This window comes from Bidens hawaiensis, unplaced genomic scaffold (assembly GCF_021521415.1).
Source record: "Bidens hawaiensis isolate Kalapana, Puna unplaced genomic scaffold, B.hawaiensis_p1.1 tig00012634_1, whole genome shotgun sequence".
Lineage (NCBI taxonomy): Eukaryota > Viridiplantae > Streptophyta > Magnoliopsida > Asterales > Asteraceae > Bidens > Bidens hawaiensis.
In genome coordinates, this window is record NW_027492040.1 from 311,243 (window position 1) to 383,331 (window position 72,089).

A 72,089-nucleotide genomic window follows, 5' to 3' on the forward strand; every position below is an offset into this window, starting at 1 on the left:
AGAACATTGGACTGGGGGACTTGAAGAGGTAAGTCCCAGCAAAGCCCAGTTGGACCCGCAAGACTCACCTAAAAGAGGGACGTCTGCGCAGAAACCAACTGGATCCGCAGGACCAACCATGCTCAGAGACGTGACGTCCTTACGCGCAGTACGCAAGCTGGTCCCGCAGGAAATGCCTCCCGATGGTGAAGGACTCCGCCTGTCCCCGCAGCCTCGGATACAAGCCATCAGGGAAGGCCACCCGCGCAGCAGGGCTACACGCACAAGGCACTTAGCTCTCAATCACTCAGTGTCACCTGAAGGAATGAGCGAAGCCGGGAACTATCCCGCACAAGGGCGGGAGGAGGAATACTCCCGCCCAAATAAGCCAGTCCGTACGATACAGGAAGATCTTCTGTACTGTACCTGACGAGGTATGGGAAAAAGATCTGACTAAAGATACGACAGCTTATTGACAACAGTATGGCGAGCAGCATGCTCCTGCACTGTATGTCACTATTAGCCGCTGCCTACTCACCAACTACTGCCATACCACGTGCGTAGCCGTCAGTTGGTGGAACAGGAATAGTATACAGCAGGCCTGGTCGCTATCAGCCGCTACCTACCCACCAACTACCAGCAGGGCACGTGCGTAGGCTACTGTTGGTGGAACAGGAACACTGTTGCAGCCGGCCATACCTCTTTGGAAACCTACCTTCGGCTATAAATACCACAAAGGGTATGACCATCTCATCTTATCATATCTCATCTTATATCATCATAATATACCTGATATCTGCTCTAGCAATCTCTTAATATACTTTTATATTTAAAGAGCAATCTAGCCTGATTCTCACGCCGGAGGGTGGTCACAAGGAGGAACCCCCCCCCCCCCTTCTCAGTGACGAGCTCACGGTGTCTGTTTTGCAGGTTATCAGAAGAACCATCTTCCAAGGGTCTAACCCCTCGTGGGAAACAGCTATCTAACCCCCAGGTTACCAGTAATCTGCCCGGGGTCCGGTTAGTGTTTCTTCACAACCTAGCACTCATTTTAATAACGACTAACGAATCATGATTGTGAATAATAATAATAATAATAATAATAATAATAATATTTTGATCAATGGGGAGCTACTAATCTACATGATAGTGGGGTGACTTCAAGCCTACGGAGGTCCCGGACGGTAGAATAAAACATTTTTGGTATTTTATGTCACATGAGATAGATAATATCATAGCATTCAAATAAAAAAGTATGCTAAAATCAGTCTTAAATTAAATGAAATAAAACCTTTTATATAATTTTATTTGCAAACTTACTTTTTATAATTTTCTTATCAAATATACATAAATACAATGGTAAATGAGCAAAGGAAAGGACTGTCCGACAAATAAAAAGTTACTTTCTATATATTCTTTGTAAACACGTTTATTAAGGTGATTAATTTAATATCCTTATGAATTATAACTAATATTACTTTTCAAAATTTTCAGTGCATGTCATAGTTTCGACGTTTTGTCGGTTTTGACCGGTTTTTTCCCACGTATACGTTTGTGATTATTTGCATCTAGTATATTATGATTTAATAATATAAACACAAAGCATAATAATATTCTTTCTCCTCCATAGGATCAGAAAACTATAAGATTGAAGATTCTAACTTCTAAGTTGTAAGTGTTATTACTTGTTACAATAACAATAATATTCTTTTTAGTGTTAACTAAAAGTTTACATACAGATTTTAAAGATGCAAAAAAAGTTAAATTTAAAGTTAGATATTTTAATTTTTATAATTTTCAATCAAACTCTTCATTTATTTTTTTTGGAACGACCAACTATGTAACGCTGGTTACTCCGTACGCGGTTCCCATTCTCTAAAGGTAGCCCGAGCCAGCCACGAGTCCATATGGCTAGCCACCTATTGAGGGTTCCCCGGATAAAACACTACCCCACGCCCGTCAAAGGGCACGACAACGAGGAACCGGTAAAATCAGGTGAGATAAGGACTCGAACCCTGACAAGCCATGTCATCCCTCATATCTCTTATATAAATTGGTGATAGTGAAATTTGAACACCTACCTCTTATTTGTAAAGTCAATGCTCTACAATTTAGTCACATCCAATCTTATCAAACTCTTCATTTCTAGATATTGAATTAAGTTTCATTTTTTTTAATTTATTTTTCGTCCCAACAATTTTATCTAATTGGTTATAACTACCAATTAACCAATTCCTTGCATTCGGCTTTCCTAACTAAAAGCTAATAAATATGAATCACTAAAGTTGATAGGAGATAACAATTCTACTCTATGTCGCGTACTAGAGCTTAAACCGTTAAAACTTCGAAGATTAGCACACACTTCGAAACGCGACACGCTTCCCGAGGTAATATGTGTGAAAGTGAGTGTGTTTTAGTGTAAGGAGAGAAGTGTCATGACCCCCCCCCCCTTTATAACCATTTTTGGCGTTCCTTGCGTAGCACGAAGGAACAATGTTCTGGTCGTTCGCGTAGTGCAAATTGACTCTATTATAGATGAGCCACCAACTGCCACGTGGCACTACATGGTCTGACACGTATCCACACGTTTCACACATGTGTGATGACTGCTCTGCATAACGCGAAGAAGTCATGTGTTGGTTCTCTACGTAGTGGCGAACCGCCCAACCTTTTGTCTTTCGCGTAGCGCGAAGGATCAAAAAAAGTAGATTTTTCACTTTTGATCCCTTTATCTTCTAAAAATACTAAGGTGGCTCGCCTACACACGTGTGCGTCGGGTGTTTTGCACCCTCCGCTAGGCCTACTGATAGTGTTTTTGCCACATAAGAATATTACTATGTGAACTCATTTTCTTATAAAGAGTTCATAAGTTTTATTATTTATTAATGTGGGAGGAAATTTCTCCTTCCTATTTATACCATTGTGGAATGATTCAACATTCTTTTTCCAATATGGGATGAATCCACAAAGTTTCCACTCTTACTTTCTTATTTCATATTTTTCCATCTTTATATTTTGGGGAAAATTTCTAATCCCTCATCTTTTCTTAATTGTCAAATTTTGACTGAAATTTTTGAGGTGTTACAATTGCCTATGATTTAAGTGGTTTAGGTGGTGTATGGGGTAAATGACATGACATTACGGGATGGGTAGAAGAGAGGGTAGTTTAGTGAAGCACCCCTTTTGCCCTAAACCTATTTGTTGCGGCTATCAGACACTTTACATTTATTAAGATAATTTATTTTAATTCTTTTTGACAGGCAAGCTTGATTGGAAAAAAAACACACTCGGTTAGAAAATTATAACTGGGGATAAAAAGCAAAGTTACAGGATAAGTGACGGATTTTTAAGCCACGCTATCCAATTCAAACGAAAATTAAAATTACGAGACGAGAGCCACATAAATGAAACCGGCACAATCGAATCAAACAGAGAATCTTTGGAATCGATTTGTGAGCCAAAAATCGCATCATTCGAAGAACTCTAGATAATCCACCATGTAGTAAAAATGATTACCTTAACATCTTATTTTTCTTTACGATCTAGTATAATCCAACCAATTAATAATATTCTTAGTGCCTTATTGACCGGGAGCTCCAAATCCAACTAACATCCTATCAAGTTCCAAATGTTAGTAGCCAAATAACACCCTCCAAACACACGATCCATAGCTTCCACCAAGATTGAACATGTCAGACTTTAAATAGAAGGAATACCTATACCTTTATAACTTAAGTCAAGCCGGAAGACGATCCAAAAGCAACCGCCAACTCAAAATATTAACCTTGCTAGGCATATATTTGTTCCATCTCATTGCAAAATCAGTTTCCGACAACTCCCGCCGATCCCGGGCAATTTAACACCTTTAACTGAATAAGAATCGTCATGTTCGAAATCCTAATCCACTTATCATCGGTATCGTTTAAGGAAAACGTTTGAAAGATAAGAATCTATCTCATTTCGTTGTACAACCTCTAACCAAATTTAAGAATAACCTGCTAGTCATTACACTATACATACATTTACAATTTTATTAAAGTGTATACTCAAGCTGAGAGATAAATCCTTTTCTTAACGATTATCTGAATCGTTAATGGCTCTATAATCCACCCGATCATCTTCTAGAGAGACAAACTTTATAGTTTTTAATATTTAATACTAATATCAATTATCAAGATGTTATTAACTTTTATTTGAATTAACAAAATGAAAGACCAGGTGGGTTAACCAATAACACAGAGAATATTTTTAATCATCAGTTTTTCTACATTGTTTATATGAATAAAGCATGTATCTTATAAACTTCCTATTATCTTCCATAACAGGCCCACAACTCACATGAAGTGAAAGGTGATTATGTCGCACGTGGTGGTGATGTACATAAGTTACACAACAAATCACATAACGTTAAAATATAAATATATTAAGAATCTTTTATTTCAAGGGTCTTGTCGAGACTGTTTGGTTCTTGTACAATTAATAAACTAAAACCAAGATGAAATATTCTTAACTATTCTCATACATACGTATTAATAGTTAACAATTAATATACGGCAATGTCCAAATAATTATAGTATTTACATGAATGGGTGCGTATAATAAATTTATACTAGATGACCTCAATTAAAGGGGACATGAACAACAAAATACGGAGGAATCAAGAATACGGACCCTGTTATCTCAGGAGACAAACTCGTCTCAACCTGTTTCATTTAAACTCTCCATACAAATAAAACAATTACTTAACCTGATATTTACACTAATTACTAATCATATTCTAACTCAAAGTCAATCAAATAAACAAAAAATAATCATCCCAACCGTTGGATAAGCCTAAAAAGTTTAAATAATAGGTTAAAACGAATTAATATAATATCTGATTTATCTTCAAATTCAAACATGTATCTTCTTTTCTTGATCTTTATACATTGAATTAGTTTCTATCTTTACTTCCCTTGGCCTGATCCAAATTATTTTAACAACTGTGCCTTGTTGATCACTAAAAATTAGTGAGAGAGAAATATATAATCGTATTATCACATTTTAAAATAACGTATACAAGTTTCTTTAGGATTTTATGGTTCTCCATCTAAAATTTTTCTTTGATTAAATTTAAAATCCATAAAAATAAGTCAACACCAAAAATGGGTTTTGTTAGTTTTGTCTGTTGGCTAAGCGACTTGACTATGAGGGAACTCGTTTGTTCCACCCATCATCCTCTTGTCTTATCTTTGGAAAATATGATCATAAATAATTGAGGGAAATAATCCAACTTAATAAATTCCTTAGAATCTAGGGGCATTGTAGTAAAAAAAACAGGAAAAAAATACAATTATTAGTTTATATTATCTTTGAGAAACAATTTCCATTTTTAAACTTTAAACCATAAAATTCACATAAAGAAAAATGAAACAATTGAAAATCATGAATACTAATTAAGATCAATTGGTTCTTTTATAGTTGGAGGTCTCACTGAAAACAATCTATTCATCCTCATGAATAGATGTAAGGTTTACCTTCATTCCACTATTCTTAGACCCTATCAATAGCTTATATTATTTGAAAAATTTTAGGGTTCAATTGTTGTTGTAATTAAGACCCAATTAATAGTTGAGAGTGATAAAAACAGTTCATCACTATGTTGTCAAAAACCAGTCGTTCTCTGTTCGCATATTGACACATTGCCATATCCGATCTAATTCAATGTCATTTCGGACGTGTATATCCCCAATTTCTAATATCATGTTGGAAAATGGTAAAAATGATAAATCTAAGAGCTACGAGTAAGTATCATATATGATCTTTCACTAACTTTAAACACAAACAATTATATGTATTGATTATCAATATAACTATTATTTATTCGATTTGTGTTCTCCTTTATGAGAGTTTCGTAACGAACTAAAGCATGTCCAAAATATAGCTTAGATGAAAGAGATATAGGTCCTTAACTTCAAGTTTGAATTAGAAAAGCTATGAAATACAGATGAGAACTAGTTTCACATAAGGGGAAGGTGGAATTTTGGAATGATATTTAAGTCGGAGCCTTTAGATATTTTCTTTAGCCATAAGAAATAAGTGGGCATCCTAGTTCCTTGTGAAGTGAGTGTATTTTGTCACTTTGGTGACTAGCTCGGTGTTTCAACTAGGCTTTCAAATCTATTAAATTATCATTGAAGACGTTTAATACAATTTTTTTTAATGGAAGAGAATATATCAACGAAATATCAACGTTTGATAGAGTTTAACTTTCATGTTTAATGCTTGAGATGTTTTCTTTCATTTTCACTATAAAACTAAGGTTCTTTCTAGTTAAAACACAACTTATATGCCCACAATTACAACAAATACACTTTTCAATTTCTAGCAATCTAAAGATGGTTTCTAATGGTCTTAGGCTCCATTAACGTGCTGATGTCTTTTTTGACGATACACACTACTTTGCATGTTGTACACTAGGAGGTAGCAGATTCATTTAAGGAACAACAATTTAATATGTTTAAAGTGACCTTTGTCGAACACCGATCTTTAGTCATCATCGATCATTCTAGTTCCCTTTATTTCTTTCAAAATTGTAACAAGTGCTGTAGTTTTGTTTCTTTCCATTCCATGTTATGATTTATTTTAGTGGTTTTTATTCTAACTTTATGAACGCTTTTATAAATCTTCTTCATGTTGCCGATTTATTTTCTTATTAGGTCACCAACATGGGACAATTGCTTCCTTTCCGCTCCATTGCCGTCCCTTCCGCCTTGTTCTTGAGTTGTTTAACCAAGGAAAGAAAAGGAAATGAGAGGGAAGGATAAGAAAGGAAAGGGAAGTGAAGGAATTTTTTTTTAATTAGGTGTGTTCTTGAGTTGGAAGGAAATTAGAGGAAAGAAAATGATAACTGTGTTAAAAACTAGTTATCCTTAGTAATCATCCCATTTTTGGGAGGATAACTTATTGGGAAAATACATTAATTTAATCATTCCTAACTCCTCCTACTCATTTCCTTTCCATCATAAAAAAAACTCAAGAACACCCATTTTTTAACTATCCTTAGTTTTCCTTTCCTTTCCCTCATTTATAAAAACTCAAGAACAGGGCGTTCCTTCCCCTTTCCGTTTTTTCAAGTGATCCCCTTTTTGTTTGTTGTAATTTCTATATATTTTTTTTACATAAACTCACATCTCTTGCAACTAATAATGCCATAAAGAAAATAAAGAAGAAGAAAGAAAAAGGAAAATCACCCTAATTGTCAATTTAACCAATTTGTAAAAATTATTTTACAAATAATTGAATGTTGCAATATATTATACCCCTAGAAATTATATTTCACTCAATGGTTTAAGTCTAAAACCATCACCAATCTAAGAGAAACAAAAGATAAGCCATTTAAAAACCTAGGTTTTTACATTAGTGGATTCTGTATGAACAATTGAACATTGGCGAAATGGTAGGTTGATTTAGAAAGCTCTGCTTTAAATTGGTTAGTCGTGTGTAATTCATAGTTGGATTATGCAAAAAGGCAGTCAGGTAACCTTTGTGTAGAATGATTTTGGGTTCCACCGGTGTTCTTGATAATATAAAACTAAATTTTGTGATAAGTGATGATGTGTATGAATTGTATACACCTTTTTGATGTATAGTTATTGTCATTTAAGCTAAATGAAATACTAGATCAATGTCATGGATAAATACCCATTTGGGAAAATATGACCTAACTAGAAGAATTGGAGTTATCTATTAGTGTTGATTACTGGAAAACGTTTTTTTAACGATAATTGAAAACGTTACTAATATGCAAAATATATTGATATGATAACATTATGATGTGAATGATCTAATGAGATTGGGTTAGGATGACAATTAAACAACATATATGTTATTAAAGTTAGCATGGATATTAAGTGATTTAATGAAATGACTCGATTAAATAATATGCAAATACATAAAAGATTTGTGTCAAATCACTTGTATGTAGAGGATGCGAAAATCTATGTCTTGACTAATACTTTCCCAATATATATGTTGACCCTTGAGGTCAAAGGACGGGATTAAGTAATTAACCTAAACAGTAAGGACCCTCAAACCAAAGGAGAGTAACTCATGCACACAAAATATAATGCTATAACACGTGTCAGTATCTTTTTGTGAATGCTATTGCTTTATTTTTTGTTTACACCAAGTACCTTTTGAGTAACTAGATCTAATATTGTTAAAAAAAATGTTTTTTCACACTACATTGTATACGTGGGAAAAGTTCACTCCTATTCAATTAACACTTATCATTAATTTATAAAATAAACTATATTCCTAGGAATACATATAAAAAATTGGATAGTTGTAGAAAACACTTGGTAGAAGACCTAAAAGTTTAGGGTACCACTAATCACAAAATATAGTGTGTACTTAATTAATATTTTTATTAAAAAAAAAAGAAAAAAAAATGTATAGTATCCTCTATGATGGAACTGAAAATTCGATAATTCTTTTGGAAATCAATGGTGTTGGTGAAGTGAAAGATGTGAAAAATGATCGTCATCAAGTGGGGATGCATGATTCCGACAACCGATAATTTGTGAATTTGTTGATGATGGTGGTGGTCGGATAATGAGCAAATGGGAGAAGGTTATGGATGATATATGAAAGTTAATTAATTAAAGAAACCCCATTGAAACAGATTTTAGAATATGGAAGCAATGTATGGATGTGACTTGGGTGGGTTGTCGTGGGGTTGGATCTTAAAGAGGAGACGCAAGTTAAGTTAAAAAAGTTAAGAATGTACAAAAGTGCATGTTCTTGGGTGGTGCATACATACAAAATCAAAGCAAGACAACAACATTATATCAAAAAATATTCCAAAATTACCCTTTAAATAATTGAATATGGTCGTTGAAAATAGATGTGACTGATAGGATTAAAAGTGAAAAAGAAGCATGTACTAATTTATAGGTTAACCAAACTACAATAATTGAAAATTTGATCTAGATGTTCATGATTCTAGAGAAAGATGGTTAGTTGAAATTAGATTAATGAAATAAATAAATCAAATGGTAACATAGTATATAAGGTAACATAGTAAAATTCATGAAATGGTAACATAGTATATAAGTTATATTTGGCAAGAAGCTTTTAAAAGCTTCTATGTTCAAGTTTTTAATTAGAAACAAAATTCATATTCAATAAAAAACTTTGTCTGATCCATAATTGAACGTTTATAGTAGTAGCGTTTAAAATAAAGCTACAAACTTTTAGTATTTAAAATTACTTAAATAACCTTTCAAGATATATATGTAAATATTTAATATTATGTTTTTTTAGTTATACTCATGATTTTAGTTATTTTATACATCTATACTATATATAGTGTTATTTGTTAGAAAATAATTACAATTGCAAGTTTGGTTTTGTTAATTTATATAATAGTTAAATATTTAACCCTTATTCAAAACCAACGACCCTCACGACTTTTTAAGGGGTATATTTTTCAAATGGTAATATTAAAAAAATCATAAAAACAAGCATTTTATTCTCTTTAATTTGACTATGTTATTGTTATAATTTATTTAACTTTAAAAATAACATATTACGTGATTACCAATTAAAAGCTCTAGCTACTCTGTCAAACATCTAAATATATCTAAAACGTTACAGCTATCAGCTCCTAGTCACGAGCTTCCAGTCACCAGTTAGTTTTGTCAAACATATTCGTAATTTTTAAAAGATGTAATAAAAGCTTGAAAATAAGTGAAGTATTCGGTCGTATAATTGACTATGTATGGCCATCAAAACAATATTAAGAAAATATATTATGCCTTCAAATAAATTTCTTGCTCTTCATACTAAACATGATAGCAAAATTCCTATATTTATAAATCAAATTGGTACCCTATATTCTATAGACAAAAACTAATAATTCCCACTTGTCTTATTATATATTATAGAAAAATGACACAAATTGAAATCACCATAAATTAAGTGAAAGGAAAACGTCAATCCGTGACTCACAAAACATATGGATATACGGGTATACATTAATTAATTTGTAGGCAGTCTATATCATAGTTGCCAAATTAATAGTTCATGTGCCTAGCTACACAACATGATATTCATATATCCTTGTTTTTGGCCAACGCATACTCTCGTGATCTCAACTCATTTTTCATATTATTATTATTGTTATTGTGGTCCTCAAAAAACTCCCATGATTTGAGTTACACACAACTCTAGCTTTCTCACTTCCACAATCTCCATGGCAGCAGCAGAACTCTGTGATTTGCAGGTCCATATTAATGGCCAACATACATTCTTTATCCACGAGGTACACTTCCCATTACTTCTTCTTTTTATTGTTTCATTTACGAGAGGTCAGCTATATACACACCTCGTCTGACATCTAATTCCACACTGTTTTAAATGACTTTCAAAGTTTAATCTTTTTGGTCAAAACTGTTTTGTGGTCAGTCGTTTAATGATGTGAGATCAGATAAGGGTGGTGTAGCTATAGCTTGACTGGTTTCAGTTTACCAGGTCAGCTATACATACTCCGTCTGACATCTAATCCCACACTTTTTCAAACGGCCGTTTTGACCAATATTTCAAGCATGATTTTTCTTCTGGTCGAAATGGCCGTCAGATGGGAGTGGTGTAGCTATAGAATAGAATGGGGCAATGTTTCTTGAAAACTAATTATGGTTTTTTCTTTCAGAAAACAATATCAAGATACTCAGGGAAGTTAAGGAAGCTGATCAAGAAAGAAAAGAAACGAACCCAGATCAGGAAAACCGGAATCGAGATCAACGATTTCCCGGGTGGGTCAGATGGGTTTGAATTAGTTTCAAGATTCTGCTACAACAATGGTGAATTAGATATTACACTCACAAACGTCTCACTTCTTCATTGTTGTGCTATTTATCTAGCTATGAACGACACCCTCCTACCCAAAACAACCCATCTTTTCGACCGAATAGCCGACTGGTCCTTCACGGACGTCCGTGACTGTCTCAAAAGTTGCACACCATTCGTTCAATATGCAGACTCTTTTGGTCTCATTGAAAAACTTATATCTAATCTTATTATCAAAATAACCCAAAACTCGGATTCGGCCACTTTATTTCATTCGTCGTCCTCGTCCTCGTCTCCGGACAGTACGGTGAAGTCCGGGACGTTGTTAAGATTGTCATCATGTTCATCTTCCAAAGGCTTATGGTGGTATGATGATATGACAACTTTGCCCCCTTTTATTATAGAAAGGTTTGTAAAAGCCTTAGGTGGTTATGGGAATGATAACAATAGTTTAACCCTCACAAGATTCCTCTTGCATTACCTAAAAACCGCGTCTCAGTCGAAAACACACGCGTTTTCGAAGAGTGAGTATGGCGGTCTTGCGGATACCGCGGTTTATGGGGTGATATTAATGGGAAAGAGTGCATTTTCTTGTAGAGGGTTGTTTTGGGTGTTAAGGATTGTGTCAATTTTTGGGTTGAGTAGAGAATGTAGAGGTGGGTTGGAGAGGTTGATTGGTGGGATGCTTGATCAAGCAAAAGTGGATGATTTGCTAGTGAGTAATAATGGGTCAAGTGGTGTGTATGATGTGAATCTTGTTTTGAGGTTGATAAGAGAGAGTAATAAAGTTGAGGGGGTGTGTTTGGAAAGAATGAAGAAGGTTGGGGGGTTGGTTGATAAGTACTTGGGTGAGATTGCACCAGATCAAAGCTTGAAGATATCAAAGTTTTTAGGGGTTGCTGAGAGTTTGCCAGATTGTGCAAGAGATTGCTTTGATGGGGTCTACAAAGCCATTGATATATATCTTGAGGTAAATGTTAATTATAATTACTTTTAAAAACTTTAAAATGATAGAAATACGGTTTTATCGTAGTTACTAATAAGCAATGATCAAAGGGTTTCTAGCATAGTGGTAGCAAAGTCTGAATATATTTATGTTATACTATAAGTTAGCAATAAACATCATAAAAAGTTTTCATCTGATTTACTATTAAAATTTTGTGGTCTATATAATAACATTAGTTTATGGTAGCCCTACTTATATGGCCATGTTTGGAAAAAATGGGAAAATAAAGATTTTAAAACTCGAGGGAAAACCATGGACCGAATATAAGGAGCATAGAGACAAAACATAAACTACAAACAAGAGATGTGACAAGCTATATAGTTATTTCCCTTTTTATACTTAGTTCTAATGTCTTTTACCTTTTAACCGACTCTAGATGTTTGATAAATAATCCACTAGATTACATGTCATATATGCGTGGAGAGACTCGTTTAACATATGACTAGGTGGTAATCGGGTAGCGGGTATGGACTAGTGATTAGTCAGATTGAAATATTTTTATGTAATTTTTCAAATATACATCTATATATCAATTTTATGTATAAAATTTTCAATTTTGACCGATTTTAATCAAATAGCTATTAATCGGTAACTAGTCGGTGAGGTATCGACTAGTATAACATATCTGGTTGTCACAGTTATTTATAGATATGTGATTTTTAAGTTTTTGTATTCATAAAAAAATATAAGTATATATAAATGCTTGAAATTTAACAATGTGCCGTCTAGAAATATATTGACCCTAACATATTTTTCCAATATAAAATTAATAAATAATTTATGGTTCTATTTTAATCTATCATTTTATTCTGTAGGGGTGGCATTATGCCATTATTGTCATTTGGCCTTTTCTTGTTCATGCAATCTGTACAACAATGCTAAAAGACTGGGCTCAAGAGTAATTAGGGATTATATTAAGGAATTTTTACATATTTCTCCTTGCTAAATACCCTTAATTACATATATCTCTAATCTCAAAAATCAATTACATATTTCCCCTTTTTATATGTGTTAGGAAGGAGAAATAAGTAATTATTTTTTTAGTTTTGGGAAAATATGTAATTAAGAATGTTAGGAAAGGGAAATATGTAAATGCCCCTATTAATTTAGTGTAAACTTTTAATTTACTAATAAAAGATGTTTCAAGGGATATAAAGGTAATTAGCCAGCCATGAACAGTCAGTCCGTCACGGACGGCTGAAGCCCCGACACCTCGAGCTACTTGTGTAGTGGCTGAGCAAGTGTTTGGAATATACTTTCAACTAGTATTATTTTATATATGTTTTTATAAATAATCTTATATTTCACTTTCAATTATTTTATATATGGTTTATAAATAATCTTATATTTCACTCAGTTAATTTTTTTTTCATCAAAAGTTAATATATTAGTCTTGTGGTGAATATTAAATACTTATTTTCATAACAAAATGTCACATATTATAAAAAAAAAAAGTCCTTAATTACATGAATAAACCGTGTTTTTAATAGCTAAGCTATTATCTTTAAATACGGTTTTGTAAATTTAGGTGTGTAAACAAGCCAAGCTGCTCATTAGCTATTCGAGATCGGCTCGCAAAAAGATCAAATTGAGTTTAAACGAAATCGAGTCCGAGCTTCACTTATCGAGTTTTAGCTAGCTAGTGAGCCTTAACGAGCCTATTACTTATTTAAATTATATTTAGTTACATATAAAACCATGATAAAAATAACTAAATATTTATTATTAAAATTATAATATTTTATTGTAAAAAAATATATAAATTAATTAATAATAAACGAACGAGCTCAAGCTTGAAAACTACTCACGACTTGAGCTTGAGTTCTTTGTAAGTTAAACAAGTCAGACTTGAGCCTAGTTGAGCTTGGGCTCAGAATGGCTCGTTTACACCCCGTAGTTGCAATTGCCGTATGTTGTTAAAATCAAATGTATTAATAATACTTATTTTTTATAACTGTCTTGCTAAAGTTTACTACTTAAAACATTTTGCATTAAAACATAGTTATTTGAGAAAAAAATAATAATAATAACAAGAACATTTTGCATTAAAACATAGTTATTTGAGAAAAAAAAAATAATAATAATAATAATAATAATAATAACTAGAAGAAGAAATAAATGATGGGAGCGTGAATTGTGGGAAAGGAATCAAAAAGGGGATGAGTAAGTAACTGGGTGTTTGGGTGACAGTTTGTCTGTGTCAATTAGTAAATGGCCGAAGAATCCAGTGGACAGCCACATGAATACATGATCTCTCCACACACCACTTTTTAACCCGACATTGATTTCTAGTTTCTACCACGTACACCTTATTTAATTTATAAAATTGATACCAGCTTTATGAGTATATTCCTAAGGAGTTGGCTTGATTCATTCTAAAAACCGTTTTAAGCTCTATATTTAAAGCTCGAGCTTAATATGACAATCGTTTTTTATATACCGATTCAACTTGACTCTACTCATTTAATCTTTACCATATATTTAATTATTTTAATTATACACGTATCTAACTTTTATAATAATTATACTTATAAATTTAAATATATAAGAACTATGACACACATTTCCGATGATAATCCATATACTATCAATTTGACTACTGGCGGTCGCTTTTATTTTTATTGCCAATGACAATCCCCATAGCATAATCGTCATTGATTTACATTTGGTTTTGACTCAATTCCGCTTGCAACAATGACGATTATGAATGAAATGGGCAAACATACAAGAAAAAATCAGATGGAAATCAAACTTTAATCGATTGTGAATTTCTAATTATTATGCCACTAGGATCACCCTTAGCAATGAAAGAGAGAGTTAAAACTGTCAGTGGTTAAATTTGTATTATAGAATATTATCGATCAATGAGTCATAGTTTGGATTATAAAAAATAATTTTTCCTTTTTATAATGATTTCATGTATAATTTTTCATATAAATGATAAGACTCGTTTAGTTTTGCCAACCAAGTCAAGTTGTATATGTACAGCTCAGACTTGGCTCGATTCGAGCTTTTAGCGTATTATATCAGTTTCTAACATTAAGGTGTTTGAATCTGCAGTCACACCCATGTTTGTCATTGGAAGAAAGATCAAGGCTATGCAGGTGTTTAAATTACGAGAAGCTAAGCCTAGAAGCATGCAAAGACTTAGCCAAAAACCCGAGAATCCCACCAAGAATTGCGGTCCAAGCACTAGTTTCACAACATTCCAACATACCAACGGTTTATACCTACGATAATCATCAAGATTACTCTTACATAAACGACCATGATCACCAAACTCCATTGACCAAAAGCAGTAGAGAACTCATGGTCCTCTACAACAAAAATGGTGCACATGATCAAGTTCACTACGATTCACCGGATCAAAGCTCTAGAAGCAACTCAAGATATGATCAAGATAAGGATCTACTTGATGATGGTGTGGTGAAACTGAACTTGCAAAGAATGCAATGGAGGGTGGTGGAGTTGGAGAAGGTTTGTAGGGAGATGAAGGGTCAGATGTCGAGAATGGTTAAGGGCGATCGAGGCATGCTCTCGGGTTCGTCTCATGGTAGACCATTGCCAAGATTGTGTTAACCCTTTTGAAGCCGCTTTCTCATTTAAATATGGGTTTTCTTTTTTTGTATTTTTTTTGTTGGTGTTCAAGCATATAAAAATATGTTATGAGTGTGATTTTTATGTATATCGATTGCTTGAAGCCCGGGTTTGATCAAATGTTTTCCATTTGGAGTCATCGGTTTGATATCTTGTATATATGCAAGTAAACAGATAATAAATCTTTTCTTCGGGTTTTCTTAAGTGATTTGGACGTGTGTATTAACACGTGAATGATAAGGATTTTAACTTCTTCAAGCGTGGGTTTTAAGGGAACGGTTGTTACCAAAAGGCTTGTAGGCTAGTTGTATCAAGATGTGTAATAAATTAGTGTTCCTCCCTAAGTGGTTGAGGGCTAGTTTAGTGTTGAACATTGGTGTAGATTTAAATGGTGTATGAGTTAGCCGTTTTAAAGAAAAATAAAAGAATGGTTAGCACCTATGCTAGATACCATTGTTCATATAAATTTTTAAGACCGGTGGACCGTCTAGTTTCATGCATGGGGTTTTGGGAAAAAAGGAGGGGCGACAATTTCCTACAAAACTTGAATATAATCATGTTTTTGGTTATATTTACAACCACTTAACATGTTTATAACTTGATTATTACCCGTTAAGTCTAAATAGGTCAGTATACATGGTTTTAAGTTTGCCCCGACTAAAGTTGATATTTTGGCACAAACAATTAAATATATGAGTCGTGCTCAGGTTGAACATTTTAACCCGCAAGGCGCAAACCCAACAAGATTCTCGCCCAATGAACAAGTGTGTTCTGTATTATTTGAACAAACTTTTAGATATGTTGAAGAACAAGAATGATGACATGTGGTCCACCAATTAGTGTCCTATGTACCAAAGATCATATGTCCCATGTACAGACCTCCAATATTATGAGTTGTCATCTATCACTTACTTAGTAATGTAAGGACCATTCAAATTTAGGGAGTGTTTGGATAATCATATATATATATATTAATGCTTGGTTCACTCATCCGTATTTATGACTATTTGGTTAAACTCTGTGGCGGATCTAGAAAATTTAGCGGTTGGTGCAAAAAAAAAGTTCAACCTAGAACACGTCAATTCAAACTAAAACAAGTCAAACCAAAATGGGCCGGGTCAAACCGAAAGGGGTTGAGTAAAAAAATTATATTAAACAAACTACGTATAGAAATGTACACAATAAATTTCATTAAAGATAAACAAAATACATATTACAATTGACCTTTACGTGATTTCATCTTTTGAAAACGATCAATTACAGCTTCATTCGTAACACTTAAAAGTGCTTCTTTTTTAACACTACAAATTACACAAGCATTCAAAAAATCTTCACCAATCCGATTACGTAAATTTGTCTTCATGATCTTCATTGATGAAAAACATCTCTCAACCGTTAAGGTCACAATAGGCAAAACTAATGTTAGCTTTAATAATCGATAAGCAAAATGAAAGAGATATGTTTCCTTGTTTCCACCATAACTTTAGCAAGATCTGCAATACCTTTCATATTAGCAAATCTTTCATCTCTTCACACATTATCAATGTATAAACCAAGTTGAGATGCAAGAACAATTTTGTCCCCATTATCAAAATCATATGGATAAAACTCAAACAATCTCATTAACTTTGATGCATCAAACTTGGAAAATGAATCATACGGATTGAAAGCCAATATGTTTTAAAGTAAATCCGTGTTAATCTCATTAAAGCGATTACCGTATTCTTGAATTTCCATATCGACAACACCGTTAAAACAATCAAAATTATAATAATACTGATTGATGATTGTGTACCTTTGTCTTTTGGGTATATAACCAGTGTCATCGACAACATGTGAAGTCGCCATCACCCTAATCTGTTCGCCTCCCACTAATTCCAAATTTCAATTAAAGTGGTTGAGCAATTAACTAACATGGGCTTAATTATTATTATTCATAACAAAATTAAATTTGGTCTTAAAAGTTTTGACTTGAAATTCAAAAAGTTAAGTTTGAGACACTAAAAGAGTTAATAATGGGTCACTAAATTTTTTTTTGATGGGTCACTTATGTATTTTGACATAATATATTACATATTTTTAAAGGAAATTATTGACTTGAGTGGGTGCAAACGCTCCCCCTGACCGAACACTGGATCCGCCCCTGCTTATACTAGTAACAACAAAACCTGTAATCAATTTGCAATTTGTTTGATCAAAATATGTTTACCAAGTGTTTGTTAAAAATGACTAAATGAACCGATGAACGCTTTGCTTATCCTCAGCTTGCTATAGAATTTGGATCACAGAATGTGGGCATGTGAATGGAGAAATATTATTTAGGTGCATCTGGGACATGTGGGGTTTGTTTACATAGTTGTTATTTTTCTTGAACACCAACTTTTGTTCTTTTGTCACTTCTTTTTGCAAATTTCTGGTATTGAATTGACTCGTCGCTTTTTCTGCGGTACAAGTTCATGATTGTGGGAATGCATGTGCAATCATATCTTCTTCAAACTTCATTTGATTCTTTTTTCTTTGTGTACAATGATTTTGATTCCAGTTTACATGCAAGTGATATTTTATATTTTTAGGATCGGTTGAAAAATATCCACAAAGCCGTATTGATGGTAAGATAGTGATGATCGCTTATGCATTGGTCTTTTATGATTCATTGAGGATAGAAATGTCGACAAAATAATCGAAATTATAAGCATGTGTAATGAAAGAAACAGAAGTTACCAAAGAAAATGGAAGAGCGTACATATTGGGAAAAGATCCAATACAATAATACATTAACGCACAATAGGTACGCGAGTCCCCTTTTTCACGAAATCGATCAATGAAATCACATCCCAACATCTCGGAATCGTCAATACATATCCAATTAATCATTGGTTCACCGAAAAAAAAGTTTTGGATGGTTAATCGATCAGTTTTTTACTTTATTTTCTCACGAAACCGTTTTGAGCGTTTTAGGGTTTTGGTTGAGCGTTTTAGTATTTTTGTCTTTGAGCGTCTCGCGTACCTCCCGTACGTTAAGACATTATTGTACAGTATCTCAAGTTCTCAACCCCGTACATATTTATACCAAGATTTTTACTAACACTACAATAAATACAGGTAAATAACACACAGAATTATGAAAATCATGATAATCTTGTTGGTCAATTATTTTCTCCAGTAATTGTGTGTTAGGATAGGTTATGGCTTTAAAGGTGTTTTAAGGAAGTATTGGTATATAATAGCACCTATGTTTTTGTTGCTTTAAAGAATTCTGGACACTCCTTGATTAAAATTTAATTTAAGGAACATTTGCTAATCCAGACTTATATACGCAAATATTAGATCATTTAGGTTAGATGTGCCATTTTCAACCTAATACCTAAAATGGGCATTAAACAAGTATTAAAAAATGAGCCCTTATATATATATAAAATAACTAACATAGACGATAACCGTGATATCAACAAACAAAATAAAATTAAACGATAAATAAAATAAAGTTAACAAAATTTCGACTTCCATAGTAGGCCATACCCAAACTGAAATCCCCAATTACTCCTTAATTAGTCCATTAATATTTTTGTTTATGTTTATAACGGGCTACCTTGTGTAATGTACTATTAAATGTGTAATTGTGTATCGGACTATTGGGTTATATACATTAACATGTGTTGGGTTTCGTAGGCCTTTCGGTGTAGGCCCGGTTTATTATTTGAAGTCCAAAGGGCAGGCCCGGCCCGGTTTGGATTTCTTGTTTAATAAGATACTAACCCTAATCGCATCTCTATATATTTGATGTCATGTACTTGTAATCGTTGTCACTCAATAAAAGATATACCTAGTTGCCACTCGTGGACGTAGGTCAGTTTAGACCGAACCACGTTAAATCCTCGTGTTCGTTATTGCTTTCGTGTCGTGTTCAGTTTCGTGTGTGAGTTTAATCCTAACAAGTGGTATCTAGAGCTTAGGTTCGGATCACACGAGAACGCGTTTGAACCAGTCTCTACCGTCGCCGTCGCACTAGAGATCGGAGCTAGGGTTTCGCCGCGTGATCGCTAGCTACCGTTTGGGTTTTCTGCGCCGTTGTTGACGTTTAATTCTCGCCGCCACAGCAGCCGGCTGTTGCGGTCGATCGCTGTCAAATATTGGAGTGTTTGGGTTCTGTCTGTTATTTTACTGAAAGCAAATTAGCCATCGCGTCACCACCTTGTATCCAAACCGTTGCTCGTTGTCGCCTGTGAAAGATTTTTGTACGGAGTCACCGACGTTTGACAGGAAAGAACCTGACCTTGTTTCTTTTCTTGTTTTTTTTATTTGGTTCGTGGTTTAGGGCAGCAAGCCCAAGGCTAAAAAAATAAAGTATGTGTGGTAGGACTTTGTTCTAAAAAAAAGGAATCAAGTTGCAAGAAAGATTAATTTTGGCAGATTGATTATTTGAATAGCTAATTGGTAGGAAGAACAGTTAAATAAAGCTTCTAATTTTATTGTGGAACTGTCGTTAATCGGAAGAAGCGTTAAAGAAATCTAAACCAGTGCCAACCGCGTTTGTCAGGTTTTATCGTTTCAGTTAAAGTTTCAGTAGTCTGATTTACAGTTCGTTATTCCGCTGCACGTTTAAAATAGGTTGATTATTAACAGAGTTCAGTAATACAATCGTTAAGTTCAGGCTCGTGTTGCTGTGTCTGTCTCTGTTTTTTATCCAGTTTTTCGTTTAGTCATTGTTATGGCAGAAGACGGAAAGGTTTCGATACAGAAGTTTGGTTGGTGGAAGATGCAGATTGAGGCACTACTTTGTCAGAAAGACTTGGATGTAGTGTTTGAGGATGAAAAACCAGAAAAGTTGTCAGAAGCGGATTGGAATAAGTTAGACAAGAAAGCTAGGGCTTGTATTACATTATCGTTGTCGGAAGATGTGGCGTTTAACGTCATGAAAGAAACCACAGCCCGTGGTATGATGGACGCACTATCCAACATGTATGAGAAGCCTTCGGCAGCGAATAAGGTCTATCTTATCAGAGAGCTAGTGACAACTCGAATGAAAAAGGGTGGGTCAGTTACAACGCATATCAATAATCTTAATTCGAACCTCTCCCGCTTAGTGTCAGTCGGCATTAAGTTTGATGATGAAGTTCAAGGTCTTTTGTTATTATCCTCTTTGTCCGACAGTTGGTCGCAAACAATGACTGCGGTTTGTAGTTCGTCTACAAAAATTACTTTTGATGGGATTCGGGATTTGATTCTTCGAGAAGATTCAAGACGCAGAAGTTCAGGTGAATCGGCAGGTAATATATTAGTCACAGAAGGCAGAGGTAAGGGAAAACAACGAGGCAGTGGGAGCAGGAAGAGGAGTCAGTCTATGACTCGTAAAGATATTGAATGCTGGGGTTGTAAAGAGAAGGGACACTTCAGGAATCAGTGTCCGAATGGTAAGAAAGAGGTGAACGTTACAGAAGACGACACAGATGACAGAGTCGGTAGTGACGAGTTTTTAGTTCTTAGTGTTGAGAGTAACGTTGATTCTTGGGTGATGGTGCATCGTTTCATGCCACTCACTGTAGTGAAACGATGAAGAATCTTAAGATTGAGGATTTTGGAAAGGTTCAACTAGCGAACGATGATATTCTAGATGTTACGGGTATGGGAGATGTTGATTTGATAACTTCAGCAGGTACTTCTTAGACTTTGAAAGACGTGAGGTCTATTCCAAGTTTGAAGAAACGTTTGATTTCGGTTGGCCAGTTGGATGACCAGGGACACGAAGTTAAGTTCGGGAATGGGCAGTGGAAAGTAGTCAAAGGGAATCTCGCGGTTGCTCGTGGCAAGAAAATGGGTTCATTGTATATGGTCGATATGCCACCGAAAGGAGTGGATCCAGTTTTGGTGATAGACAAAGTCCGGTTCAAAGAATCTCGTGGGCAGAAGAAGGTTCGTTTTGCAAGTAACAACCCCAGAGCCAAAGTGAAGATTCAGTTAGAACGAGCTAGGAAGGTTAAATCAGTCAGAGGACATCGTGACAGTGGGAGCACAGGTCGTGTTTCAGTTACAGTTTCAGGTCGACAGTGGATGAAGAAAACTAGTATTCCAGCTGTAAAAGTCTCTCCAGTGAATTACTTGCTGAATATGGAGAGTGTTTGTTCTCAGGGTATCTCAGGATCCGGTAGTTTGTTTCAGTAGGAGCCGGTAGGGACAGAGAACAAGTCAGGGACAGTTTTAGCCGTGACTGATGTGTTGGAGCTCCGGGGAGCTTCAACAGGCCTTCAGGTTAATTGATGAGAAGGCGGTGGCAACTAGAAGTTAAATGTTTAGATTATAGAAGTACAATCAGGAGTGCAGACGAGAGTACTCAAGGCCTCCGAGTGGGAGTTTGTTGTAGGCCTTTCTGTGTAGGCCCGGTTTATTATTTGAAGTCCAAAGGGCAGGCCCGACCCGGTTTGGATTTCTTGTTTAATAAGATACTAACCTTAGTCGCATCTCTATATATATTTGATGTCATGTACTTGTAATCGTTGTCACTCAATAAAAGATATACCTAGTTGCCACCCGTGGACGTAGGTCATTTTAGACCGAACCATGTTAAATCCTCGTGTTCTTGATTGCTTTCGTGTCGTGTTCAGTTTCGTGTGTGTGTTTAATCCTAACTACATGTTATCGTTGGAAATTTGTAAAAAGATAGTGAGTTGAAAAAATAAGTATGGCTTTAATTGTTTGTTATTGTTTAACATTCTTTATATGACTTAGAACAACACCTAAAAGATTTAGGGTACACTAATCATGGAATATAGTGTGCTCTCAAGCTACATGTAACCCAAACAATAAAACAAAATACTCTCAAACATGTGAGAATTTCACGTGTGTACTGTGTACCCTTTATGTAAATATTGAAAATTTGGTTAATCTTTTTGTAATAGTGGTACAGGCGATGCGATAGATGTGAAATGTTTGGCATTAGGTAGCAATACATGATTCCGACAAGTGATAACATGAGCATTTGTTGATGATATATTGTACGATAATGAGAGAACACGACAAGGTTATGACTAACATATGAATGTTGATAAAATACAGCCGACCCCATTGATTTTAGACTATAGAAGCTATATATGCATGTTGTTGGGTGGTGCATAGAAACAAAACTAAGGCAAGACAACAACATTATGCGTCCGAAAGTATTACGAAACTACCCTTTTATATAATTGAATAGGAATATATGATCAATTGGTCATTCATAATACTTGTGATTGAAAGGACCAAAGGTGAAAAGAAGTCATATCCTACTAATTTATAGGTAACCAAACTTCAATAATAGACAAATTTGGTTTAGATTTTCATGATTTTAGGGAAGGGTAGATCATTGAAATGACCAAAAGTAAAAATTAATAAACTTACACATTCGAAACTAAGGGGGTGTTTGGTACAGAGAATGGAATTGTAGAGAAATGAAATAGAGAAATGGAATTGCAGAGAAAGGGAATTGGTCTGGAGAATGAGAATTGACTGTTCTGTTTGGTAGTATAGAGATTTCAGTAGAGAAATATAGCTGAGAATCATTTCTCTTGTTTGGTACATAGAAAATAAACAGAGAATTATATCAACTTTATCATTAGCACAAGTATTTTTTTCATAACAAATATTTATTAAAAAATAAAAAACATATAAAAAGATGCATAAATTCCAACCAAAATATGCATTGATCAAACCAATTCACATACAAAACATAGTTTTTAAGCAAAAAACATCAACCATAGTTAAAACCAACAAACACTGGTTTACTCAACGAGAATTTAAATAAAATGGAACAAAATCTCGACATTCATACAAATTAAGCAGTCTCCTTCTTTAGCTTGGCTAGCTCTTGCCTAACGACTCCCGCCTTCTGCAAGATCACAAAACAAATATGCAGTGTGACAAAGTTATCAATAGTAAAAAAAGTTAACAAAGAATGAACTAATGCTAACCTTGATTTTTGCCAACATAATGCCGGTTCGGTTGCTTTTTAGTACTCTGTTTATTATTAATTTCTCGGGCTGGTTTTTACCAAGTTTAAGACCTTAAATATGTACACTTAACTTCTGGAAATTTTGTTAAATTTTCAAAAGTTAATAGAGTCGCATGTCGGGTTGGTTTTTGAGTTAGTTTTCACTTAAACGGGTTACCAAACGCCAACAAGTTTGGCTTCGGTTTTAAGGGCTGCACGTTGTAAGTTTTAAGAGGTTCATAGTCTAATTTTTCTGTTATAAACTTATACTTTTTTTTTCAAACTTGTAAGTTTATACCCAACTCACTTTATTACCGAAAATGCCCTTTGCCTTTTTATATATGTTTAGAAATTGGTTTTAGTTGCGAAACATGTCGGGACCTGTTAAAATACGTGGTAATAATTTACAAAAAAAGTTTAATACCGATATTAGGCTGCCCGGAACCGAAATATGGCTTTGTTTCGGTTTAGGCCCGTTAGCACATTTATGGTGCATTTCTAACAAAACTCATCTTTGGTTAACAAGTGTGTTACGACCTGTATTAGTACATAAAAATAAGTTGTTTTACATTACGTAGGTTTTAAAAATATTTTAAAGTTGCACTAACGAGTACGAGTCCGGTTTTTGGCCCGTTCGGGTTCTAGTTTGGCTTTAATACGATGTTTCACTTAGAGTAGTTTTAGATCAGATTATATATAATCAAAATAGTATATTTAAGGCTGCAAAAATATGTCATAATATCATGTAGGCTGCAGGTGTCGTTTCTTATTAAAATGGGTTACCAAAGTGCCGGTTCGGATGCTTTTTAACACACGGTTTATAGGTATCTTTCAGGGCTGATTTATACCAAGTTCAGGGTTCAAAATAAACACGTTTAACTTACAGCTTTCTGTTTTAAAATCAATATTTTCTGTTTTGTAGTTTTAGTTATATACCTGTCATATTTTTATTCCAAGAATGCCCTTTGCCACATTTATTGACTAAAACTGGTTCCTCACCACAACACGGTCCTGGGCCAGTTATAATATATTGCAAATGACTTAATAAAAGTTTCATACTGATAATAGGGTTCTCGGAACCTTAATAGTGGCTTTGGTTCGTTTGGGCCCGTTAGGCCTTTTGTTCGGTTTTAAAATGTATGTTTTCACATCAAACAAGTTCGGGTCAGATTATATGTTTAAAATAATATATGTGGGCTGTTAAAATGATATCATAACGGTACTTAGACCATAGGGTTCAGTTCTTGATCAAACGAGCCACTTAACTGTCGTTTCAGGGTATTTTAAGGCGCGGTTTTTATAATACTTTTATAGCTTCGTCAAAATACTTTTATACAAACAAAAAAGGATACCTAGTTGCTGGAAAATATGTGATAAAGTTCCAGGGTTCAATGGTTGCAAGACGAGTTGTTTTTCAAACTATTTCACATGGAAAATATTAACCGATTGGCCATGAGAGTGGCCACTGTTTTGAGGGCTGTTATAATACGAACTTAGCACATTAATATTCTTGATTATATCAGCATTTAGACTGTATATTTCTTGGTTAGTTCATGATTTTGTTTAGGTTACAATGATGTAACCTGTTTTTAAGCTTTATTTCATTAGGTAGTTGTTAGGATACCGGTTTGGGCTGTTAACACACGGGTTCGGGCCTTGGATTTGTTAACATGTAATGAGCATAAAAAAACGAATTGATACCTTCAATATGCAGACTCACACAAGATTAGAGGAGTAGAGAAAGAGAGCGTACCAGAGAAGGGGTGCCTTGGATTGGATTGGGATTCCAGTAGAGGTCAGAAGAGGCTGGAGAAAGAAGATGATTCCAGTGGAGGTATGCGATCGTTGAAGAGGCTGGAGAAATGGGAGAAATGAAAAGGAGGAAAATGGAGAAATGAAACCCTAGAGAAATCAATTCTCCGCTTTTTTTAGAGAAAAGGAAATGGAGAAATGGAAATTGTTTATTTCCATTTCTCACATCTTTCTTTCGTAAACAAACAAGAGAATTGTTTCCATTTCCATTTCTCACCCTCCAATTCTCTGTACCAAACACCCCCTAAGTGATTATACAACAATACGAAACGAACTTTAGGTTAATAATAGTGAAAATCACATAATTTAATTGTATGCGGTAATTAAGAGTGATATCTACGGTAGTGGTTAATCCACCTTCCCTCTAACATGCACTCTGGAATTCACGGGTTACAAGAACTGTCTCAAGTTTCGTGCCCAAAACGGGTAATTAAACCGGATGCCTTTTCATAAAATAAAAAAGGTTTAGGATTCTATGATTCTTATATGTCTCTCTCTGTGTAATTTATATACCATAGACCTATTGTCAACAATTCCAAAGCCCATTTTAGTTATATATCATTTATATTTTTTTCCAGAATTTTGGGTGTCATGAGAAACTGAGACCCAAAGCTCTTATTTGTTTCCCAAATTAAGTTTCCCGAACCAATTGCATCTGTGTAGCCGAATTACCCGAGTTACCCAGTTGCATTTCTCGAACTTGTCCCCATCATCCTTAAGTCGCCTAGGTTCAAGCCGAACATCGTTTTTTTATGTCTTTTCTATGCTTGCTTGAAATGTTTGTAGGTGGGAGTGAGGATAATATAAATTCTACAAGCTTACAAAGGTTTGTACAATTTAAACCACCTCTTTTTAAATCGACCTACAAGCTATTAGCAAAATCTATATTGGCGAATTAATTGATTGGTTGAATTACTTATGTATTAGGTATTTACAAAACCATAACTTAATTTCAAAATCTTTGCATTTCTTAAAATACCATATTATTACTTTTTCGTACAATTTAAATATGGATGTTTGAACTTCAAACTTCACAAAGACAGCATCAACAGTTACTTGGACCTTCTCATTCTTTAGTACTTAATACATCCAAAAAAATTAATTCATATATGTCCCAGGGTCCCACTAAGAACTGTTACAAAAATATATCATATACTAAATTTAAAAATTCAACAATATATTTATAAAGACCCAATTACAAATTTTGTCCTTTAAAAAAAGCCAAATTACGGTTCGTGTCCTTTCCTTGCAGGCGGTGTCCTTTAAACTTTTTTTTTCTACACGTTATGTCCTTTACGCTAACTGGGTTAGAAAAACTCAGTTAAATGCCCTCACGTGAGACGCATGTGAGGGCATTTTTGTCTTTTTGCCTACCCTTCTTCTTCTTCTTCTTCTTCTGTATCTATTAACACACAGATCCGGTAACAATTACGGTATTCCCATGACCTCCACTCTTTATCCCCATCTCTTTCTCTCATCTCTCTCTCTCCTAGCCACCATGACCTCCACCTGCCACCGTTACTAACACCACCACCATCAGGGCAGCCACAAAACCGGTGTATACTAACATGGTTTGGGCATCACGAGGTTGCTTGTTTGCGACGACAGTAGAGGGTACAAGCCTTCTCGTTTCCGGCGACCAAAAGAAGCTCCCTTTGTAGCGATTGGTGGTGATTGAAGCATTAGACGATGATTAGAAGTCCAATCGGACTAGTGACCAAATGAATAAAGGGACGGTAAGTGTACCAAGACCTCGATTAGTGTTCCGCCGGAAACCCTTATTTTAGATCTTAACGGCGATGTGGTTGTTGTCCGTCGGAAACCCTAATTTCATACCTAATAAGCTATTTAGAACACTAATTTTAGATATTAAGTGCGATGGTGTTATTATGGTTGTTTGGTGGTATGGTGTGCAAGTGGCTGCTTCGATTATGTTGAATTGTTGTTGTAGGTTAATTAGGTTTTGTGGTTTTGTGGCTGCCCTGATGTTGGATCTGGAAGAGATGGGGATGAGAGAAAGAGAGATGAGAGAAAGAGATGGGGATAAAGAGTGGAATCTGGGTTTGTGTCTTCTCCGGAGATGGGTTTGTGTCTTCTCCGGCGAGTTTGACCGGAATCTGGGTTTATGGGTTCTCCGGCGGTGGCTGGTGGCGGAGCTATGGTGGCGGTGGTGATCCCTTGGCGAGTTTGACCGGAATCTGGGTTTATTTAGAGGTGTTCATATCTGAAGAAGAAGAAGAAGAAGAAGGGTAGGCAAAAAGACAAAAATGCCCTCACATGCGTCTCACGTGAGGGCATTTAACTGAGTTTTTCTAACCCAGTTAGCGTAAAGGACATAACGTGTAGAAAAAAAAAGTTTAAAGGACACCGCCTGCAAGGAAACTTAGAAAAGGACACGAACCGGTTTTTGGCTTTTTTTAAAGGACAAAATTTGTAATTCTGTCATTTATAAATATGAAATTCTCAAAAAGTCCAATTTTAGAAGTCTAGTGGCTGGACGCCTGGACCCGCTAGTCAGTGACTGGTCAGGCCTGTTTTTTCACTGTGGGCTGTGGCCCAGTACCGATCGACCGGCCCAACCAGCCTGCTTCTCTTTCACATCGAATAGTACCCAGACCACTGTTTCCACTTTCCAGATTTCAAATGAATTTTTCACAATAACCCCACTAGTATCTATGATTGGCAACATACCCCCTTCCAGTTTACATACCAACATAAACCAGCAAAACTCTTAATAGGTACATCAAAATAATCAAAACCGATAAAGCTTTTGCAGCCCTGTTGTTGCATTTTCTCTTTCAGACCTCCAAGACCAAGAGGCCCATGACCCTTTGACTTTGACTCCCGTTGACTACAATCGGTTTAACCCAGTTTAGATTCTAGCCCTTAAAACCGGTTTGGATCCAATTTAGGAAACTATTTTAGTTCCGATTTAGAAAACTACCCATCATTTATTTTCATTATTATTATTTTTAGCGCTCATAAAAGTTTTTTTTGTTTTTCAAAAGACCATTTTCCTTTGAGAAAAATGCGAAGGCAATGAAAAGTAGTTAAAATAAATTCCTTTTCTTTTTCACTTTTAATTTTTTACTAGTTACTATTCTAATATTATAATCAATTATGTGTGTTTTCCACTTATAAGTTATAACCTTTCAGATACAGTATTTTATAAAGTACCGAGTATTTCTTTACAACATGCTTGCTTTTATCTACATATCAATATTCCAGTTAAACTTTTACCTAGAATTACATTTTTACTACTAATATATGGTAAATGTAGTTTGAGCTTATGTGTTATTATGAACTATAAGAGTTTTTATCTAATGACATGTACAGGTGATGGTGTGGCGTACAAGTGACGCCTGTATGGCTGTATGGATTTTCTTTGATGGTGCCGAGCGCAAGGGGCGCCTACGTGGATTTTCCTTGATGGCATGACATAAAAAAAATCATCAAAATCAACTTGCCATCCTTGTACCCATTTTAATACATCAAGCTCGAGTTAACTAACAAGAAAGTAACAATCAAGCATCACCATCACAAGCAAACAGAAAATTATACTTTATTGAGGTCTTGGTTCAAAAAATTGCAGATTTTCTTTACAACTCAACACATAATAATCTACACCTGTTGAGACAAAAGAACAAGCAAGCCTTGAGGACCAACTAATATTTCATTAAGGAAACTAATCAACCCGAACCAAACCACCGGGGTTACATCAACCCCACCAAGGGGCGGAATCACCTTCCGTGTAACTGTCAAAATCGGCTCTGTGGGGGCGTACGCTAATACATAAGGAAACTTCCCAACTGGAAGCTTTGGATACCATGACATCACGATTCTTATAATGAAGAGGAATGAGAATGCTGATAAAAACGGGCCCAAAATGGCTATCGCCAACTTAGCTGAGCCCGGGTCCAGATCCATCAAAACCAAGCTTTGCATATTCTCTGGTATGACATCTGATATGTGTCTTCTGCTAAGGATCAATGAGTCCCGGTTACAAACAAAAATCAGTCAAAACGATGATAAGAGTTAAAGTTGGCAAGATGGGCGTGCTGGATAATGGGTCAAAAGCCCAAAACCGGTTTGGATTGAAACATGTCAATTTTATTACCGGTTGAAACGTCAGGTGAGGATAGGTTGTTCACAAACACTTTTAGTGTCCTTTTTTTAAAACAGTTGATGTGTTAAGTATGATCCCAAAAACAATACTTTACGTTAGTGATCTAAATCTTCAAATACGAACAATTAAGGAGGTTTAACGCATCATAAATAGACTTTTTTTCAAACCCTTTTAGCTAAAAGTCAAATTTACCCATGAGATAAAATACAACCCAAATCAACCCGTATGCAAATAAATGGGTCAAAAATGCCACTATTTTTGTAAGCACTCCATCCGTGCCTTAAAATATGAATTCTAGCCTTACAAGAATGTTCCTATTTGTAGTCATTGAAGGGCAATTTAGACATTTTAGCATGTCAGTCTAACTTCTAAGTTCCGATTTCAGAAGATGAAGGGAGTGGTAAATATAAGAAAAAAGTGGGTAGAGAAAAGGTTACATACATAAGTTCTGCGGAATTGGTTGAATCTGATAAAGGGATATCAATGCTGGGGACTGCAACTTCTAAAGAACAAAACGCTTGATATCTTCGGGCCTGCTGGACATGGGACTCGCTTCGTTGGGCACAGGAATCTTTTCTGTGAAAAGAGAGGAATCACAACTGTTGTTTTTAAGTGTAAATATTCCATTACATCAGTAAATTGCACGTCTAAGTAGCATAAACAAAGTAAACCTAATAAGAATGGAAGTACAAAACTTTCTACATCGTCCATGCTACGTTTCACTAAGGAACTACAATACAACTTCAAAGGTGATATACGTTTAAATTTCTGACTAGAGCGTGACGATTTCATTCAACTCTTTAGGAAATACCATAAACTAAAAAAATATCAATAAATTTGTAACAAAACTACATGTAAAACCGACCGAACTTAAAACGAGAAAAACTTCACAGAAACTTTTGAAAAGGTAACAGATGCCATGGTAGTGATCTTCAACTTCAACTACGACACACGTATTACGTACAAAAGCGTTTAATCTCGTCTCACCGTTTGGGCTTGTTTTTAATAGCTTAAGCTTAACAAAAAAAAAAAAAAAACACTCCAAAATCATGACTTCTGCTTATCACCATTTTTTTCCTTAAATAAACTAATAAGCTGTTGCAATAAACAAACCACTAATTTTGTTGGGCGTAATTGACACGAACAAAACCGATATATTTGTGTGGTAACTCAGTAACACTCTTTTCTAATATAAGGGCGAAAACCACAAAAAATAAAAATACTACTAAACTTGCAGTTAAACCCTTCAACTTTCTTTTAACTCGTCTTAATCTTGAAACCGACTCGTAATCTTTACCCGCTAGTCAATTTTACGAATAAAATAGACAAAGGGTAAGGTGCAGTTGAGATAATAAGTTGCTTACAGGGAAGAACAGATTAGATCCGATTGGAGATGAATTCAGGTGCAATGCTACTGCAAAATTAATAATAACAAGCGCATACGTTAATCGGAACACGAGAGAGAATTTTTGCTTAACCAATGCAACCTCTAACTAATTATTATTAATAATATTATACCTTTGGTCTGAAGTGAAAAGGAAGAAACCGCCATTGTTTCGTTGAAGAAAGTTGAAGTACGGTCTACGTCCAGTTGGGTACATTTACACCGGGTCTTCTTATTTTACTTTTGTTCTCTAGTTTTTCAGGTCAGTTTACTTGAGCATTTGAGCATAAAACAACAAATATTCACAAACTGCCACATCAGCGTCATATCAGATTTCATATATTTTTTAAAAACTTTCACTTTTTTCCACAACAACAAACCTTTAGAAGCTGCTAAATCATCACCTACTCTTACAATAAGTTTTGTATTTATTCAAATAACTTTTATAACAAAATTAATTTTTATAATTGTTTATACATTTAAATATAATTAGAATATATTTTTTAAAAACATAGAGAAATCAAAAATATAAAATAAAAAACACATGGACTAAAATTATAACTTCAACTAGTGGGCTATCTTATAAATCCAGCCCAAACCTCAAACATATAAACCCTAACATCTCATATTGTTGCAGCCATTCTCTATTCTTCTTCAACCCACAGAATATATCGAAGAACTTTGTTGCAGCACCACGTCACCAAAAACACACTTACAAAAATTATGGCATCTACTCGTTTTCCGATAGCCGGAGTATGCCAATGAAGACGAAGATTTGTTACAAGTGGTTATTATGTTTCTATTGTTTATCTTTTATTTTTTCTAATTTAAAATAGCGTCGGAGGGGACCCACCTTCGTCCCGGACTAGTTCGGCACTGCAAACTTTGAAGCCAGACTTTACTCCTACAACGCAGTTTAGTCTGTGGAGTTAGAGTCCGTCAGTGCCAAGTCAGATCGGACCTCGGGTTTTGAAGCCCGTTGCTGATGCTCTTAGAGTCTTAATTTTAGAAAACAAAACTCGACATGTGGTATATTCTAACCCCTCTTTAACTCTACATAAGCATCAGTCACTCATTTTTCTCTCTATCACTTCATCTCAGTCAAAAGAAATGGTTTAATCGATTTAACTTCATCTCACTCATATTAATTGTTAATTTAATATATTGTTATCTGTCTTTTAACCAATGAAAAGCATAATTCATGGCATGTTTTTTTTAACAAATTTAACACAAGTGAGGAGCGGTTAATTTCATCTTTAAAGTGTCATGACATCTTAACTTATGTTAGACATTATACTTCATGGCCTAACCTCTCTCAGGTTTTTCGGATTCGGATTTTATTAGGTTTCGAGTATTTGACGTAAAAACATTCAAAACTAAAACTAAAGCAACATAATTCTCATCATTTGTAACGTAAATAAGCAAATAATAAACCAACATAGTTCAAAAATGCAAACCATATAATTAAAGCAAAATTATCATCTTAACCTATAGAATCAGCCAACTTGAAATTAATTCCTATAAGTATTAGAATAAATAGGCAATTATAACTTAGAAGCAGAGTAGCAAGAATTTAGAGAGAAGAGAAAAAAAAATGCAAGCCCTTGTTATTATTAAACCTTTAGTCTTCACTAGGGATAAGATTTTCTTTTCTAAACCCTCGTACCCATACTCAGGGCTTTGGTATTCGATACTTATGGGTATGGGTGCGGGTGGTAGTAGTTTGGAATATGTAGAGATTTTATTGGGATGTCCAACTCAACCCATGTGTATCATCTTTAAGCGGTTTCAAGGCTTCATGCGATACCCGTTGTGTGCTGGTTCAAGGCTTTGAGTGATTACGGTTTGGGTATTATAGTTTATTGAATGTCAGTGTCGCACCGGCACCTAGACTGATTATGTTTATTTGTTATTCGTACGGTTACCAATACCAAGTTCGGTGGAGAATTAAATGAAAAAAAATAGTGGTACCAAAAGGGGCACCGTACCAAAAGTACCTGCATTCGTACCATAAAATTCAGTACCCGGTTTTACTGATTTTTGGTACGGTACAGGTACAATATTTTTCTCATACCTAGTTAGGGGTGTTTTTATTGTACTTTTAGGTTTCTATTTTTTCGGGGTCGAGAATTTATATTTAGAACAAAATCTCAACCCTAAATTCTCACAGGTTTTATTGGATTTCGCGTATTTGAGCTAAAACCCTCAAATAAATAAAATGATAAAATTAAAGCAACATTATCGTCATCACTTGTAATGTAAATAAGCAAATAATAAACCAACATAATCCAAAAAATGCAACCCATAGAATTAAGGCAACATTATCATCTTCACCTATAGAATCGATTATACGAACTAATCAAAATAACATAAAAAGTAATTAAAAAAATCCATAACCAGATACATAAAATTTAAAAATTTATGATTCATTTATCAAATTTATAGAAATAGTATTTTTTTTTCTTCATAAACCTATTTAATCCTTCATATAACTTGTACAATCTAACTCAGTGGTTGTTATTTAAAAAATATATAGTTTTTAGTACATAATAATAGAGAGAAGTTTATATAAAACCAAGTTTAAATAGAGACCGTACAATATACATTAATTTAACATAAATAGAGGCCATATAATATACATTTATACATAACTAGTATTTTCACCCGCCGCGTTGCGGCGTGGTGATGTGTCACACTTATGGATTCGTGTTTAACGACCACAACCAAATAGTAAAAAGGCGGCGATGTGTCTAACTCTTGGGTTTGTGTATAATCGAAGGTAAATACAATAATTTTGAGTTTTACATACTTGCAGATCATGATCGCAGACATTAAGCTGATATACCCAAGCGGAAGTGTAGCTGCCCACCTAATTAACAACTTCCATACCTTTCAGGTTGCCAAGTTTGCCAAGTATGAACCGTCAACCTGCAAACAGACCCTTTTAATACCCAAATTTTATAAGAGTAAAAAAAAAATTAACTTTAACAAACTCCAAACTATAATCATGATAAATTAAATACAAAATACCTACAATGTGTCAAGAGATGTAAACCTCGTTCCCGCGATTTGAAGCTACAACAAAGAAAGGCATGCGACATTTTGAAGATAGTATTAAACAAAAAATAAAAATAAGGTACATATTTGGCAGCATCAATGGTTTTGCAGACAAAAGTTGAAGCAAACACATATTCTATTGCACTCTACAAGTAAAAAAAACATAACACATTTTCTGTGTCTATATAAATAAAGAAACAATTATATTAATCAACCCAAAAGTACAAAAAAAAAGTAAAATTAAGAAAAAGAAACATTAGAAATCAAACCTGGAGTTGCAGATCATAATCAACGTGAAAGGGCAACTTCAACGTTGCCTATAATTCCCTACCTGAAAACGTTAAAAAAATGATGTATAAATAAGTAAGTTTCCTAGAAGCAAAATAGATAAGGAGGATCTGGCTGTTTAAATAAATAGTACATATCTGATTTTAGTGTTAATTGAGGATGATAATAAAAAGGGATTGGAGAGAATAATTACCTGAGATCCATCCGAAAGTTGGCCCCAATAAACACGGCGGAATCCACCTGCACCATGCTTGTTATCATAGTTAAATTAAAATTGTTTGCAGCATAATGTAATTCTTTCAATGAGAAGATCCTCCATGTTGACTATTTCTTCTTGTTCTTTTCCCTGTAAAGTTTGAAAAAAAAAAGAACCACCAAAAACAAAAAATGACAATCTAAAGCACAAATATCATGAAATAAGTACTACAACCCCAACAATGCCAAAAACCTAAAAGCAATTAGAGTATAAGCTTACCAAAACATAAAATATATTTGACTAAAAAGATACCGGGAATACCGTCAATAAGTTCCTAGGGCGCAAATGAACAAACCCAATATTACCTGAATTTCTCGGTAGAAGAACACAAAGATCATCATATTCGCATCATCACAAACTGATTCTTATCTGTATAAAAACATAAGAAAGACATGAGAAGAAAACGTATAGGTATGCATCATGTTTCAAAATATTTGAAGAAAACCCGAAACAAAAGCATCAATTACAAATAAATAGACATACACTTATGCCTATATGCACCACAACACTCTGTTTTTCTCCCTGCAAAACATCACCTTCATACTTCCACCACCGCTACTACGTCAAAACTCTGACCCAAACAAAAAAAGCGTCATTTTTGGCCCATTACCCGATTGACCCGCCAGGCTCAGATTTGTCCTGTTGACCCCATGGCTGCAACAGAAGGATTTGTTTTCGTGTAAGTGTAGGTAGTGCTAGTGTTTATTTTGTTGACTTAGCTTCAAATAATGATGATATTTCACGCTGCTTTCACCTTAGCCCCTTAATAGAACCAAAAGAGAAGTGCCTGAATATACAAAACATGCATAAGAACAAATGTCACTCTTACATTATTAGCATTCAAATGTCTGACTTGTGATTGTTATGAAAAACAGACACAACCTTTGGAGCAGCATCAACAACCAGAATGGTGGCCTTTGGTTTCTTCATTTTAATATATTGAGAAGCTGTATGGTAATCACATACAACTTAAGGTAGAGTAAAAACATTTTGCATGATAATATGAGCATAAACGAATAATTAAACGGAAGAGAAGTCACGGTGGTCCAAATTTGGGGGCATTTTCAATTTGGAAGCCATAAACAGAGGCATGATTTGGTTGCGCTTAAATAGCCCTTAAATTACAAATTAGCCCATTCATATTAAACGTCTTGTTCGTGCGTGTAGGTTCGTGAACTTAAAGAAAGTTAATGAACGTGTATCAAATTAAAGCCATAACGTGGATAGCAAACCTAAAACCCTATTCCTAAGACAAAAATCAAACGACACAAAAATGAAATTATAAATCTATCTCTTCATGTTTCTGTCTACGTTTGTCTCTTCCGTCATACCCGCCATAACCAACCGGGCCCAATGGAATCACACACACTCGCCGGAAACAGAGACCACCGTCACCTATGTACCACACCGCCGTCCACCGTCGCCTAGGGTTCCTAAATGGAACCCGACAACAGTCGCTAGTCACCATGGATGGCAAATCCGCCGGCAGAATAAACCGAACGAGATCTATATAATAATAATAAAGACATAACGACGTCTGTTTTTTTTGTATATAATAATAATAAATACAAAACAAACAGACATCGTTATGTATTTATTATTATTATTATATAAATCGCGTTCTGTTTATTTTGTTCGTTTTCAATTTTAAAATTGTTGTTTCGTTGTAACTCTAAAACCGATCAAAAAATGGTTACGCCCGACTAACAAAAAAGACAAAACAAACAAAATGAAGAAATAAAAATAAAAACAAAAAGAAAAGACAACAAAAGACAAAAAACAATAAAATAATAAAAAAAGACAACAAAATGACAAAAAAATCACATTTTTTCGAAACACCCCACCAACCCCTGGCGGATTGTCCAATCCGTGGTGGATTGGGTGAGTGTTTTTAATATGGGGTGGTGTCCCTAATAGGACCCATTGAAAAACCATAACATGAAACATTATTACAAGCAAAATACACAAAACGACATGTATATATCCAAACCACTCACTTATATCCAACATAGCCATCTAACATAATTATTGCAAAGAATCCAAGCACCCCCCCGCCCCTTCTTACAATTACACTTTAAACGAACCAAACACTCAACGAACAGTTAGTGAACGTTAACGAACAGTTAGTGAACGTTCATGCGAAAAGTTCGTTTACGTTTGTTTGCTTAACAAATGAACATACACAAACAAAAAATTTGTTCGTTTAGTTAAATGAACGAACATGAACAAAGGTTGTATGTGTTCATTTGTGTTCACTAACGTTCAATTATGTGTTCATTTATATTCCTCTACGTTCATTTGTTTATATTCATTAGTTAACGATTTATTTTATACTTTTATAATATTTGATTTGTAATAATCAACCAAAAATTTATAATTTATTGATTATGTTCGATTTTGTAAGGCCCCGTTACCGGTGCCTCACATTTGGACGTTGGATTTACTTATAAACACAATTTTAAACATCAGAGTTAATTAAAACATTCGCGGAATATTAAAACTTTTATAACATTACAATAATAAGTCATAACATGTCTTAAAACATTCATCTTGTCTTTCAAATAAAAACATAACATAACAAGTCTTCAGATGCAAGACTCTTATTCTTCTGCCATGTGCCCCGCTTAAGCCGGCTGCCTCATTCTACTCACCTGAGTGCATACTAAAAGTCAGCTACGCTGAGTGAGTTCTAGTTAATCAGGTAACATACAATACGTCCATACACATTCATATATATGCACCCGAAGGTACATATACATACATAGTTCTTTACCTTTCTTCGTACGCTCATACTATCATACATTCTTTCTTTCCTTTTATACATACATAGATACATATACCTCGTCCTGAAACATTCGCAGATATTATTAGGGTCTATTTCCTACATTCGCGGATATTATTACCCCTACATTCGCGGATATTATTAGGGTCCGTCCCCTGCATTCGCGGATATTATTAGGGTCCGTTCCCTTTCCAACCGTACCTTCCTCTACATTTGTAATTATAACTTCCATAGTATATCATATATACATATATATATATATATATATATATATATATATATCATATCTTTAAACTATCCCTTGACGATACATGCAATATCCGAAGATTGTTCATGCATCATCAAGCATTCATTCACACATTAATCATATAAGACATACACTTACCACTTAAGGTAAGTGTATTAACTAATCACATCGAGTATGCACACAGCCCCGAAGGAAGTGGGGCAAGAAACTCACCTGAATGCAGTTACGTCACCGTTTATAGTTATTCCTTTCTTGAGCTGTGCACGACTAAATGTATAACAATTACACATATCAATTAACTATCTATATCGCGTTTCTAGTTTAATTATAACCCACAACGAATAGGGGTCCGGGGGGCAGCGCCCCTAGCAGCGGGGTTTTAGGGGGCGGCAGCCCCTAGCGGGGTCCAAGGGGCAGAGCCCCTGGCTGGGGTTAAGCTGCCAGGTCAGCTTGGAAAAATTTTATTTTCATTAACTGTCTTAACACATTTTCCATTAGGATTTTAATTTATTATCTAATTCGCTAACTCATTTGCTATAACGAAATAAGCCTAATTCGTTATCTAATTCATTATATAACCTTCCTTAGTTCGTTATCCAAATTCGTCCCTTATTACCGTCTAATTCGTAATTCCAATTCGTTATCTGAACATGACTTGATTCGTTATCTCAGCATAGCGAATGAGCCTATAACGAATCACTAGATTCGTTATCTTATTTAACGAATGAGCCTATAACGAATCACCAGATTCGTTATCTTATTTAACGAATGGGTAGTGTGACATTCGTCAATTCCGGGTCTCGTTTGTATTCATTTTTGTATTCGTTTGTCATGTAAACCGACCCATTTTGTAAACCAAAGCTTATGATATAATCAAAATGATTGATTGTATGTTACAATATTGTTTTACACTTGTTGGGTCTTGAAAACATCCTTTTTGATCCTTAAAACTTCTTAAAAATGACTTAAACCAAACTTTGGGGACTATTATTGTCATTTACCAAAAACTTGTTTGACCATTTCAACCATCACATGCATCTTTACCCTATTTGTATGAACCATACTCTTACCATTATAAAAGCAAGGCTCCATACACCATTTTGGTTGTTCATCTTATCCAAAAACTCTCTCTTTTCTCTATAGATTCAAGGTTGTTTATTTATGTATTCTTGAAGGTTTTGACTTCTCAAGTCAAACTAACTATAGTCTTTCATTCTAACTTGTTCATCTAACATTACTAACTCTTGAATATGGTGTTACAACATATATATAATACACACTCCTTGTTTCCTTTATTTGTTACTTCACCGACTCCGGTTGGTTAAGTTTCAAATGTCATAAGGCAAGACTTCATGGAGGACTTCGTGTTCTTGATATATATATACACACACATAACTTATTATACATATTATTTATGCTTAACTTCTGCTCATTTTAGTTTGTTAGTCACATTTACAAGTCTTGGGTATGTGGAATCCATCTATGAACTCAATGTGAGATGGAAACCGAACCAAACCGAACTTTTGTTAAAAAGACTTGTTGTTGACCTTTTTAGTTGTAGAACTTAAATATTTCTCATTTATAAATTATTATACAAGATCTATGATATTTGGGCATGTGGAGACCATCAAGGAACATATTGTGAGATGGAAACCGAACCAATCCGATTTTACTCGCTTAAGACACACAAGTGTGTTTTTAGCTATCAAGACTTGTATACTTCTCTAAAAATAGTTTACAAAATGATTTTAATTACTTTCTTAAGTACTTGGAATTGTTGGATCCAACTTGATCTCATAACATAGTTTGGACCGACAAAACCGAACACTCGCTTAACGTACGTTGTTAGTTCTAAAACAGTAGATCTACATACTTGGTTAAGTCTTATAAAGTTTTATTGAGTTATCTCATAACATTCATTATTTTGGAAAGTTGACTTTGGGTTTGACCAATTATCAAGACCCGAACCGACAACCCGAACACTTGTTAAAAACCCGTTTTAGTATCTTTGTCCCAATGGAACTTGCATTTTAGCATTTTTCCCACCTTATTACTTAACATTGGTTAAGTAAATATTAAGGTTAGATACTTTAACCCGGTTTTGAGCAAACTCACATTTTTAAAGGGTTATTATTATAAATTCTTAAATAGTTACATTTTAAACCTCGAACTTTAAATTGTTTACTTATTGTAACAATTATTTTATTTAAAGATCTTCAAGGCAACCTTTCCAAATCCAAGACTTCTTTTATTTTAGACTTCATACGTTAACTCGTCGTTCCGGCAAATCTCCAAATAATCAAACTTTCAAGTTTATTACTTGAACGTGAGTAACTTCATACCCCGTTTTCTACCTTTTATTTTGGGGGTGACATTTCATATTATCTAAACTAAATGTTTTATACTTGTGTCTTAAACCACAAAGGTTGTTGTATACTTTACTTTAATAATTGCTCGATTTGGTGTTTTATGCTTATTGGCCTATGTGTTTATCGCTTTTGGATGGTGGAACTATAAATCCTAGACCATTTGGCAACCCCTCATGGCAAGGTACCGTTAACGTAATGCAATTAACGATAACTATAAAATCCTAAACTATTTGGCAACCCCTTATAGTTGGGTGTCGCTAACTTGTTAGCGATAACTATTTATCCAAGTTTATAGCTATTATTTACGGTTTTGTATACTAGTTTTGTGGCTTTTCATACTATATATCTATTTTTCAAACTTATGAATTACTCACCAACCTTGTGTTGACAAACTTTATGTTATGAAATGTTACAGGTTTGCATCAAGGTTGATTATGGAGTTCGGTGAAGAAAACGTCACAAATACCGTTAGGATATTAGCAAAAATGAATAATATTTAATTTGCTATATTTTGTGATATTTTGTTATATTTGACTTATGAATATTTGGTTATGTGATATTTTCGATGTTGTGAAATGAAATGAGTTTGTTAAATATTGTCGTTTTAAATAGTGTCATGCGCTTATGGGCAATCGTTGCACCCCGGCATGTTCTGCCGCCTTTGGTCGGGGTGTGACAGGTAGTTAACGAATTAAGGGTTGATTCGTTATCAAGTCACACGAATGAGTCCCATTCGTTATGACCGCGTCACGAATCACTCAACCCTAACGAATCATCAACAGTTCTTATCCAGACTTTGACTCAAGGGTCAAAGTCAAAATCGTCAAGAACAATAACAGTCAACAGACCTCAGATATGCGATTAAACCCTCGATTCTTAACGAAATAACATGATTTTGGTATCATTGAACTCGCAATCGCATCGCCTACAAACCCTAGGTATCCAATCAGCCATACATTCGTGTTTAAAGGGTGCGATTTGTGCATCTTTGTTACGGTTCTATAGGTTAACAATTAACCTAGCAAACGTTAACGAATTTCAGTAGGATTTGCTTTGTTGGATTCGTTTTTATCATATGCATATAGATCTAAGATTTCTTAGATGAATCCGAACCTAAATAAACGATTTCAGATTATAAACGTACCTTAAACGAGTTGAACTACGAACACGAGCTGGTCCTTGATGCAGGTTCGGTTCGTCACAACGTTCTAGCACCAAAAATCTTGGGTTTTCAACTTCGTATCTAGGCTCGGGTTAAAGGATAATGTTTGTGTGTGTTTTCCAAGGTGTAGGCTATGGTGTAGAGATGGATAAAATGGAAAGGATTAGGGTTAAAGGGGTATTTATACTCCCTTAGGTCCATGGACTTAAGGCTCATTCCATCTCTTATTCCATCTTCTAAAATCCAAGCCCGCCTTCTATTAGTTAATTGTCTAAACCAATAAATGACATACTATCAAATAACGAAATTTCATTTATTATTATAATCGAAAGTAGGATGTTATAGATTTGTTTCGTTAGAGATATGTTTTATTAAATTTTGCTTTACAAAGTAACAAATCTAACTTGTGTGTTGTTTTATGATTATTATTATCTCAATTGATTGAGCAAGCTAGCAAGAGATCAGTAGGCGTTCCACCATTCCACCTATTTTTTACATATCGGGCAAATCGTTGTCGCGACCGGAATACCCATCTTGGCCAAAGAAATAAGCACTGGAATTCTTTACGTCTCTACTCTCCAAGCATGTATACCAACTTTTTTGGAGACAAAGTTCCATTCTATCACATAATTCCCCTCCAAACCTAAGTTAGCTTTAAGGCCACCCTTTAGGCTTTTAACCGAAAAATCGCAACCCTCCCCCGCACCCCAAACCTCCTGATCCTTACCCTCCACCAACCTAACCTGTTGACATAACAATAGCATGTTTCTCAATTCCCCAACCTCCTCCGACCAGTATGGCTGCCGGTTCCAGCCTAATGCTCACACATTTCGACGTCATACATCATTAGCCATCCGAAAACATTGAACCCCTTTCATATCTCGATTTCAAACAAAAGAGGAAATCTTATAATAAAACCCCACATCACACCCACCAACAATCTGATCAAAAGAGTGTGTTAGTCTCGTCCTTCATCTAGTTTATAATCACCTTTCTTAGATTAATAACAGGTGCTTCGATTTCGCGATCAATTTTCACGATATTCTTCCATGGCCCAGGGATCGACACATTGGTTGGAATGAATGATCATGATCTCTCCTAGAGATGGATAGCCCAAACAATATTCTTTCAAATTTCTTTTTTTTTGTTTTTAAACTTCCTTCATTTCACAAGCATAATTATATTCGTTTGCTTTAATGACCCAAAGCCGAGGCCCCCTTTTTTCATTGGTGCAACAACCTTTTGTCATGCTACCCAAATTTATTTTAGTCTCGTCTTCTAACCTGAAAAAAAAAATCCTGTTTGGATTCTTCCCATCTTTTCGACTGCCTCCTCCACCGCTTGATATATAAAGAGAAATAATAAGTAGGAAACGAATTTAACACCGCCTTTATTACCATCACCCTCCCTCTAATGGATACTTTTTTCGCTTTCCATAATGACAATCGTTTCCGAAATAGCTCCACCATCGAATCCCACGAGCCCACCAAATTCATATTACCAATCACTTATTATTTAAAAATATATGTTCATTGCATAAACGTTTCTAGAAAGTCTTGGTAGTTAAAAAGAATCCAAACACCCGGTTTGTGCGGCGCACCCACGAATACTTGTTTGTACTTTGTAACTGTAAACATAAACAAACATAAACCCTTGAAGTTACAAAACATCATTCAAAACTACAACTACATATTTCTGTTCTTCTGTTGTTTCTGAATTAGATTAGAGGATATTGTTTCAATTGTCAACGAGATTTGGTCAAAGTCGTTGACTTTTCAACTACTATTTGGTTGTTTGGTTTATTTTGTTGATGCGATTGAATCCATGGATTCAGACCCATCTTCCTCTGTCTCTGTCTCACCAACAAAACAGGTAATCAATCTTCTTCACCAACATACTCTTGGATTATTATTATTATTATTATTATTATTATTATTATTATTATTATTATTATTATTATTATTATTATTATTATTATGTAGATCTATTTGCCCCACTTAGAAGTCTTGTAAACTTGCCAATTCATAGTACAACAAAACATATATATATACACACACACACACACACACACACAGATTACAGTTAGGATTTAACGGGTTGATTCTAAAAAGGGTCAATTTGGTTTGGGTCACGAAAGGGCTCGTGTCAGAAGGGTTTTGGGTCGGAATGGGTTTCAGGTCAAACGGGTTGGAATAAATTTATTTTTTTAAATTACCGTACATTTCAGTTTTGCTTTTGATTTCCGGCACCGGTTACGTGCGTTTAGGCTCTCGCGGTGTAAGCGACGTGTGTTTGAATTTAGGGTATGTGTTACAATATACATTAGTCAATACACGTACCCAACGCCGCATAACATGCATAACCCGGTCCTAGTATGCGCTTGACACGTTACTGGCTCCACACAAGTAACCAACGCCTGTTACACGTATTTAATGTGGGTTACATGAATTCGGGCGTAACCGACGGTTTCTGTTACACGTGTATTGACTAATGTATATTGTACTTTACATATATTGGTCAATTCAAAATCCAACATTGTAGAAGGAAACAAGATTCAAAGCTTATAGTATTAGGTTAAAGTGGATATAGGAGTGAGCATGGGTTGGTTCAGTTTGGTTATGGGCTAAAACCGAACCCGTTGTTGATATTCGGTTAACTGTTGACTTTGGACATAGGTAGATTCGAACTAATCTCAATTAATAAATCCATTTATATCTTTAGTAAAAAAAATATTAGCAATTTTTTGTATTTATAAAAGTGAATAAGTGACAACCGATATGTTGCTTATGGAAAAATATAACGGTTTTCTGGCATATAAAATATTATGTATTAAAAAATAAAGGTTGGTTTTGATGCCAGTTCTGTTAATTTGGTTATTTACACACTTGTAACCATAACCAAACCATTATTTTTTCAATTGATCCGGTTTGTGGTCTTGGTTATTTCAGTGTTAGTTTGGTTATTCGGTTTTTCTGCTCACCTCTGGATACATATACACGCGGTGACCATAACTTTTCAACCGGAGGGTCACAATAGAAGTCTTTAAAATAAAACAAAACATATATAAAAACATTGGTAAATATTCACTACTTACAACTTACAAGTTCAATTTTTCACTTAGGAGGGTGATTATGTGACATCCATAACCGAAGAACACGAGACAACCTGTTGGGGATGTGGACTGCTGCTTATTATTTCACCTTATGCACCCGTTTTCAAGTGTGGTTGGTGTGGGGCCATTACTAACCACAATGCTCGTAAATATGATAACAAGTACTTTTGGTTAAGACGTCTGCGAGACCGATTTTTTGTCATTATTCTCCTGCTATTTATGCTTTTCATTATAGGTAACTTTTATAATTATACTGGTATATAGTTTCTCTAATTACTTAACTTTTTTATGCATCATGTATCAGATTGGCTTCCTTTTTTGCAGGTAGTGGTGTTTGGGCTATATATCCGGTCGTATTTTCTAAGGGTTATTTTTATGGTACATTTCATATGACTATCACGGTTATTTTGTCAGTAGCCACGCTTTCAACTTATGTTCTTGCTGCATTTCGGTCACCTGGTGCACCACCGCGTATATCTTGGGGCAGCTACCCGACCATGGGTCGAGGTGGGCTCATGGACTACACCTTTTGTAACGTGTGCTCAAATCCAAAGTCACCCAACACTCATCATTGTCGGTCTTGTGGAATGTGTGTGTTGGACATGGATCATCATTGCCCATTTGTAAGTTATTTTATTAACTTCAAAACTGAAAGCAGCTCTTTTATATCTAATTTTTTATTTTTAATATTACGATTCTTATAATAATGTAGATCGGTAATTGTGTGGGTGCTGGAAATCATAGAAGCTTCATTCTGTTCCTCATGTCAGCAGTCACGAGTACTTTCTATGTTTCGATCATGTCTTCATACATATTATATCAAATCTGGCCACCGTTACGACACATTCCTTCGGTTAAGTTGACTTGGTCAACCATCTTTAAGTACCTCACAGAAAGTGCACTCCCTTTCCTCATATCAGTAGAGTCGCTACCGTTGAGAGGTTTTGTACTCATTTACCTATTTTTTGCAAGTGCTTCTGTAGCAATCGGGTTGGCGGTGCTGCTATGGCAGCAAATTTGCTTTATATATGAAGGGAAGACATATTTAAGTCATTTGAATTCAAATGGAAATGATGATGTTGAGGAAAAAGATTGCCAAAATATTGTTAGGTTTTTCGGTTGTTCTAACCCTGCAACAAGATATTTGCTTAGTTTCTGGAATTTTAAGAAGAGCCACAAGAAGTGAAATGCAGAGTGTGTAGCATTTTTGTTTTGTATTGGACTAAAGGTGATTATAATTTACATGTATACTAGAGATTAGTTAGTGTATGATTTTGTACAATTTAGTGCTTTATATTTTATATACATAATTTATTATTTTTAAGGTGTGGGTTATTTTAAGTTCTTGTTTTCTCGACTCGTTACGGTATATATTTTGCGCAAACTAAATGTTTTGGTGTATTATTTGAAGTGGAAAGCGTGTGTGAAGCCGTTTTGGTACGAACTTTAATGGAAATCAACGTCATAAATATGAGCCATGGAATCTTGTTGGTATATCTATGGCTCATATTCATACAAAGTAGGACTTTCTTTCATACATGCGACGCAAACTAAATGTTATTGGTCATACTCAGACATTAGTTTAGCGTAACTTTTTAAATAGGCTTGATACAAGCTGAACTTAACGAGCCAACTTGCGCAAACAAGGATTGTTTTTAAATATATTTGTAATTAGTTTTACTAAAGTTGATTTGCAAAGTGAGGAGTAATCTGATATTCAATTGGGTATTTGTATGTTCTTATTATGGCAAATGATAATGGTCAGTTGGAATTGAGTTAACAGAATAGAAGTTGTGTATATAATTTGAATTCATATTTCAAATCGAAAATGAAATTTAAAAATCCGGTGTCTAAACTCAGTAGAATTAACGTTTGATTCGGAAACCGAATCCAACAATGAAATTTGAATTCGATTTGAATTGCATTTCGAGTAATATAAAGTGTATAGTGTATAGATTATAATGTAAGGGATTACAAAAAAAGCAATAATACCCACAGTTATAAAGTGTGTAGATTATAATGTAAGAGATTACAAAAAAAGCACATAATCTAAGAAATAAGTTAAAAGTATACTCTTTGCTCTATATATAAAACACTATTATTCAGGATTCAAAGAGAACTACAACCAGGTTGTTTACAAACATCCATTTGATCCATTTGTCTCCTAACATTCTCCGAATCAACATAATCGCCTATACCCGAAAATATATTCGACAGAAGCACATAATCACCCGAATACCGTCTCTCCATTTCAAATATTCTCTCTGTAATCCTCTTCCCCATCTCAATATTATTATAGTAACTACATGACCCAAGAAGAGTCCTCCAAATAACATCATTAACCATATCTTTTGGCACCTCTAAAGCCATCTTCTCCGCTTCTTCAAGCCTCCCCGCTCGAGCCAACATGTCGATCAAGCACCCGTAATGCTTAATGTCAGGCACAATACACGACTCGTTGATCATTTTTTTGAAAAAAACTAAACCTTCTTCAACTAATCCACCATGACTGCACGCGCTTAGAATGCTCAAAAACGTAACCCTATTAGGCTTCATGCCGACTTGCTCCATTCTTTTGAAACAATCCACAGCTTCTTTTGCCATACCATGCATTGCAAAAACAGTTATTATTGATGTCCATGACACTAAATTCTTCTTACCATTTTCCATAAACTCAAAAACTCGCAACGCATTATGCACACTCCCGCATCTTGCATACACATCAATGAGCGCATTTGTAACACGTATATCCGTCACATAAAACCCATTTTTCTCTCCATACGCGTGAATACACTGGCATAATTCCAAAGACCCGAGGTTCCAAACAGCAGGGTAAACCGCTAAAACAGTTATTTCACTTGGTTTATCGTTAGACGTTAACGCAACCATGTGTTTAAACAACGAAACCGCTTCTTTCGGCTGGTTCGCTCGCGTGTACCCGTCAATCATACCGGTCCAAGAAACGACATTTTTCACTGGCATTATGTTAAAAACAGATCTAGCTAATGTAAGTTCCCCTAGTTTAGCTAACCCAGTTAGGAAAACATTCCAAGTGACTAAATTTCTGTCAGGCATTTCATCGAACACCTGGCGGCATTGTTGTAAACAGCCGCAAACAACGTACATATTGACCAAAGCAGTTTGAACATAAACATGGGTTTGAAAGCCTGTTTTGAAAGTTATAGAATGGAGCTGTGAGCCTGAGATGGGTAGGTGTGAATTAGCACAGGATTTGAGTAAGAAGGCGTAAGTGAAGCTGTTGGGTTTGTAATAATAATAATAGGTGGGGTGGAGGTGGTGTTTGTAGAGTAAAATGGCTTGTTTTGGTGGGTAGTGACGGAGGATGGTGGTCCAGAGAGTGGTGGGTGGTGGTGTGTGGGTTGTGGTGATTAAGTGGGCGTGGATTTGTTGAAGTGATCGGTGATTCGAGTGGTTCTTTTGTACGAGTGATGATACAAGACTGTAGTGGTCCTTTTTCCTCATTGGTTTTGATGAGTTCAGGTCTCGGATCACATCATATTATAAACTTGTCTAAATAACTTAACAAATCTTATTATAATATATATGATTTTGATCAAATACAAATATAATTAACGGGCTAACGTGAGAATCAAGTAGAGTAGTTATATATACAAGTAAAGTAATTATGTAATTACAATAATTATGTAATTACATCATAGAGTAATTACATAATTACTCTACTTGATTCTCACGTTTAGCACGCTAATTTCATTTGTACGTTAACATTCCTCATTATATATATATGTGTGTGTGAGAGAGAGAGAGAGAGTGTGTGATGTGATCGTGGAGGCCACAAAACTTGTTATTTGTAGTTTTGTATACACAAACTTCACCCATTACAACAGTGGAGTACATGTTATCTTCCATCTTTTTGTCATATCATCTAAACCTTGAGTTTTAAAGTCTATTATAGATGCTCTAACATGAAAAGATGCCATAAAGTTTTGGTGAATAATGTCTATATTGGTAATTCCCTTTATAAATGTACAATGCATTTAAAGAAAAATAAAGTAACCAACTTATTACTGTTTCCATTTACGCAGCCGGTTTCAAGTGTCATTGGCAAGAACTACAACATAGTACCTTACAAATATCCATTTGATCCCTTATTCTCATAACACTTTTCCGAATCAACATAGTAGCCTACACCCGAAGAAATGTATGATAAAAGTACATAATCACTAATCGTTTTTCTACAAATATTATATTTGTGATTCTTTTCCCCGTTTCAATGACTCAATATCATTCACTATAGTAGATGGCTCAAGAAGTGTCCTCAAAATGACATCAGTAGCCATATTTTCAGTACCTCTAAAACCATTTTCTCTACCTCAAGCCTCTCTCATCTAGCCAACATGTCGATCAAGCACCCGTAATGCTTGATGTGAGTCACAATACAAGACTCTTTGACCATTTTCTTGAAAAAACTAACCCTTCAATTAATCCGTCATGACTACAAGCTCTTAGAATGCTCATAAAAAAATGTGTGAATAGATAAAACTTTTAAATAGGTCAAATGAAGACATGGGATGTATATTTGTTTTGTAGAATAATCACTTGATTACTCATATATGTTTGTTGAAATATAATGTATGTGTAGAGTTAAATATATCGTTAGCTTAAAGCACAATTTATTTCCTTCTAAATTTTCTCAATGCCTCAATCTCATGGTAAGTTGGTAATGGCAATTAGGTGCACTCGTCAAAACTATTTGTAATTAGCCCAAACTAGTTGGCTTGCATAAACTTATTAATCGAATTCGAGTTAAAGGTAGCATGCTAATTGAGTCACTCTAATCAATTGTCCGAGCCAAAAGCATACAACTTGAATTATGAGGTTGAACCCGCGTTGATATCACCCAACTTTACTTGACTTAGGTCTATCTCAGAGGGTTCAATTGAGCTTGAATATGACAAATGGGCACTTTTCGCAAACTTGACCAAACTTGAAGGGCTTTCAGGGATCTAGCCAAAAGATATAAACCACAAACTGAAACAACATAAAACCAGGAGATAAGGTGACCAGATGCACCAAAGATGGGATACTCCATACCAGGAACCTTTACATATCTTTTACCTGCTGCTACAAATCCAACACCCAAATACACTCTTTCTGCTTCCATTCATAGAAACCACATCCCACTGGTAGTTTCTACTACTTTTATGTCTATGTTTAATTCAAGTATCAAATTAAAAAAATCATTAAAACTACCAAAACATATCATGTGTTCAGATAGGGAAAAAGGTAGGAAAAAGGCTGATAAGAATATCAACTGCAGAAGGCAAATGGCAGGGAAACTGGAATGCTGACTATAATTTCTCACTTCGGGACCTACAGTTGGATGATTTAGTTGAAGATGGTGATCCTAACAATTCACGCGTCTTCGTGTCTCTAACGATACATAGGGTCGGTCTCTTTATATCGTGATTAGTGAAAACATGATTATGGGAATGTGTTATAAGATATGTATATAGTTTTTTACCAGCATGCAGGCTTTGGGCTTTCGGTTGATGGGAAAATCGACACGTCTTTCACAAGAAAGTGTAGCAACTGCTCTTTGCCTTACTGCAGACAAGTATTCTGTTTCTTGCATGTTGTTGACTTGTTGGTTATTTCTGTTTATTGATTCGATTTGTTATCAGATTACTACAAACTTCAATGTGTGGATCCTCTCAAGTAACAAAGACGGTGAATCAAATCAGCTACCTGAAATTGGAGGAGATGATCCATCAGTATTTCCCTTTCTATGCATATACAGATATCCGTTATAGATAGCTAGATACACGGTTGTAACTTGTAAGTATAAGAAGATTGAAGACACTGATATTTTGCAGGTCATCTATGTGAAACCTGGATGTGAAGCAGATCTTGACTCGTTAATACAGGACACAGTTAGGCTCACCACTTCTGTGAATGTAAGAACTGTTTGCCTCAAAAATAGTCCGTATTTGACTTTTTAGTCTCAGATGCTTCTCTTCTTTAAGAAGTATTATATAAAAAACGAAAATATAATAATAATAATAATAATAATAACACCTGGTTGAAAATACAAGAATAAAGGTGGACTTATATAGAAGCAAGAGAGGTATACTATGAAAGTAGTGTGTAAAGAAAGAGTTCAAACATGATCTTTATTAATTCTGTGTTTGCAGGAAACCTGTTCAGATGTTTGTGAGAAATCAGAATTTGGGTTAAAGAGTAAGTAATAAGCCGTTAAATTTTGCCATTGAAATTTTGAATAAGCTAAAGCTACAATCTAGGGGTGTGAATTTCTGACACGAAACGAACCTAACACGAAATTTGCAGGTTTGGGTTTAGTCTAAACCTTTCGGTCAGTTTTGGGTCAAACCCTTGGAACATGTTCAGCTATGTGTTTGGGTTGACCTAACACGTCGCAGATTGACCCACTCAACCCGTTTATTTAAAAGGAATTTATTTTATCTAAATAACTTAAAGTTTATAAATGATTCAATATTTTAGGTCAACATTTATTTAATTATCTGGTTTTATAGTTTAAAATGTAATCATTTTTTATATAATGTGTACTTTTGGTGGTATATTTGTAAATTTAAAGTATTGGTGTGCAAAAAATAATACGCAGTTAAATTTCGGTCAAATGGGTTATGTCCGTGTCAACATGTAAAAACTTGTGCCATGTACGGGTTCATTTGTCCGGCGCAATTTTCGAATTCATGTTGAGTTCAGTCTGCATACACGACCCATTTTAACACCCTTAAGCTAAATATATTTATAGAGAGCTTTCGTTTGCAGATATAAGCAAGGCAAAGGCTCCAACAGTGGATAAGAGGTGGTCCAAGTTACTTGAGCTAAAGAACTCATATAAATAAACATAGTATTAATATGGTTAGTTAATTATTATGGTTGTAGATCTTATATTCAAATAAAATAGTTTCACAGAGATAACATTCATCTAACCTTTCAGTTCTGCAAAAGATCTAGCGAAGCCCAAAACTGATTCAAGCATAGCTTCAAACCTTAAGATCATGAGAATACTGTTTGTTATTTATATCTTTTTGGGCTGCAATATTGCCATTTGTATAAATTTGCCGGGGTTAGCCCTTTTCTCTTGTTTACTGTATCTGTAAGGGATATACACAAATACTCCATACATAATAAATACTTGCATATCTGCTGGTCGTCTATCTACCCCGCACACTATTAAAACAATTAACCATAATAAACAAGAAACAATAATATTGAGCAAATTTAAAACTACCTATACGTAAAGAATCAAATATCACGAAAACAAGACAGAATTTATGATCACCACAGAAGAAAAACAAAATTATGGAAATAACTGATCTTATGTACAGCTCTTTGATGTAACAAGTTGTAAATGTAACCATGGAAAGCTTGTGTAGGTTTAACCTCATCTGAGAATTAATCAATCCAAGTGGCTCATGTCATAGGCCAATCAAGCTGCTGCACTGTTCCATTAACTAAATCCCATGATCCATCAGCAATCTCATCATATAATTGGTTCCAATCCCATGAAGAAAACCCCACAAAAAACCAGTAATCGGTCATCGACCGATTATGTGACTTCAGATTTTGTATTAAATTAATTGTGACTAATTGGTCAAGGAAGTAGATATCTGGTAGCACTTCAGGGAGCTCATCTTTGGAAGACTCTCTAGTTAAAGAAACAAGAGGCAGATCACGTGCTATGACAGGACCACCATAAGACAGTGGTGCCTGTTTCAAGGAATCCAACTCTTCGTGTGATGAGAGGGATTCCCAACTAATAAGCTTGTTGATTATCAGACCTTGAAATCCAGAAGTTTGATTTGCTTTGACTATGAGAATTTTTGATCTGGAAAATGGGTATACATCGGTAAGTTTTTGTGTTGCGACAAGTATGGAGCCAGGTATTATTTCGAGTCCAGATCCACTGGGATCGTATGGTGTACGTGGCTCGATCTTTTTGTTAGTGATTCCTGACTTTTGGGTCTGGGTTTGGGTCCAGTCTTTTAGTAAAATCTCATGGTTTTCCTCATGCGTTACATGTTCTGATGCATCCATAATTTGATTCTCATTCCAAACTCCATATTCAGCTTCAGTCCATAAAGTACCTACAGCATAGAAAATATAAGATCCTCATAAAATATGAATAACTAAAAGTCTGAAACCTATAATCAATAAAATGATCAGTTGATGAAGAATTCACATTTTCTTGGTATCAAGAATTGAGTAGCCTTATTGTTATGTGGTTTTGTTAGCTGGAAACATAAGAAATTAAGAACCAGTCTGGTAAACATTCAAAGTATATGGCTAGCTTAATAATAATTCCTGACTACTATAACTAAGTCATTAGAAGTTAAGTCTTTGAAAGGGAACACTTATGGAAATGGTTTAGTTTGATGGTTAGAATATAACTACAAAAAATAAGATTGACCAATAACTTCAAATTACCTCGCTCCTTATAAATCCAGTAAGAGTTGCCACCTTGATCGGCAATAAATTTGATAATATTAAATACAGATAATTCTCCATCATACAAGATTGCTTCCTTCTTTTTTGCTGGATACAGCAGCAGAGATGGGTAAAGATCCCTCTGCATATAGAGACCACATTAATATGCATATATTTTTTACATTGACACAATTATTGGTGCGCTTTAATTATAAACTATTGTTTTAATGATCCGAATGGAAGTACAGAGCCACACAACATCTCAAAATATGAAATGAAATCTAAATAAACCCTGAAGATACATTTAACAGATGTTGCCTATTGATCATGTGCCTTTAAAATAGAATACACAAACTCAAAGCTTGAATTGAAAACACATATAGGCATAACAAAACAAGATTAAAGAAAAACAGGTACCTTAGTCAATGATTTTAGTAGCAAACTACAGTCATTTTCAGTGCAATCCATCATATAGATCATCGGGAGCTTCGTTATGATGTCATTAATGCCATCTGCAGCACATTTAAACTTCATTAGTAACAGGATCGCATCATTCATGTCTCAAAACTATTAAATAAAAATGAGATCGACAATATACAGACAAATGGATAGATTTGCATAATACCATAATAGGCGAATAGCCTTTAACACAGTCCTTTAGTTTGCAATAGATGAGCATGTTCTGTATGCCTATATCAGCATCTTTTATATTTGAAACAACTTATTTTCTCAAGATGCTATCACATTGTAGTGGTATATTGATTTGATTGGTCAAGTACAGTAAAAAAATGATAAAAATAATAATGACTGGGTAAAACAGTTAAAAAAGAATAAGAACAAACGAGTGGAAAATAAAGAAGTAAAAAGGTAACTTTACTTCAGGACATACCATTTCCTGAAGAGGATTGCTCATCCTTAAATTGACTTTTCACCATATCACCATAACCCTTGAACGCACGGTATACTTCACGCAGGACAATTTCTGTCCTCAGACAAAATCCACACCAGCTACTAGTAAAAAGAACCAATACATCTTTCTTCCATGCACATTCAGGACTAACAGAACCAGAGTGGTTACCAACAACCAACTCCATAAAGTTAAGAGCATTAACACGCGGTATAGAATCAACCTCATGAAAATCTTGATTGACAAACGGTGGGCGTGGGGCCTCCTTAGGTTCAAGAACAAGAGACTTAGACCGTTGATATGGTTGAAGACTTCCATTAAGAAACATGTGCAAAAAAACAGATAGTGAAGAATAGCCAAAATCATCCTCTTCATGAAAGACATAATGTTGATGTGAAATAGGATCAATAATCACTAATGAAGGGATCTTCACAACACCAGTTAATGCTTCAAGTAACCGAAATTGTCCATCAACAAAGAAAAATGAACAATTAGACCCCTTTTCAACTTCCTCGTTTTCAAAAGTGGCAACTAACTGAACAGTTGTATCAGCAGAAATCTTCTCATCATCCTTTCCAGAATGTTCTAGATCATCAACATGTACCACTTGATCCTTTTCAAACTCAACATTGCTTCCACTAGGATGTTCCATAGATAGTTCGGTCTGTATATAATCAGATTGAACATTTTCTGACAATGTGATTTCAATATCATCAGAGAGTAGCTGAAAGCCGACATCTTTAGCAACTGAATTCAGTGTTTTTTGTTTCTTCTGCTGAAGAACATATGTCAAGACATCTTGCAAGGAATTACCTTGCAAATTTGAAGCAAGATTATCAAAAGTAATATGCTTACCCTCATTCATGGTTATGATAGTAATCTTATCTTTTAGTTGAGTTACCTTTTGAAATGATGTTGACATCTCCAATTTAGGATGGTGGGGAACACTCCTTGTGACATGAGCTCGACTGAAAACGTTTTGATCATCCGTTTTAGATGGAATGCGATGGTGCAGTGCAAGTTCTCTTAAAAAAGTGAGAGATTCCTTGCTTTTTCTTCTAATTTTTAAGGAATCAGATGATCTGTCAATGAAAAGTAGTACTGATGACCTATCTGATGGTAAACCAGGATCAAAATCATGCTCATCACCTTTAAGCTGCATAAAAGTCAAAATATCAGATCAAAATGACAGAAAACGATTAAAGGAGAAAGCATATAAACTTGCCTCTGTAACAGGTGATGATTTAATCTCTATAACTCTTTTGAGATCACTTACTCCTTTAAAAACCTTAGTGCAGCTAGGGCATCCAGTAGAGTATAGCATGAGCGACCATGAATCTGTATCTGCAACCCCTAGAGATGAAATTAATGATCTCTCAGACACTAAACCAAACTTAAACCTTTCCGGTGGCAGAAAGAATTCTCCAACAAAACTAGTAAAATTATATAGTGAAGACTCAAACAGCTGGAACTCCTCAAAACTGCAAGAAGATGGATCTCGATCACTTGATGACATTTTCTTAGCCTCCAAGAAATCACTCTCATTTAGAGGAATGAATTCACCAAGCCCAGGAAGCCCGTTAAACTGATCATCAACATTGCAGGTAATCTTTTCATTTTCCATCCCCTGTTTCAAGAAAGAAAATATGTCATGTTATTATCAGCACCTTTTATTTTCTTTTGGCCTCATAACTATGAGGAAGTAGAACTACCATCCACCTGATTCTTCTTCCCGTCATTTGCACTTGTTTCATCGTGTTCTCCAAATAAACCTGTTCTAAGAGGGACACCTGTATGGATTCCATTAACAATAAGCAAATTTTAGGATTCTAGTTTGCTGGTATGTATTCCATTAATATAAGCACTCATATACTGGTTATTCGTCTCTTAATTCTAGTTGCTACTTTTAGGAGACAATATCAATTAAGAGTCTTAGACTTGTGTGTGTGTTAAAGGTGGAAAAATGGGTGGTTGTATAATGGCTCAAAGCGGATAATTTTAGGTATGAGGCAGCCGGGTTGTCCCAAAAACACTTTTCGTCTAAAAATATCATTTTTAATGAATTTATTGTATGACATATGAATCAATTTTTTAAATAAAATGGTTTAGGAGGTTTTATGCATTAAAAATACACTTCAGAACTTCAGCCCATTTCTTTGAAGTTATTATTTTAGTGTGTTACAGATAGAACATAAATCGACTCAACCCATTCATAAGTAAATGGATTGCAAGTGGCACCTCTAAAGAATGTATGAGAGATGTAAACATTCAAATAACAGGGATATCAACAGAAAAGCAAATAAAATATTTGCTTTGCTCCAGAGCACAAAAAGGAGGGGGGGGGGGGGGGGGGAACTACCACGGAATAAGTCAGATAACCTCCCACCTTAACAATTTTGTTCTTAAGCTTATTTTACTCTAAAGAAAGTAAAAACGGTGAGAAAATAATACCAGAAGAGTTATTACTCATGACTGTGGCCATCAATTTGGGTGTCCATCCACAAAACTCCAAAAGAAGTAAAGCATTGTCAGTTGACTTGAGGAATGTTGTTAGATCCTCTGTGGTTGATAAAGGCTTAAGAGGAATTTCTTCAGGCAAAAGTGACATAAGATAACGAACAGATGATAATATGTTCTGAGCCCGAAGTGTTCCTTGATACTTGTATGGAAAAGAGTGGCGGTAACATAAAATATCTATTTCCATTTTTGCACCCAGAGCATCTGCCAGCATCTTATCATGATTTCTATGGATGAGCATTAACTTCAGAGTTCCAAATTCCTCTTTCTTTTTAACCTTTTGGGCTAATTCTTTCATAAGAGATCGCGCCTCACCAGACCCTGGACATTAAATGAGACCTATAAAATTTGTGATAGCATTTGGCATGGAATATTTAAATTATATCCTTTTAATATCCAAAAGTTCAAACACACAAGTCAGACGTGCACTTATACTTAGTCATGTTAAGTTAAATAAATTCCTGTGCACTAACTCAAAGATGAGGTTAACCAAATTCTCTTCCACATCTATAAGCATTCTAGGTTGCATTTAAACTTTCCAAAGCTGGGTTTAATAAGTTAAAACTTAAATGGTACAAAAGCCCTCGTTATAACACCTCAAATGTCAAAACAGAATTAACGACATTGGAATCCAACGAACCTTAACATAAGTGAAAATGTATTGTATGACAGATCATCTAAAGGTTAAAACACACAATAGAAAGTGGTTCAATATTTATTACAATATAAGCTAATGGCATTAGGAGGATAAGATTTCCATAAAATGGACATAATATTCAACAATAGAGCATTGACACAATGATAATATGTTGCTTCCAATCTAGTTAGTCTATATATGACTGAATTTACTCACACCCTGCAACAGTGCAACCTTTATACTGTCAAGTTAAACCAGCCCAAGCTCAATATATCCTAGATCCACACCATTTGCTGAACTTACCAACAATAACAATACACAAATTATATTTTAGGCATTAAGCAGCTATCCCACAATTTATACATTGTAAAGCAGGTTGTGTCACATTAACTATCATACATTATGTCCGCACATCAATTCAGGTTAATATAACAAGACGAATGAAGAAACACCAAACCAACTAGCTATAAGAATAGATTATTTGGTCAGAGTTCAGCTGGAGAAGATGATATCCGTATACGATGAGGAGCTTCAGACCTACAAAACCTATCACCGTTAGTCTCGTCACAGGCAGGGAGACCTCCCTGTGACCAACCTCCAAGTGATCTTCAACTAACACTCCACATAGCAGCATAAATCCCTTGGCAGAACAACTTCATAACTCATTGAGCCCTAATGTTTATATTTCACTTCACAATCCATGTGAATTAACATTTCTCTTCAAATCTAAAAACTTGTATAACCTAAATCTCGATTCTGTTTCGATAATCGCAATGTATGAGCCAACAAAAGACGTACTGTGGTATCTCAATTTGGACTCATTTATCAACACTATATCTCGTAAACAGCTATACGCATAATATTACAAAAGTAGAGTAAGCTTCAATCACATTAACTACTCACATAATATGTCCTCACATCAAATCATGTTAATATAACAACACTAACACTCCAAATAACACTTCACATTTGATAACTAGCTTAACTAACCTAAAGCTGAATTTCATTTCAATAGTTACTATATCTATCGATTAGTCAACAACACATACGTACTGTTAATGTTATATTGTTACATCTCCTATAAATCGATTACAGAACAATACAATAGAATACAGATTCCGTTAATTCCAATGAATATAAATAAAATAACAGTTAGGTTTAAGAGAATGAAATAGTATTACATGGCACGGTGACGATGAGAATCAAATGAGGATTGAGGCGAATTTGAGATGAGAAATTGTGCTTCGTCAGGATCTGCCATTCAGCACTTGTAGTGGTGTCGGAACGTACCAATTGGATTGATGAAAATGATGATAATAATAATAAGATAACAATAATTAGTCGTCGAAGTAGTAACTCCGGTGATGAACGGCGATTCAGAAACGATGGTGCAGGATCTGTCATTAGTGACGTAAACAAATAACTGTTGACTGGAGATGACTGACCTTCTCTTCTACTTTTATTTTTGGGATTAAAATTATACATACAGGATTTTGTCACATTTTTAAGGATAAAAATTAAAAATCATCATATTGTTGTGAATTATCGATGAATGTTATAAATTATTGATGGATGACACATTTATCAAACATCTTTAGCCACACGAATACTCCAAGTTAAATACAATAGTTGAGTTTGTCGGTAGATTTATTTTTTGAATAGTAGTTTTGATATTATAAATAGCATATATTTTTAACGAAGTTTTTCATCCCAGTAGAATAAAAATTTACATATCTTTTCACTCTCTTGTTTCTTAGATATAATAAAGTTCAATTATTACTTCAATAATCTTGTTATAATTAGAGCTAATATTATAACACGTTATCAGCACGAGCCGCTTATATCCTAATCAAGAAAGGTAATAGACACAAAGGTATCCACATAAACATCATAAACACTTCTTTAATTATGTACATTGGAAATATATATATGCATATACATATACTAAGTAACATCAGTAATGTGTATAAACATTGTTATTAAAACTTGATAACTATTCTAACTTTTATTTATATATGCACACTAATATTTCATTTAAAAGTTAGATTTATTTGCACTAACAATTCTATTCTTATTATTATGCGTAATAATTATATAATTTATAAAATAAACTTTATTTAATATCTTATTTATTATCTTACTTTAAAATAATTAATATTATACACACACACACACATACAAACGGTAATGTTACCGTTATAAAACTGTAATATAACTGTTGTAAAACGGTTATAAATTTTCACTATAAATAACCAATTATCAACTCCATTTCATTTACAACAAACATTCTTCTTCTTAAGTTTATCCATGTTAAAGCTTTTAAGATGATTCATTCAGTTTTAATGTTAACTACCATAATGCTGATAATCTTATTGTTCTTAATTTGTAATCTCCCACCTAGAGAGTTTAATCTTTTCTTTTTTCTTTATCTATTTATAACTTTATCTTTGTATTTTCTTTCAATTTTAATAAGTATGTAATCATAATATTTATCTTATTTGTGTTTAGTAATAAAATGGCAAACATCGCAAAACTTGAATTTCCGGCTCTCAATATCACCGGAGATAATTATATGTCATGGACGGCACATGTCAAACGACATCTCAAATCAATGGGTGTTTTGAATACGATAACAATGGGAAATAATTGTGAGGATCAAGACAAGGCAAAAGCCGATGTCTTCCTCCACAAACACATTGATGAGATGTTACAATTTGAGTATTCAAATTGTGAGGATCCATGTATTTTGTGGGAATATTTAAAAAGCAAATTTGATAATCAAATGGAAGTTCTACTTCCCACTGCTAGAGATGAATGGAACAATCTCAGGTTCCAAGATTTTAAAAAAGTAAATGAGTACATCTCTACTTTGTTCAGAATATGCTCAACGCTCCGATTTTGTGGGCAATCTGTTACTGAAGGAGATATGTTGGAGAAAACTTTCTCACATTTCATGCATCCAATATAACCTTGCAAACGCATTATCGATTGCAGTATTTTAGGAGATACTATGATCTAAATGCATTTCTCCTTGTAGCAGAAAAAAATAATGAATTATTTATGAAAAATCATCAATCTCGTCCCACGGGTTCATTAGCAATACCAGAAGCAAATGTTGCTCATAAAAATTATGGTAATAAATGGGAACAAGGTCGTGGACGTGGCCGTGGTCATTTTGACAAAAGGCATTTTAATGATCGTAAGCATTCATTCAAATGGAACACTAATTCTTACGGTCGTGGTCGTGGCTGTGGTCGTAACCAGAGAGCCAATAATTATCATGTCCCATAGAATACCAATTCCAACCATCACAATAAATGGAATGAAGATGGTAGGTCCGAAAACAATGGCACACCCTGTTTTAGATGTGGAAGTACAAACCACTGGGCAAAGGCTTGTCGCACAGCTCCACATCTGTGTGACTGTATCAAGCTTCTATCAAAGGAAAAGAGAAAGAAGTGAACCATATTGATAACTTTGATGATCTCAATGCTGATCTGAGCATTGCAGAGTTTGATGTGGATCTCTGAAATAAATATTGTTTGACCAAAATAATTATATGCAATAATTAAGTGTGCTTCTCATTATCTTTAGTTATGTAGTTTCCTTCATGTATTGTTTGTTTTTCAATTAAATAAAGTTCTTATTAAAATATCATAATGTCTTTGTTATGCACTTGTTATTTTTCTTAATACTTTCAAGATTTAAAATGAAAATCACTGGAGCACACGATCAAACAAATGAAAAAGATATATGTATAGCGGATAGTGGAGCCACACATACTATACTCTGATCTGAAAAATATTTTTATAAACTGAAACCAACAAAATGGATCATCAATACAATATCAGGTCCTACAAACGTGATAGAATGAGTGGGGAAAGCTAATTTAGCATTACCAAATGATACAAAGCTCAAAATATAAAATGTTTTATTTTCCCCAAAATCAACAAGAAATTTGTTGAGTTTCAAAAACATATATCATAATGGATATGATACTCAGTCAAGGACTGCTAATAATGAAAAATATTTTCATATCATAAGCAAAGATCAGATATTGGAAAAATTTCCAATGCTCCATTCTGGTTTGCATTATACATATATAAATGTGCCTCAAGCACATATGACAGTCAAAGAAAATTGTTGCGATTCTGGTATCATAAACTTATGGCATGACAGATTAGACAATTCAGGATCCACAATGATGAATAGGATCATTGAAAATACACATGGGCATCCACTGAAAGGTCAAAAGATCCACAAAATAGATAAAATGTCTCAATGTACATCATGTTCTCTTGGCAAATTAATTACAATGCCTTCGCCATTAAAAGTCGATAAAGAAACACCAATGTTTCTTGAGAGAATTCAAGGTGACATATGTGGGCCAATTCATCCACCATGTGAACCATTTAGATACTTCATGGTCTTAATAGACGCATCCAGCAGATGGTCAAATATCTCTTTATTATCGACTCGTAATGTTGCTTTTGCAAAATTTCTTGCTCAAATTATCAAATTACGTGCACATTTTCTCGATTATACCATTAAAATAGCAAGGCTTGATAATTGATGTGGGCCCAAGTATTGAAGACCGGGCTATTATGTTTCTGGATGTCCAAGATCACGCAACAAAGGGTGGCCCACGAAAACGGGCATAACTTGGCCCACGAAGCTCCGTTTCAGGCCCATTACCAGTCAAATCGAAGCTTGAGATGAGGAGCACATTGTGGCAAACAGCCTATGGCAGTTTGGCTCCTGTCTGAAGCCCAAAAAAGACTCCTAAATAAATTTATGGGCCTTTTATTGTTTTTTTTTGTCAGTTTTTATGTTTTTGTTTTTGGGTTTGTGTTTGGCCCATGGTCCATTTTAGGCCCATTTCGTATTTGAAACTCTATTTATATTATGTTGATGTAATCTGAAGAGATAGACTTGATTATTAATAAATTTGATTTTTCTCTTCATTTTCCCTAGACCTTTGGGTGGGATTTGGGGGTTACTTGAAGTTCATCACGGGAATTCGTAGAATCAACGTGATTTGATCTTCGTTATCATTTTACCGCTGCATCAGTTGGTATCAGAGCCGAATTCCTGGCTCAATATGGCTCCAAGGAGACAACAGAGACCGCTCGATGAGGTTTACGAACGAGAGTTGGAACAACGATTTATGGCGCGTGTGGAGCAACGATTGGATCAAGTAGTCGATCAACTCACTGATCGAATGGCTGACTTGATGAATCGTAGAAGACAGGTCCCTGAAAACAGGGAGGGGCGTGACTTCGATAATCCATTTTTTGGTCATGATGGTTCGTCTTCCGAAGAGGGGTATGAGAGGGGACCAAGGCAAGAACCTGGTGATGGCAACCGGCGTTGGGATGCTGGGATCCGAACTGATATCCCAGAATTTGATGGAACTAGTTTGGATCCGGAAGGGTTCATTGATTGGTTGGTTATTGTAGAAGAGGTGTTTGAGTTCCGAGAGGTCCCTGAAAATAGGCGGGTCTCTTTGATCGCTACCAGGATACGTGGGAGGGCGTCAGCATGGTGGCAACAGTTGAAGATGACACGAAATAGACTCGGGAAGTCACGGATCGTGACATGGGCCAAGATGAGAAAGTGTTTGCGGGACACTCTTTTACCTCACAACTTTCAACGGTTGATGTATTAACGTTTGCAGAATCTGAAACAGGGATCCAGGTCTGTTGATGAATATACGACCGAGTTTTATCATTTGATTTCTCGTAATGATATTCAATAACCGATGAACAACTCGTTGCTCGGTATATTGGAGGTTTAAGGGTTCAGATCATGGACTTTGTAAATCATTTTGATCCGTTAACGGTCGCCAAGGCATACCAAAGGGCCTTGGCTTTTGAAAAACAAAACCGTCAGGTGGGCGGTTCGTATTCACCAGCCCCTGCTGGAGGAAATTCGGGGTCGGTAGTGGAGGACCTCGTGTCATGCCTAGTCAACAGAGGTCGGGGGCTAACAACGCTGGGTCGACTTCTAAAGGGGCTAGTAGTAGCGGGGTGAAGTGTTTCAAATGTGGTGAGACGGGTCATCGGCAAGTTGACTGTAAACAGGCGGGTAAGAGGCATTTTCTTGTTGAATCCGAAGATGAACAGTATGAAGAATATGAAAAGGCCCCAGAGTATGATGAAGAACCCGAGTACGAGGAGGAGTTTGTGTGACAATCGTCAATTTCAGGTTAACTCCGTTAACTCAACTCCGTCAATTCAAACTTAAAGATCACTGAATCTATAACGCACACCTCATTACATTTAAACTAGGGTTTAAATGACGCTTGACACTTACTACATGTGTAGTCTTTCGGGATTTGCACCGAAACGCAAACGAGTTGACGCAAACGATTGGTGAATAAACGAAAAACGCCAAAACAATAATTATGTGATAATTATGTGTTAGGCTTATGTGTTATGTGATAACATTGTTATAAACGTTAACTCAATGTGCTAGAACTAGTTAATTAAGCTAGAAAAGTAACATTTGAAAGTGGAGGGACCTAGATGTAACATGATTGTTATTAAATAATATTAAACTAAAACCCTAGCCTCTCTTTCTCTCCCTTATAACCGACGGCCAGCCCCCCCCCCCTTTGTCTCCCTTGCGATCGGCTCACATACACACACATATCCTTTGATTTTTGATCTTGTCTTTCGCAATTGAAGCATCCTACATCCGTTTCTAGCCATCTTCTACCTTCCTCTTGCTTGTATTGGTGTTTTTGAAGGTATAATTATAAACCCTAGGTCCGATTTTCATATGTATATGGGTTCATATGTTTTATCTTGATTTGATGATGGATTGATTGTGATATGATAACTAGAATTGGTGTTATTACATGTTAATCGTTGTGTCTTTGATTTTGAGTTCAAACAAAACCCTAAGCATGTATGTAATGTGTAATTGATGTGCATGGATAATGAATATGGTGTCTAGAATGTCATATGAACGGATTGTGGTCTATAGATGGTTAATATGTTGAGTTTGGATACAAACAGTTTCTGGACAGATTGTGTTGTTGATGTTCAATTAACTGTTACGGGGTGTAAATTTGAAAATTGGTTGAGATTATTGATACTACTGTAAACTAGGTTGAGTCTAGTTTCTAAAGAATATAAATTTGCAATTTTTGGACGTGTGAAAGTTAACCTTTATGATTTTACAAAAACGTTGTGCAAAGCTGAGTTTTTAGACCTGCTGTTAGGTTGTTTTGTAAATATTATATCTCATGAACTACAAGGCCAAATGGGTTGGTTCCACTTCTGTAAGTTAACTTGTTGAGTTAAGAACCAAACCCAATTGGTCTTGCATTTGTTGGATTTTTCATTTAACGGGAATTTCAAATAACATTCTGTTGCGCATGAATTTGACTGTTATGAGTTTGCTGTAATGTTTTGATCATTATGAGAAATCTATGTGGTATAAAAATAAAATAAAATATGTTCTGGAAACCTAACACATGCATGCTTTTGTGATGATTTTTGGTAAATTAATTGAGATGCTATGATCGGTGGAATAGATTAGTTTTACAAGTAGAATTCTGTCGTTAAGAAACTAGTTGCTGAATTTTGTAAAAGTTGCATGAAACATGGTATTTGCTAATTAATTGTCATGTTTTGACCAAATTGCCCTTGCGGGGAATAATTGCTAGTTAATTGTTATGTGTTGACCAAATTAACCTCACGGGGAGTAATTGCTAGTGAGGTACATTATTAATACATGACACGTAAATAATTGCTCACACATGCAACGTATCACAAATGTACTTGTTAAAGTCACACACGATTCACAAACGAAACACGAAACATATTGTGTGCATAGGTATTATGTGCCGGGTCTAGAGACTCGATAATATTTCCGACACTTAGAAAAATCTCTTTGTTGTTTTAGAACGCTAGAGAGAGTTTTTCTGTGACACGCATCCTTTGGTGATTTATTTTGGGAATACTTCGCAAACAGTGAGTTCACTTACCCCTTTAAACTGTTTTCAAACGCTTTTCACTTGGGGAGATAACATACTCTGAAAACGCATTTAAGATTTTGTTAATATAGATTATATATCACTTGTAAAGACTAAATGGCAAACGCAATAACTAAAGTCCTTCATTCACATCGAACCGTTTAATATTGGATAATAGCGAGTCATTGTTGAGTAGTACTACTGGGTTTGACAAACCCCACCCAACGCTAAACTCGACTGGAGGTCGAGTGGGTGTAATCTTGGCTAAACACATACCATGGTCGGGATAGACCTGGTGGCAAGGCAAATGATAAACAGTCAGCTTCGGTGTCGAACACTTAGTAATACTTGTTTTATAGGCTAGCTACCTATAGATATATAATTGACATAACACTATCTGGTAACGCAAAACGCTGAAACGCAAAACGCTGAACGCAAACGCTAAACGCTTTATTTTTTATAAACTTGTGAACTCACCAACCCCGTGTTGAAACTTTTAGTATGTTATTCTCAGGTAGCCTAGGCGGGCACGCGGTATAGGATCATGCATTGCTTGAAACGCTTTTGTTATGCAAACCATTTTTTTTTAACTGTTATCATTTGGTTTAAGTCGTCCTGCGTGACGCAACATTTATTTCATGGTTTTTACGCTTCCGCACTTAATTACTCGTAAACGTTTTCGTGGTTTGAAAACTTTGTTTTATGGTTTGATTATAACTAATGAATCCGATCCTGTTAGTTCACACCCTCTGACGGTAAAACTCCGTTAGTGGATTTTGAGGGTGTGACAGTTTGTGACTGGTGATGTGGGGGTGAATTTGGTGGTTAGGCGTTCTTGCTATACACCAAAGGTTGATGGAGACGGTTGGCTTAAACATAATATCTTCCACTCCACATGTACCATTTTGGGGAATGTTTGCACGTTTGTTATCGATTCTGGAAGTTGTGACAATATAATTTCTGAAGAGGCAGTCCAAAAGTTGGCCTTGAAGACGGAGAGTCACCACAAGCCTTACAAGCTTCAGTGGCTTAAAAGGGGGGGGGAGAGGTAACGGTCTCTAAAAAGGCCCTTGTTTCTTTTTCTATCGGAACCACATATAAAGATGATGTTGTGTGTGATGTGGTTCCTATGGATGTGTGTCACTTGTTGTTGGGTAGACCTTGGGAGTATGATCGAAGTATAGAACATGACGGACGGTCAAATTCTTATAGCTTCATGTTTGGTGGGGTAAAGATAACGCTTGTTCATAGCAAGCCCAAACAGCTAGTCACAAAGCAGTCGGGTAACCTATTGACCATTAGTCAGTTTGAAGATGAGTTGGTGGAGGCAGACAATGTGTTTGTTTTAATAGGGAAGCCAGTGGCCGAGGAAGTTGAGGTTCCTAAAGCTATGATTCCTTTACTTGAGGAATTTTCCGATGTTTTCCCTGATGAGTTGCCTGATGGGCTGCCACCTTTGCGTGACATCCGACATCATATTGATTTGGAGCCTGGTTCACAATTTCCGAATATGCCACATTACAGGATGAGCCCGAGAGAGCATGAAGAGTTGCGTAGACAGGTTGAGGAGTTCATTTCTAAGGGTCATGTTCGTGAAAGTATGAGCCCTTGTGCTGTTCCTGCTTTGTTAACTCCAAAGAAGGATGGTACCTCGCGGATGTGTGTTGATAGTCGAGCCATCAACAAGATTACTGTGAGGTACAAGTTTCCTATTCCTCGACTTGATGATTTACTTGACCAGATTAGTGGTGCCACTGTTTTCACAAAGTTGGATTTGAAGAGTGGTTATTACCAGATTCGTCTTAGACCTGGAGATGAGTGGAAAACAGCCTTCAAGACTCGTGAAGGGTTGTATGAGTGGTTGGTGATGCCTTTTGGTTTATCAAACACACCTAGTACTTTTATGCGTGTGATGAATCAGTTGCTCAGGCCTTTTATTGGGAAGTTTGTGGTGGTATATTTTGATGACATTCTTATTTATAGTGCTTCTTTTAGTGAGCATGTCGTGCATGTCCAGGAGGTTTTGGCCTTGCTTCGCAGAGACAATTTCTATGCAGCAACAAAGAAATGTGTGTTCATGACCCCTAAAGTTTTGTTCTTAGGGTATGTTATTTCAGGTGATGGGATACAGGTGGATGAATCTAAAGTTGCAGCTGTTCAAAACTGGCCAACTCCTACCACCATTACTGAAGTCCGAAGTTTTCATGGACTTGCTTCTTTTTTACAGGCGGTTCATTCCACACTTCAGTTCCATTATGGCCCCAATGACAGATTGCATGAAGGGAAAGACGTTTGTATGGACAGAGGGAGCAGAGTTAGCTTTTCAGGTTATCAAGGAAAAACTCACCACCGCACCACTTCTGGTATTGCCTAACTTTTCACTAGTTTTTGAACTTCATACTGATGCCTCGAAGGTTAGGATTGGCGGGGTCCTCAGTCAAGGGGGTCGACCAATTGCTTATTTTAGTGAGAAGCTAACAGGGGCAAAGTTGAGATATAGTACTTATGACCTGGAGTTTTATGCAGTGGTCCAAGCTGTAAAGCATTGACGTCACTATTTGTTTCATAAATAGTTTGTTTTATTCACTGATAATGATTCTCTAAGGCATATTCGCACGCAAGACAAGATATCTCATAAGCACGGGCGTTGGTTAGCTTTTCTTGAAAAGTTTACTTTTGTGGTCAAACACAAAACTGGTGTTTCAAACCGTGTTGCTGATGCCTTGAGCGGGAGGGGGAATCTGCTTGTTGCTGTGAGGATCAATGTGTTGGGGTTGGATGTTATTCGTGAGCAGTTAACCACTGACCCGTATTTTTCAGTTGTATTGCAGGATGTGCAAGCGGGTCAGAAGTCAGACTTTCTTTTGCATGATGGGTTTTTGTTCAAAGGGAATCAGCTATGTATTCCTGACTCCAGTCTTAGGTTGAAAATTATTCAGGAGTTACATGGGGAGGGTCATGTTGGTCGTGACCGTACTTTACATTTGGTGCAGTCTTCCTACTTTTGGCCTACTATGAGAAAAGAGGTAGATCGTTATGTTAAAAGGTGTCGAATTTGCCAAGTCTCAAAGGGCACTGCTACTAATGTGGGTCTCTATATGCCTTTACCAGTCCCTTCAAAGCCTTGGACTGACATTAGTATGGATTTTGTGTTGGCGTTACCTCGGACTCAGAGGGGTAACGATTCGATCTTTGTTGTTGTTGATCGGTTCTCCAAGATGGTGCACTTTATTCCTTGCAAGAAGACGACAGATGCAGTTAATGTGGCTCAATTATTCTTCCGGGATGTTTATCGTTTGCATGGTTTGCCATCTTCTATTGTTTCTGACCGGGATACTCGTTTCTTGAGTCATTTTTGGCGCAGCCTATGGAAAATGGTGAACACTCAACTTAACTTCAGTAGTGCCTATCACCCTCAAACGGATGGGCAAACGGAAGTTGTTAATCGGTCCCTTGGTAATCTTTTACGATGTATTGTGGGCGATCATGTGAAGTCTTGGGATCAAAATTTATGTCAAGCTGAGTTTGCTCATAATCATGCTGCCAATCGAAGTACCGGGTTTAGTCCTTTTCAGGTGGTTTATTCTGCTCAGCCACAGGGACCCCTTGACCTGATGTCACCCCTTGTTCCTGGTTCTGTACCCAAAAAGGTGAAGGATTTTGTTGAAGGGCTACATGACATTCACAAAGATGTGCATGACAACCTGGTTCGAGCCAATTCAAAGTACAAGCAAGCTGCTGATCAAAAGCGAAGACATGTTGAATTTGAAGAAGGTGATTTTGTCTGGGCTGTTTTGACAAAAGATCGTTTTTCTGTTGGGGACTACAACAAGTTATCGGCTAAGAATATTGGACCCGTGGAAATTGTGGAGAAAATAAACTCAAATGCTTATCGTTTAAAACTACCGAGTCACGTTCGTTGTTCTGATGTGTTTAATGTGAAGCATTTACTACCTTATTACGGGGACACTTCTGAGGATGAAGATACTGCGGATTCGAGGTCGAATTTTTTCTATCCAGGGGGGAATGATGTGGGCTCAAGTATTGAAGACCGGGCTATTATGTTTCTGGAGGCCCAAGATTGCGCAACAAAGGGTGGCCCACGAAAACGGGCATAACTTGGCCCACGAAGCTCCGTTTCAGGCCCATTACCAGTCAAATCGAAGCTTGAGATGAGGAGCACATTGTGGCAAACTCCTACGACTGTTTGGCCCCTATCTAAATCCCCAAAACGACTCCTAAATAAAGTTATGGATCTTTTATTGTTTTTTTGTCAGTTTTTATGTTTATGTTTTTGGGTTTGTGTTTGGCCCATGGTCCATTTTAGGCCTATTTCGTATTTGAAACTCTATTTATATTATGTTGATGTAATATGAAGAGATAGACTTGATTATTAATAAATTTTATTTTTCTCTTCATTTTCTTTGGGTGGGATTTGGGGGTTACTTGAAGTTCATCACGGGAATTCTTAGAATCAACGTGATTTGATCTTCGTTATCATTTTACCGCTGCATCAATAATGCAGGAGAATTTACATCACATGCTTTTGATGATTATTGGATGTCTGTGGGGATTGTTATAGAACACCCTGTTGCTCATGTACACACACAAAATGGCTTAACCGAGTCGTTGATCAAACGCCTACAGCTAATAGCTAGACCATTAATAATGAGGACAAAAATCCCTGTTTCTATTTGGGGTCATGCAATTATGCATGCTGGATCATTAATCCGTGTGAGACCAAGTGCAAATCATAAATACTCTCCCACACAACTTGTTTCTAGAAATGAGCCAAATATCTCTCACCTTAGAATTTTTGGGTGTGCTGTGTATGTTCCTATTGCAGCACCACAACGCACAAAAATAGGTCCCCAAAGAAGGTTGGGAATATATGTTGGATATGAAACGTCTTCCATCATAAGATACCTTGAACCTTTAACAGGTGATGTATTTACAGCACGTTTTGCTGCCTGTCATTTTAACGAGACAATGTTCCCGGCATTAGGGGGAGAAATGAAAAAGCAAGAAAGAGATATATCATGGTGTGTGCCATCATTGTTACACCTATACCCAAGATAAAAACAAAGTGAGAGAGAGGTTCAAAAAATAATACATCTACAAGAAATTGCTAATAAGTTACCTGATGCATTTATTGATATAAACAGGGTCACTAAATCTCATATACCAGCTGCTAATGCTCCAGCTCGAGTTGAGATTCCAAGCAAGCAAAATAATAATAATGCACCTCATGAATCCCAAAAACGTTTAAAACGTGGAAGGCCAATCGGTTCAAAGGATAAAAATCCTCGAAAAAGAAAGGGCTCTGAAAAGGATATTGTCCCTAAGGAAGGAATGATTGACAAAACCTTCCCTCAGGAAAGAATAAATGATATAACATTTCCTCAGGAATGAATAAATGATTCCAATAAAGAATTGTCAATCAACTATGGTCAATCACATATAATGGGGGATCAAGATGAAATGGAAAATATTGATGATATATTTTCTTATTCTGTGGCAAGTGATATCATGGAAGAAAATGATGACCCTGAACCAAAATCTGTAGATGATTGTAAAAATCGACAAGATTGGAACAAATGGAAAGATGCCATGCAAGCTGAATTAAATTCCCTAAATAATTGAAAGGTTTTTGGACCTATTGTCATTACACCAAAGTCAATAAAACCTGTAGGATATAAATGGGTTTTTGTGATAAAACGAAATGAGAAAAATGAAGTTACAAGATATAAAGCAAGACTTGTAGCTCAAGGTTTTTCTCAGAGGCCAGGAATTGATTATGAAGAAACGTATTCTCCTTTTATGGATGCTATTACGTTTAGATATTTAATCAGCTTAGCAGTCTCTAAAAACTTAGAGATGCGTCTTATGGATGTTGTCACAGCTTACTTATATGGATCACTAGACAGTGACATCTATATGAAAATTCCCGAAGGATTTAAACTCCCTGAACATTTTACTCAAAGCCTAAGGAAATGTGTTCCATCAAGTTACAAAGATCCTTGTATGGACTGAAACAATCTGGAAGGATGTTGTACAATCGTTTGAGTGATTATTTGATAAGCAAATGATATACAAATAATCTTATTTGTCCATGCTTCTTCATCAAGAAGACAACATCAGGATATGTGATCATAGCTGTGTATGTTGATGATCTCAATTTAATTGGGACCCAAAAAGAAATTAATGAAGCGATTGCTCTTTTAAAGAAAGAATTTGAAATGAAAGACCTTGGAAAAACCAAATATTGTCTTGGTTTACAAATTGAGCATATGCATAATGGGATACTTGTGCATCAGTCAACTTATACTGAGAAACTCTTAAAACGTTTCAATATGGACAAAACAAACCATTTAAGCACACCGATGGTTGTTAGATCACTCAATGTTGACAATGATCCATTTCGTCCTTGCGAAGATAATGAAGAGATTCTTGGTCCCGAAGTACCATACCTCAGTGCAATTGGAGCACTTATGTATCTTACTAACTGTACAAGACCTGACATTTCTTTTGCAGTTAATTTATTGGCAAGATTCAGATCATCCCCTACTAAAAGACATTAGAATGGCATTAAACATATTTTTCGGTATTTAAAAGGAACTGCTGATTTAGGTTTATTTTATCCTAACGATTCAAAAGAAGGATTAGTTGGTTATGCAGATGCAGGTTATTTATCTGATCCCCATAAAGCAAAATCTCAAACTGGATACGTATTTAAGAATGGAGGAAATGCGATTTCATGGCGTTCTCAGAAACAAACACTCATTGCAACATCTTTAAATCATGCTGAAGTCATTGCATTGCATGAAGCTTCAAGAGAATGTGTATGGTTAATATCTATGTCACGACACATATTGATTTCTTGTGGACTAGAGAAAGATCGAATCCCAACTCCTATCTATGAAGATAATGCAGCTTGTGTCTCGTAAATGAAGGAAGGGTATATCAAAAGTGACCTAACAAAGCATACACCACCAAGATACTTTGAGTATACTCGAGACCTTATTAAAGACAATTAGGTTGAGATGAGATATGTCCAATCCAGCAACAACTCAGCTGATCTTTTCACAAAAGCACTTCCCACAGTAACATTCAGAAAACATGTCAATGATATTGGCATGAGCCATGTACGGACGATGTAACGACCTGCAACTTGATGGGGAGCTATATACTGCACTCTTTTTCCCTTAGTTAAAGATTTTTCCCATTGGGTTTTTTTCTTAGCAAGGTTTTTAATGAGGTAGTACTTCAAGACCCCGCAGTTTAAAAAAAGGTGTCATCCAAGGAGGAGCGTTGTGAATTATTGATGAATGTTATAAATTATTGATGGATGACACATTTGTCAAACATCTTTAGCCACACGAACACTCCAAGTTAAATACAATAGTTGAGTTTGTCGGTAGATTTACTTTTTGAATAATAGTTTTGATATTATAAATAGCATATATTTGTAACGAAGTTTTCCATCCCAGTAGAATAAAAATTCACATATCTCTTCACTCTCTTGTTTCTTAGATATAATAAAGTTCAATTATTACTTAAATAATCTTGTTATAATTAGAGCTAATATTATAACACAAATCTATTTGTTTATGGGTGAGTTGT

The 72,089-nt window shown here is 35.3% G+C and overlaps 4 protein-coding genes and 2 pseudogenes across 5 annotated transcripts; 3 read left to right on the forward strand and 3 right to left on the reverse strand.

The window, feature by feature from the left end:
• Window positions 1–10,017: 10,017 nt before the first annotated feature.
• LOC143541663 (BTB/POZ domain-containing protein At1g50280-like) lies at window positions 10,018–15,603 on the forward strand. The gene is made up of 3 exons (XM_077034433.1): window positions 10,018–10,285; window positions 10,673–11,779; window positions 14,876–15,603. The coding sequence occupies exons 1-3, from the start codon at window positions 10,217–10,219 to the stop codon at window positions 15,392–15,394; spliced, it is 1,695 nt and encodes a 564-aa protein (XP_076890548.1). The 5' UTR covers window positions 10,018–10,216; the 3' UTR covers window positions 15,395–15,603.
• Window positions 15,604–28,729: 13,126 nt separating this feature from the next.
• Window positions 28,730–30,879, reverse strand: LOC143541651 (protein COFACTOR ASSEMBLY OF COMPLEX C SUBUNIT B CCB3, chloroplastic-like; annotated as a pseudogene). Its single transcript, XR_013136786.1, has 4 exons — window positions 30,829–30,879; window positions 30,675–30,724; window positions 29,752–29,886; window positions 28,730–29,160 (listed from the first exon to the last, which is right to left on the reverse strand). The product of XR_013136786.1 is annotated as a protein COFACTOR ASSEMBLY OF COMPLEX C SUBUNIT B CCB3, chloroplastic-like (transcript).
• Window positions 30,880–42,427: 11,548 nt separating this feature from the next.
• LOC143541653 (protein S-acyltransferase 11-like) lies at window positions 42,428–45,306 on the forward strand. Its single transcript, XM_077034418.1, has 4 exons — window positions 42,428–42,727; window positions 43,977–44,202; window positions 44,292–44,590; window positions 44,680–45,306. The coding sequence occupies exons 1-4, from the start codon at window positions 42,680–42,682 to the stop codon at window positions 45,151–45,153; spliced, it is 1,047 nt and encodes a 348-aa protein (XP_076890533.1). The 5' UTR covers window positions 42,428–42,679; the 3' UTR covers window positions 45,154–45,306.
• Window positions 45,307–46,047: 741 nt separating this feature from the next.
• LOC143541654 (pentatricopeptide repeat-containing protein At1g09220, mitochondrial pseudogene) lies at window positions 46,048–47,511 on the reverse strand (annotated as a pseudogene).
• A 1,480-nt stretch (window positions 47,512–48,991) lies between these two features.
• LOC143541664 (large ribosomal RNA subunit accumulation protein YCED homolog 2, chloroplastic-like) lies at window positions 48,992–51,147 on the forward strand. Its single transcript, XM_077034434.1, has 8 exons — window positions 48,992–49,132; window positions 49,221–49,394; window positions 49,474–49,563; window positions 49,631–49,720; window positions 49,823–49,903; window positions 50,141–50,186; window positions 50,760–50,852; window positions 50,932–51,147. Exons 1-7 carry the CDS (start codon window positions 49,025–49,027, stop codon window positions 50,834–50,836), a joined length of 666 nt encoding a protein of 221 aa, XP_076890549.1. The 5' UTR covers window positions 48,992–49,024; the 3' UTR covers window positions 50,837–50,852; window positions 50,932–51,147.
• A 105-nt stretch (window positions 51,148–51,252) lies between these two features.
• LOC143541665 (uncharacterized) lies at window positions 51,253–57,889 on the reverse strand. Its single transcript, XM_077034435.1, has 8 exons — window positions 57,664–57,889; window positions 55,780–56,166; window positions 55,048–55,118; window positions 54,554–54,955; window positions 53,311–54,484; window positions 52,839–52,933; window positions 52,422–52,563; window positions 51,253–52,081 (listed from the first exon to the last, which is right to left on the reverse strand). The coding sequence occupies exons 1-8, from the start codon at window positions 57,884–57,886 to the stop codon at window positions 51,408–51,410; spliced, it is 3,168 nt and encodes a 1,055-aa protein (XP_076890550.1). The 5' UTR covers window positions 57,887–57,889; the 3' UTR covers window positions 51,253–51,407.
• Between the last annotated feature and the right edge of the window lie 14,200 nt (window positions 57,890–72,089).

Bases quoted from the DNA above. Each gene is read 5' to 3' on its own strand.
- LOC143541663 (XM_077034433.1), top strand. From the start codon at position 10,217: ATGGCAGCAGCAGAACTCTGTGATTTGCAGGTCCATATTAATGGCCAA. The intron at 10,286-10,672 runs GTACACTTCCCA...TTTTTCTTTCAG, and splicing joins ATACATTCTTTATCCACGAG to AAAACAATATCAAGATACTC. The intron at 11,780-14,875 runs GTAAATGTTAAT...TTGAATCTGCAG, and splicing joins CCATTGATATATATCTTGAG to TCACACCCATGTTTGTCATT.
- LOC143541653 (XM_077034418.1), top strand. From the start codon at position 42,680: ATGGATTCAGACCCATCTTCCTCTGTCTCTGTCTCACCAACAAAACAG. The intron at 42,728-43,976 runs GTAATCAATCTT...TTTTTCACTTAG, and splicing joins CTGTCTCACCAACAAAACAG to GAGGGTGATTATGTGACATC. The intron at 44,591-44,679 runs GTAAGTTATTTT...ATAATAATGTAG, and splicing joins TGGATCATCATTGCCCATTT to ATCGGTAATTGTGTGGGTGC.
- LOC143541664 (XM_077034434.1), top strand. From the start codon at position 49,025: ATGGGATACTCCATACCAGGAACCTTTACATATCTTTTACCTGCTGCT. The intron at 49,904-50,140 runs GTAAGAACTGTT...CTGTGTTTGCAG, and splicing joins GGCTCACCACTTCTGTGAAT to GAAACCTGTTCAGATGTTTG. The intron at 50,187-50,759 runs GTAAGTAATAAG...TTTCGTTTGCAG, and splicing joins ATCAGAATTTGGGTTAAAGA to ATATAAGCAAGGCAAAGGCT.
- LOC143541665 (XM_077034435.1), bottom strand. From the start codon at position 57,886: ATGACAGATCCTGCACCATCGTTTCTGAATCGCCGTTCATCACCGGAG. The intron at 52,934-53,310 runs GTATGTCCTGAA...AATGTGCTGCAG, and splicing joins GCAATCCTCTTCAGGAAATG to ATGGCATTAATGACATCATA. The intron at 52,082-52,421 runs GTAATTTGAAGT...TCTATGCTGTAG, and splicing joins CTGGATTTATAAGGAGCGAG to GTACTTTATGGACTGAAGCT.